General features: G+C 60.2%; 1 protein-coding gene across 1 annotated transcript; it reads right to left on the bottom strand.

The window, feature by feature from the left end:
* Positions 1–18,523: 18,523 nt before the first annotated feature.
* Thbs2 (thrombospondin 2) lies at positions 18,524–55,728 on the bottom strand. The gene is made up of 23 exons (XM_071612847.1): positions 55,652–55,728; positions 55,389–55,557; positions 52,810–52,881; positions 50,937–51,496; positions 49,198–49,282; positions 45,303–45,499; positions 43,805–43,945; positions 43,079–43,175; positions 40,946–41,116; positions 40,524–40,700; positions 39,652–39,825; positions 38,736–38,863; positions 38,507–38,659; positions 37,770–37,988; positions 35,928–36,035; positions 29,516–29,675; positions 27,883–28,001; positions 27,164–27,398; positions 24,057–24,284; positions 23,409–23,680; positions 22,855–22,952; positions 21,743–21,882; positions 18,524–20,449 (listed from the first exon to the last, which is right to left on the bottom strand). Exons 3-23 carry the CDS (start codon positions 52,859–52,861, stop codon positions 20,442–20,444), a joined length of 3,522 nt encoding a protein of 1,173 aa, XP_071468948.1. The 5' UTR covers positions 52,862–52,881; positions 55,389–55,557; positions 55,652–55,728; the 3' UTR covers positions 18,524–20,441.
* Positions 55,729–69,377: the final 13,649 nt, after the last annotated feature.

Raw genomic sequence — 69,377 nt, 5'->3', positions numbered from 1 at the left:
TCTCTCCTCCTGGACAGAGGCCCTCTGCAGCTCCAGGCCCTTTGGCCTGGTGACCTTGGGGAGCAGCAGCTGCCCCCACTGAGTCCCTGCACCGTCCTGCTGAGATGCTCTTGCTGCCCTCACAAAATCCTGAGCCAACTGGAAGTCCTAGGGCCGCCGTGTGCAAAGATGTGCGTCCAGAGGTGACAAGGACATGAAAGCAGGACTAAGTCCACAGCGACCCCCACGCCCAGGCAGCAAGCCCACAGCAGTTCCCTGAGTGTGGGCGTGCGGGAGGCAGAGGGAGGCGCCCCTGTGAGCAGCCGCTGGCTCTTGGCAGGCGGGACCCGGCTTATCAGTATGTTTTAGAAGCAGTCCGTCCGTCAGAAGGAATTCTTAGATGAATCATAAAGGCCTGAGAAAGGAAGTGTGGGAAGTAAGCACTCCAAGTTGTTAGAACATTATCAGGCAAAGCTGTGGACGGTCATGGAGACGGGACTGGGTGCCATAGGCCGTTCCGTGCAGAGTGCATCTGGACCTCACCAGATTCTGTCATGAGCTAGTCCTAAAGGGCCGCATGGTCACTGGGGACTCTTCAGTGAAATGGAGCCAGCAGGGGAACGACTCCCACAGGACGTGGGCCCAGGACGCGCTCCCTGTGCACTGTCAGGCCGGCTGCCCAGGGACAGGGGCCATGTGTGCATGGGTCACAGGGCACTGTCCCCGTGAACCCAGGGTTGCAGGGCCGTGGGGGGACTCCACAGAGACTCCACAGAAGCCGCTTGATGTGGCCTTCTCTTTCTCTTTAGGAAAATGTTCAATCGTTTTAGTTTGGAATTAGAAAGCTGCTTCCTCAGATTTTCTTGGAAAATACAGAATATCCCAGTTTCTTCAGTCTCATGAGAAGGACCAGTAAAGTGTGGGGAAAGGAAGATGAGCCTGAAAGAAGGGGATGGAAAGACGTGGGAGGGGAGCTGGAAAGACAGAGGCAAGAGGCGGGGAGTGGGAGTGGGCGGGGAGCAGGAGTGGGAGAGGGTGTGGGAGTGGGCGGAGTGGGGGGGAGTGGGAGTGAGGGGGAGTGGGACTCGGGGGGAGTGGGGGGGAGTGGGACTGGGGGGGAGTGTGGGGGAGTGGGAGTGGGCGGGGAGCAGGATCTGAAGCAGGATCTGGAGCAGGATCTGGAGCAGGAGTGGGCAGGGGAGCAGGAGCAGGAGCAGGAGCAGGATCTGGAGCAGGATCTGGAGCAGGAGCTGGAGCAGGAGCAGGAGCAGGATTTGGAGCAGGATCTGGAGCAGGAGCTGGAGCAGGAGCTGGAGCAGGAGGGGGAGCAGGATCTGGAGTAGGAGCAGGATCTGGAGCAGGAGCAGGAGCAGGATCTGGAGCAGAAGCTGGAGCAGGAGCTGGAGCAGGAGCAGGAGCAGGATCTGGAGTAGGAGCAGGATCTGGAGCAGGAGGGGGAGCAGGATCTGGAGTAGGATCTGGAGTAGGAGCAGGATCTGGAGCAGGATCTGGAGCAGGAGCAGGATCTGGAGCAGGAGCTGGAGCAGGAGCTGGAGCAGGAGCAGGAGCAGGATCTGGAGTAGGAGCAGGATCTGGAGCAGGAGCTGGAGCAGGAGGGGGAGCAGGATCTGGAGCAGGAGCAGGATCTGGAGCAGGAGCAGGATCTGGAGCAGGATCTGGAGCAGGAGCTGGAGCAGGAGCTGGAGCAGGACCTGGAGCAGGATCTGGAGCAGGAGTGGGAGCAGGAGTGGGCGGGGAGCAGGAGTGGGATCTGCATTCTCCATGCCCTGCAGCCAGCTGAGACGCCTCTGGTCTTGGGCGTGAAGCCACTGTGGCCTTCAGATTCTTCACTCAGAGGATCCCGGGCAAACCAGACAGTAGGTCCTGCTCTCTGGACAGTAGATGGCAGAAGGGTCACACCAGGGCCAGAGAGAATCCAGCCCGTGGGAAGAGCATGGCCAGCCAGAGAGGAACACCTACAACCAGGAAGGCAGCCCCGTCTGGAGGGAGGGCGGGGGGCTGTGGGGCCAGGGCCAAGACCGCGACCTTGCAGACCACGCTGCGCAGGCTAGCCCTCAAGTGCACGTGTGCGCTGGTTTGTGACACTGCGTGTCCGCCCCGTGTGTCCACACCTCAGTCCTGACAGCCCCGGCCGCCCGTCCACTGTGCTGCACAGGCCTCCTGAACATCCCAGCCGGTGCCCCTCAAGGACGAAGAGGACAGCAGCAGGCCCACCCACAGCTGGCCGAGGCCCGCGGCCCTGGCTGAGGAAAACTGCTGGTCCTTTGACATGGAGCAGGAGCCACCAGAAAACCCCACAGCCGAGTCAAGCGCCGTGTGGGTCACGGCCAGCCGGTGTCCCTCCTCAGCTAGGAAATACGCAAGCTGACCACACCTGGGGCCTCTTCCCCTCCCGCCTCCTGACCATGCTCCCTCCGCCCACCTGCCCTCTCCACGCCCTGCCCTCCCCCCTTCCTCCACATCCCACTCCGTCCACGCCTTGATTTTGGATGCACTGTCCTCTGTGACCTCAGGCTGCACCCAGCCCTCGTGGCCCCCTTGCTCCTGGTTGTCCCTCTTCTTTTCTTCACGGGGCATGTCCCTCTGAGCCCCTCCTAGGCATACAGCCTTCTCTTGCTGGAGATTATCTCCCTCGATAGCTTTGCAGCTCTGAGGAAGAGAGGGCTTGACACCCCCCCCCCCCCCCCCCCGGCTGTACCTGCAGATCCTAAAATGCCCCTGGGGTGAGACTGGAACTCGACTGACATCTGCCGGGTGAGTTGGCATCCAGAGGCCCAGGGAGTGCAGTCCTGTATTGAAACCAGTGGATGTGTGGAGAGGGACTCGGTCCTTGTGAAGGGGCACCCCCTTTCTCCACAGAAAAGCCCTCTTCACCATGGCTGATGTTAGGACTGTCAGCAAAAGAGTCCAATGTAGATAAACTTCCTATTTTCGTGTCACCCTGCTTACTTGGCCACTGGCCGAGAAGATACCAGCACTCCAGGTGCTGGACACCCCCTTACTAGTTATCACAAACGTCTCCAGTATAGTACTTTGAAGAAATGTGCAAACAAGGCCTCTGCCTTGAGCTGGGCTTCACAGAGATGTCTACGTTTTTAAGTTACAAATGGGCCCATGGTAACAGCTGGCAGGGGAGGAAAGAGAGGGGAGAAGAAGCTTCCCCCTTCTCAGGTGTTGTCCTTGAAGGGTCAACTTGCCCAGAACAGTGAGAGAAAAAGCTGATTTTACTTGAACTTCTGCAGACTGTGAACTGCTGAGCCCCTCCCCTTACATGCTGGGTATAAAACTCTGAAACTCCCTGAACTCGGGGTTCAGGGGATTGATTGATTACAGCACAGGCTGTGCCCCCTGAGCCTGGCTGCAGCCAAATAACACTGTTTCCTGCCGTCTTTGGGGCCTTGCCTCGTCTGTTCCTACAACACTTTCTCTCGACAACCTGGTAGCAGAGCTAATAATTATACTTAGGCCACGTGTGCAGAGCCATCAGGGGCGTTGGGGTGACCAGTTTGCAGGCAGAAGATATGGCCTCATGTTCTCTGATGTCCATTTGACTGGCTTCCAGTTGCATGCTCTTCCTTGAGTATCAAAATGGGGGCCGAGTGTCTACTGCTGGGAATCCCAGAGCTTCAGGACACATCGCTGCCCTCACGGGGGTCACCTGGCCTCGCCCGTGGACGATTCTGTCAAATGTCCACAGGCATGCCGGTCACCTTTACACCTGAGGTAGATCGAGGCACGGCAGGCAGGACGCCCTGGGCCTTTTCCTCCCCAAGGTGCCTCCAGATGGGTCTGAGGCTGCAGGCAGGGAGCCACACCTGGAGGCCGGCTAAGAGGGAGCAGGACCCTGGGCTCCCGAGGGGCAAGAGGGGAGTAGATGCAGGGGTGGCAGAGGGCAGGGCAAGACGGGAGCCCTGCTTGCAGGAGTCTGAGAGCTAAGCCCAGCAGAAAGGAGGCGTGTGGCTCAGGAGGCCAAGGCCTTACTTCAGCTTAAAGTCTTGGTCTGTGTGGAATTTGGATGGACGTGTGCTGGAAAAATCTATTGCCAAGAGCCATTTGGAGAAGGATTATCTTGACATTGGTCTGCCACCAGATATCAGGCTGGCGGGCCGTCGGCTGGGGCTGGCCCTGAGCACCAGTGTCCCTGAGGCTGTGCTCTGGGCCCCACTGAGAGCACCCAGGGCGTGTACTGCTGTTGCTCAGCCCGGTACGAGGTGGCAGCCTCGCCACCCGCCATCACAGGAAAGGGAGGGCGGGAAGTGGGAAGAGAGCTGGTGTCAAGTTGCAAAATGAGCTAAGAAGAGGCAAATTTCCAGCGATTTTGTCTGGCCAAATTATACTTTTGGGCTTCTGTCTTTATTTTAAGCTCAAATTATTTTATAATCTCCTGAAAATACATCATCTTGCAATTTGTTTTTAATACCATGTCCACAACCTCTCATAATATCTAAAAATGTTTTCTCCCTTTGGATAAATAGAGAAATAAATATTGTTCAGTTAAGGTAAAATACCGAGTTATTTTTATGTATCTCCCTTAAACACAGCTTTTATTCGTGAGAGACCTTACGTGGACGGCACTTTGAAGCCAGCAGAGACTTCCATGTGCACCGTGTCTGACAGTGCTACCAGACTGTGAGGCAGAGGCCTTACACCCCTGTGCACCGAGGGACCGGGGACTCAGACAAGGCAGGCCAGTGGCAGAGCCCGGTATCACCCGAGTCAGTTTTGCATGACTGCAACAAACACCGAGGCAGGCAGACTTCATAAAGAAAAGAGGTTCATTTGGTTCACAGGTTTAGAGGCTGAAAGTCCAAGATTGGGTTGTCCTGCTGGCCTGACCCCTGTGAGGGCCCTGGCTTCCTCATGGCAAGGCCAAGGGCATCATGGTGGGCAAGCATTCAGGGGAAGTGAGTGTGTCTCTAAACAGGACAGGCTGGCTCAGTCACGACTCGCTCCCACAAGAAGGCAGGCGTCCCAGGAGCGCCTCTTATTCCCTCCCTAGGCTGTGACCACGACTTCCTGTGGGTCCTGCTCCTAGAAGCTCCATATCCCAACACCCTGGGGGCCAAACGGACAACATCACCTTCCTGGGGGCAGACTGCATGCAGCCAGGCAGCAAGAGCAGCCGGTGCCTGGCCCAGCTTGCGGCTTTGATCTGGGCCCACCAGGGAGGCTCTGTGTTCCCTGAGACGGAGGAGGGAGAGCAAAACGGAGACCCACTAAGGAGCATCCTCCTCAGCTGAGGTCACGTTCCCAGAGACGCTGGGCTGGTTTAAGTCAATCAGAATAGACATGAAACGTGCACATTTGAGAATCTCTAAAGCTCACCCTTAAGCCCAAAGACTTAACTCGCAGAAGACAGTCTCCAACACGGCCCTAGCTCAGCCCTGTGGGGATGAGGGGCTCAGCAGGGGTCACAGCCCGCAGGTGTCTGCCCCCGTGACGAGTGGGGGATGTGCTTCCTGTCCCTGCCACCTGCTGTTCTGGAGGACTCCGCTCCCCTCAAGAAGGAGCATCGGGTGGCCCCACCCAGAGGCAGGAGGTCCTCAGGAGCTCAAGGGCAGCACTTGGTGGCCACCCGGGATGTTTGTCTCTGGGAAGGGCCACGCCTCGTTCCATTCCCGAATACCATGCCACCAGTGGGGCGCGGCGCCTGGGGGCAGAGGCCACCTCCTCCGCCCACGGGTCCACCTGCGTCCTGCCCTGCTGGACTTGCAGGAAGCGGGAGCGGCACAGCGCTGCTCTTCCATCCATTCCCAGTGGACCCATCTAGAGCTCTCCCCAGTGAGCAGCACCAGCCTGACCTGGAGGTTAGCAAATGGCACGAGACTTTGAGCTCCAAAACCAGATTAAACCCACTGACCCCCTTGGACACTGCCGATCTGTGGACTGTGACCCCAGCTCTCCTGTCAGAGCAAGGGCGGCGCGGCCTTAGGGATAAAAGCAGTGGACTGCCTCTCCTCTTCAGGGACCAGGCCCAACGAGTCTCAGCACCACACAAACCCATCCGACCAGGCGCTGTCCCCGGAGCTGTGACAGGACCTCCGTGACAAGACCTCCATGCTGGGTTCACTCTGCGGGGGCTCCCCCACCCTCAGCTGGCCCGCCTCTGAACCTGGCACGAGGCTCTGCCTGCGCTCCGAGCGCCGCTCTGTGGCATGGCCTGCTCCACTGGACTCACAGCTGGACGCCACGCCCAGCCTCCCCTCCCCTGCTGGACAGTGGGCCTGCACCTGAAGCCCTCCAGGGGCTGCGGGAGTAACTGGTGACTGCCCGCATGTCCCCCACCCAGCATGGGCGAGGCCGGTGGGCTCTGGCTGCCACTCTGCTCTGCTCACGGTTCTGAGGGATCACAGAAGGTGTTTAGTAGCTGCAGCCAGGAGGTTGCTGAGGGAGGAATCTGCAGAGGAAAAGCTCTATTCATGACCCCAGGAGGAGGGAGATCACAGGCAGAGGGTTGCCAAGGACAGGTCACAAGGGACCTTCTGAAGTAAAGCAGCTGGGGACAGGGAGAGCAAGAGAGGAGGGAGACTGGCCACCAAGTCTGACAGTGGCCAAAGGTGTCCCAGGGGACGCGTCTGTGCCATCCAGCAGGACGCACATGCTGTCCCCCAGACCTCCAGCTCACGCGGGCTCTGGGCCGCGCCCCCGGGCTCCTTGGTTGTCTGGGCTTGACGGTCTTCTAGTGGGGTTGAGAGCCGGGTGGGGGGGGACGGGGATACGGGAAAAGGAGAACCCCTCACCCAGATCAGCAGATACAGGATGAGGTGGGGTCACCTGTCAGGAGATCCCTGGGCAGATTCTCCAAAGACTGATCTGGAGAGGCCCTGGACACACACACATGCTGTGAGGGCGACAGACGGACAGGCCATCTCACCAGCACCTCTCACATATCTGTCCTTCTCACGTCCACCCATCCGTCCACTATCATGTCCACCCATTGTCCACTCCACCTGTCATTTACTGGCCACTTATTTCTATTATTTATCTCTCACCTCTGTGTCACCTCCTTCTAAAACTCAGCAAAGGCAGCAGCCCCCAGGATCACTGGACACAGAGGAGACCTCAGTGACAAGACTCTGCAGGAAGGAGGAGAGGACTCTCAGGTGGGTGTTCCTCTCCCCGTGATCCAGCCCAGCAGTCCAGGTGCCAGGTGGGTGCTGAGGGGCCACTTGCACCATGAGGCCAACAAATATTTATTAAGTACTAACTTTGGGCCAGATTCTGTGTCAGGCTTTGGATATAGAGCAGGGAAACAGGGGATTTCTTAAGTGTTGATTGAAATGTTAACTGTCATGGAGCAAAGGAGCGCTCGGACTTGAAGAGTTTGCTTTTCTACATCGACGATTCCTGTCACACCCCATTAATCTGTGGGTGTCACCATCACATTGGTCCCGGCCTCTCAGCGCTTCTTAGGAAAACATCACAGTTCTCAGGACACAGAAGGCGGGTCACAGTATCCAGTCCATGCAGGCCAGTGGAAGGACCGAGCTGCCGGGCTGCCCTTCCAAGACTGCCCTGCACGTCCTGGCCCAGTCCTGCTCACCACCACCCAACTCCTGCAGCCACAGCTCCACACACGGGCCACCTGAGTCCATGTCTTGGTGACTTTCCATCTGGGAGGGACAGGCTCTCGGGGACCATCAGGACAGCCTATGCAACTCCAGCACATTTGTGGAAGCAGAGTGGCCTTTCCTCAGAGGCAGTCTGCTGGCGAGAACCAGGCTGAAGCGCAGAGGCCCCTTCGGCGTTCTCCATCACGGATGGGGCACTCTTAGTCCCTTCTGGAGACAGTCGCCTTCAGAACAGTAACTCACGCTTCATGTTTCCTAGACGGCATCTGGTGGTATCAGGTTCCTTATTTTACCAAAAAGTTTTTATCAAATGTCTTAAGTTACCTTCATAAAAACAAGAAAGCAAATGAAAACCCACAGCAGTGCGCACATACTTCTGTGAGGCTGTCACTCCTGTCCCCCCACCAGCACCTCCTCGTCCCCTGACCTGTGACCAGCACCCTCCATGATCTCCTATACAAGGAGTCGCAGACGAGATGGGGTGGGTCTTTCAGTTCTGTCAACACCTGGATACAGCCAGTTGCACTTGTCCTACAAAAGCAAGTCCACATGAAAACACACACAGCAGCCCCAAGGAGCGCGTCATGGGGTCAGAGCAGGGTCCCTCTCTGTCCTTCTGTGGCTGGAAGACCTCTGAAGGACGCGCTGGGACTATGCTTACTGGTTCTTGCTTTTGGCACCGGGATAGGTGAATCCCCTTCACACCTTGCCCCCAAGGCTATCCTGGGAAACCCAGGGAGCACCATCCCTCCTGGGCTCCTGAGAGCGTCCCTCACGGGGGAAGGCTGCACCTCCATCTCAGGCGCTTGCCGCTGCGGCACGGCCCGGTGCAGACTTGTGCGGATGGCTTCGCAGATCTGCCCATCTCAAGTAGACAAACGCATTTTAAGCCTAAGATTCAGCTTCTTTCTAGGAAAATATTAATGGAGACAGTTTTATGTAAAATAATGGAGAAAAGATGTGACACACGGGGCACCTCCTGTGGAGTACTGGGTGTCCTCTGCACTTGCTTTCTGTCCCATGTTGATGTCTACTTTTCCATCCAGATGAGGTCCAACTGCTGTTTTGTGGCCACATCAGCAGACTCTGTGAGCCTGAGCCCTCGGGGGGAGCCTCGGGGGGAGCCCTTGGGCCTCCTTCAACTGCAGCAGAGGAAAGAGACCCACCTTCCAGCACAGGGGTTTGCGTTTCCAGAACACACTGGTGTTTGTGCGCAGCAGGGTCTGGTGGGGGTGCCTGCAGGGGGCCACAGACAACCACAGGGCTTGGAGCACAGAGGCCAGTACCCAGGAAAAGGGCCCTCCTCGAATTGAAGGCAGAGTTTCAGACACTGGAGGGGAAGGCCGGTGGCACTCCCAGCAGACAGCAGAGGGGCACCAAAGCCCACCCTCTGGCTTCGGGGAACCGCGGCTGTTACTGTGGGCAAGAGGGGTGGGCTCTGAGGGACACTGCCTCCTGGCCCTCCTGTGCCTGATGTCCAGCCACGGGGCAGAGTCAGTGGCCAGTTCTGACCAGGCTTGGATCTGGTACTGAAGGCCCACAGGAGCAGTGTGCTGGGGGCGCAGGATCAAGTGCTGGGTGTGAGATTCCTCACCAACAGCAGAGCTGTCACCTGCCGAAGGACAGGGCCCTTTCGATGCTCTCACCGTCTGCACATGGCCACCCAGAGCTTGCCAAACACAGGCGTGGGGACAGGTTTGCTGCTGATGTATGACACTTCGGGGGGCCTGTGGCCTAGCAGAGCCCTTCCCGGCCCGGCCTCTTGGCTTCTCCCTGACTTACCAGTGCTGCCTTGGGCCGACTGCCAGGCTGCTTTATGTAGGAGACCCTCTGGAGGGAGCAGGATGCAGACCTGAGGGGCCTGCTGGGGCCGGGCCCTCTCTTCACGACCACAGGGACAGGAGACTCAGCAGGCGGGGCTGCCTGTGTGCCCACACTCTGCCTGGGTCCCTCAGGGCCTGGAACTCAGTGCCGCCCGGGCAAGGTGGCCTGGTGGAGAGGGAGCCAGGCTCTTCAGTCCCCCACAGACTCCCTGAGGCCAGGGGTGGCCATTCCTCCACTGCTGGGCTCCTGACCTTCATGACACTGAGCCCCACCCCTCCCGCAGGGTAAGGCTGGCTCGGGAGGCCTGCACCTCCGGCCTCGCCTCAGCCGCCCCGGCCTCCCGAGCCCCGAGTCCAGCACTGCACATTTGGGGAAGTCCTGGTTTCTGCCCAAAGTCTCCTGGGGTCGCTCAGCTGGGATGAGTCCTGACCACAGTCAGGAATGTCTCCCAGGCCTTCCCCAGTGGGCCTTTCCGCCTCATGGCCCCGGGGTGAACCGGGCAAGAGTCTGGACATGCTGTGGGAGCCTGTGTGGCCATCCAGATGAGGCCTTCCTGCCCAGGGTCACCATCCTGAGGTTTTCTGGGAAACCCTGGTGTCTGAGGAAACTCACGAAGGTAAGTGCTGAGTTTCAATTTCCTATCAAGTAAAGGCCAGATACAGTCGTAGGAGCCGTCGGGAGAACCACAGACAATCTGCTGACTGTGTTTCAAAAAGAGATTTTTCAGTCATGTTTGGCGAGAAATACTGTCGCTGTTTGGGGTTGGGAGCTCTCCTTGAATAGGAATACTGGATCAGAGAGGTTGAGGTGCTTCGCTTTAAAAACAGAGAGCACGCAGACCCAGTGGGAGAAGAGTTCCACCGCACAGGGCTGGGAAATCCTGCAAAGCATGCGGCTCGTCAGACCACGGGGAGCCGAAACCAAAACAGGCCACGTGACAGTGGCTACAGCGGAACCCAAAGTCACAGAAAACCATACACCTGCAAACCAGGCCATGGAAGTAGGGGGCTCTGGGTGACCCCACCTGGCCCCAGTCCTGGTCAGTACATGTGAAATGTTGAGACTCCAAGCAGGAAGGATGAAGAGGGCATGCTGGCCTAGGGCAGGCCTCCTGAGTCTGCCCAGCTGCCGGGCCACTGCACCCTGAGGAGAGCCAGGCAGTGGGCCACAGCAGCACAGCCGGTGACAGTCTGTGCCTGAAATCTGTGCTTCTTTTTTTAAAATAGTTTTTTAGCTGTCAGTGGACCTTTATTTTGTTTCTTTATTTATATGTGGCGCTGAGAATCGAACCCAGAGCCTCACACAAGCCAGGCGAGTGCTCGACCACTGAGCCCCAGCCCAGCCTGAACTGGGCTTCTTATTTCAGGAGTGGCGCCTTCACAGAAGTCACCCCACGCACACACTAAGTCCTGGTATTTTATTTTTATTTAAAGAAAGATTACAGAGGCAGCCTGAGTGTCTGAGGGTCAGGACAGGGGGCCCTGATCCCTGTCTACCTGCTTTGCGACCTCACTGCCCACCGCTCAGCCCCTCTCAGGGTCTCCACCTGCAGAGGGACAGTGCACTTTTGTGGACCAGCCCCTCACTGTTGGAATCAGGGGAAAGAGGAGCCCTCAGGGCGGCTCTCCTTTGCCTAATGGGACCATGCTCCCAACGCCTTTCCTTCCATCTGGATTGCATTGGGAGAGCAATTTCCCTTTTCATCGTCTCCTTCCTAACTAGGGTCTGGAGAGGGGGTGACAGGGAGATGGGGGTGCCGGCTCCGCAGGATGACTCCCTCTGCTGAGCTGGCTGCCAGCTTCCCGCTCATGCCAAAGACCCCCCGGGACCTCCGCCCTCCGTGGCTGCCCCTGAGCTGAGACGCGCCCTGCCTTGGCCCTTCTGCAAGCCCAACAGGAGACAAGCAGGACGCCTCCCCACTGGAGGTGCCCGCAGCCGCCCTGCACTCCTTGCTCAGCCCCCTGTGCCCGCAGCCCCTGGGCCCAACCCTCCCTCAGCCCCCCTGGGGAGGAACGTGTTTTTCCCACCCCTCGGCCACGCCTTCTGGGCTGGAGTCCTCTCTGTCCCCCACTGTCCCCTCCTGCCCGTGCTCCTCCACCCTCTGGTCTTCAGCTGAAGATGGCCGACCCCTCTGCTCCCTGGAAACCCTCCTGCGAGTCCTCCTCCACCTCCCTTCTCCACCACGCCTGGCTCGTCACCAGCGCTGCCTTTGTGTCCACAGGTGCCATCGGTGATGGCCTTCTGCAAGGTGGAGGGGCTCGCGCAGCCCCCAGCAGGCAGCAGGCCTACCCACTCAGAGCCACACGTGCCACCCTGGGCCCTCAGCCCTCCCTCAGCCTCGTCCCCCCGGAGGCCTCCCCTCCAAGGTCAGCAACATGTGGACTGGGGGACTGTGTCCCACATGGGACACTGGGGACACATCAATCCATGGCAGGCCCATGCAAAAAGAAGCACTGCGCAAGCAGCCCTCCCCTCGGTGCAGACTGCCCCCTAGGCCTGTCACAGGGAGGCCGGGAGCTGGGGCAGGGGAGGAAAGACTCCATGCACAGCTGGACACGGGGCAGGGATCACCAGGGCCCCACACCCAGGAGCTGCCAAGTCCCACTTGCCTCTGCAGAAGGCCTGGAGCAAGTTTCCCTAGAGTTAATCAGGTCTGTGTGACACAAACCCCTTCTGTCCTTGGCTAGGAAGGCTGTCAGCACCAAGGGGTGGAGCGGAGCCCGACCAAGGGACAGTGTCTGAAATCGCAGCTTTTGACAGGAGACACTGTGCCTTGGTGGCATTACAATTCTTGCAGCCTGAAGTCAGTTTCTGTCCCTTATGCTGGGGGTCAACATTCCTCAACAGACAATGCAGAGCCTCTTTGGGGTCCTTTTCTGAAACAGACTCCCATGTTCCAGGGAATCTCGATGCCATGTGCAATGCAGGTGGGAACTCCAAGGGTGAGGCTCCGGGAGGCCCCTCTGTGACAGGTGTGGCGGGGAGGAGCCCAGCTCTGCGGTGTGCAGTGGTGGATGGACAGCTCCGAGACCAGAGACTGCTGTCCCCCTCCACACCCACACACCAGTGCTGTGAGTGGTCACTCACGGCTCTTGTTGGAACCCAGGACACAGTGTGTGGACTCGCACAGTGTCACCCAGGACAAATCGAGGTTCTTTCCCTTTGCAGGAAAACCTGCTCCGCAACCTGTGCTGCTCCATGCCCTCTCTGACCCGAGCCTCCGGGCCTGGGCCGCCCATCACCCTGACAGTTCCCACCTCTAATGGTGGAGTCCCCCACATTTCCTGCCTCATGTTTTCCTTCGCTTTCTTCAGCTTACAGGTCGATGTAGCCCGGATTTCAGGGCCATTCCAGCACCGAGTGGGGGGAGCTGACAGGTGAATGCCCACCCTCAGCTCCGTCTTTGGAGGAACCGAGCTGCAATGGTCACTGCAGTGGCAGCCTCTCCGGGATGTGCACTAGGCTGCCTCTCCCTTTCAGCTCCTTGGCCCTGCATCCTGGGCACCTCCAGAGTCAACGGGGTCACCCAAGCCAGGGCCTTCCCTGCTGTAGTCATACGGAACCATGGTCATCGGGTCCCCAGAGAGCGACCCAGCTGGGTGTCGGCACTGTGAAGCCCTCCCCAGCCCGGGTCCTCGCCTCCTGCTGCGGCCTCAGCCCACAGATCACTCTCCTTCCCACCCACACAGTGACCCACAGGGAGCCCGGCCGAGCTCTCCAGGAGGCCTTCCTTTGCAAGGTCACACCCAGGGCACTGATTAAGATCTGCGTGTTCTTGAACTCTGCAGCATCCCATTCAGAGATTCCTGCACCGGGAGGTGACCCTTTGCAATGCTGACCTCATCCATCCCCACCCAGGCCTCTGCGTCCCGCCTACGTCCTGCTCAGAGGCTTCCCACAGCTGGCCAGGCAGACTCACAGACCGTCCCTGGGGCTGGCCACAGCAGGAGCTGGACGATGCCTGGTCACGGGGCGGAGGGCCACGTGCCTCCAGCCCCAGGGCATGGAGATGAACCACGTTGTCCCTTCCAACTGCCCTGTCCTCTGCCCAGGTCTATTCTCACCAAACCTAACGGGAGTTCCTACTTTAAAGAGGTGACATTACAAGAGGCTCCTTGACAACCCCACCCATTAGGGGCAGCACCACCCACAGCACCATAGACGCACGTCACCACCCACAGTACCATAGACGCATGTCACCACCCACAGCACCATAGTCGCACGTCACCACCCACAGCACCATAGTCACACGTCACCACCCACAGGACCATAGTCGCACGTCACCACCCACAGCACCATAGACGCATGTCACCACCCACAGCACCATAGTCGCACGTCACCACCCACAGGACCATAGTCGCACGTCACCACCCACAGCACCATAGACGCACGTCACCACCCACAGCACCATAGTCGCACGTCACCACCCACAGGACCATAGTCGCACGTCACCACCCACAGCACCCATAGACGCACGTCACCACCCACAGCACCATAGTCGCACATCACCACCCACAGCACCATAGTCACACGTCACCACCCACAGGACCATAGTTGCACGTCACCACCCACAGCACCATAGACGCACGTCACCACCCACAGCACCATAGTCGCACGTCACCACCCACAGCACCATAGTCGCACGTCACCACCCGCAGCACCATAGTCGCACGTCACCACCCACAGCACCCATAGACGCACGTCACCACCATCAGCACCATAGTCGCACATCACCACCATCAGCACCATAGTCGCACGTCACCACCCACTGCACCCATAGTCGCACGTCACCACCCGCAGCACCACGGTCGCACGTCACCACCCACAGGACCATAGTCGCACGTCACCACCCACTGCACCACGGTCGCACGTCACCACCCGCAGCACCACGGTCGCACGTCACCACCCACAGCACCATAGTCACACGTCACCACCCACAGCACCATAGTCGCACGTCACCACCCACAGCACCATAGTCGCACGTCACCACCCACTGCACCACGGTCGCACGTCACCACCCGCAGCACCATAGTCGCACGTCACCACCCACAGCACCCATAGTCGCACGTCACCACCCACAGCACCCATAGTCGCACGTCACCACCCACTGCACCACGGTCGCACGTCACCACCCACAGCACCATAGTCGCACGTCACCACCATCAGCACCACAGTCGCACGTCACCACCCACAGCACCCATAGAGGCACGTCACCACCCACAGCACCATAGTCGCACGTCACCACCATCAGCACCACAGTCGCACGTCACCACCCACAGCACCCATAGAGGCACGTCACCACCCACAGCACCCATAGAGGCACGTCACCACCCACAGCACCATAGTCGCACGTCACCACCCACAGCACCATAGTCGCACGTCACCACCCACAGCACCATAGTAGCACGTCACCACCCACAGCACCCATAGAGGCACGTCACCACCCACAGCACCATAGTCGCACGTCACCACCCACAGCACCCATAGTCGCACGTCACCACCCACAGCACCATAGTCGCACGTCACCACCCACAGCACCATAGTCGCACATCACCACCATCAGCACCATAGTCACACGTCACCACCCACAGCACCATAGTCGCACGTCACCACCCACAGCACCCATAGTCGCACGTCACCACCCACAGCACCATAGTCGCACGTCACCACCCACAGCACCATAGTCGCACATCACCACCATCAGCACCATAGTCACACGTCACCACCCACAGCACCATAGTCGCACGTCACCACCCACAGCACCATAGTCACACGTCACCACCCACAGCACCATAGACGCACGTCACCACCCACAGCACCATAGTCGCACGTCACCACCCACAGGACCATAGTCGCACGTCACCACCCACAGCACCATAGTCGCACGTCTGTGCAGCTGAGTTTCCCAGGAGACAGGAGCTCCGCGCTCCTCCTCCTGGCGTGTCCCTGAACTCTGAAGACTGACCCAGGTGTCGTGAGCTTGAGCTCACCACCCTCCTCACAAGCTGGCACACTCATGGTGCATGCTCACAAGTGCGTGTGCATCCTGTGCGCACACACAACCTGCGGCCAGCCCTGCATCTCGGCCTGGGCGGGATCGCGGGCCTGGACTCCGGCCTGCAGCCTCGCTACGGCCAGGGGACTCCTGTTCAGCGTGTGTCAGCACAAGACCCTCTGTTCAAGTGGCCTGTCCCTCGGTGGACTTGGTGGCTTTTCCCCGTGGCAGTGACAGGGCTACGTGAGCATCCTTCAAGGCTCTCTGGGGTCAGCACCCCAGAGACAAGCCTCCTTTCACACTACAGGCCGCTTTGGGGACACAGCACAGGGTGGACCTCCAGGCCACCTCTCATGCCCTGTGTGTGTTGACCAATGGCAATATGGTGCTGGCTGGCAGTGGACCCCAAAGCACTGGCCTCACAGTTTGGGCACGGGTGCTCTTCTAGGGGCCTCCCCCCCGGCAGAGATGTCCCCACCTGCCTTGGCAGCATTGTGGAGCACCGTGGACCAGCCCAGAGGGCACCGCCACGCTGTCGGGCTGTCAGATGAAGTCGAGCCACGCTCTGGTGGTGTGAGACCCACTGGCCTTTAGACACACCAGGGTCCCAGGAGAGTGAGGGGCCCTCTCTCCACAGGCCTTGCCCATCCTTCTGATCAGCCACAGAGCCCTAGCTCGCCTCCCGGCACGGAGGAAAGTGAGGAAGACCCAGACCCAGCTGTCCACGGGCCTGCAAAGCAGAGCCCAGGCCCAGGCAGCAGCACTGCAAACCCCAACAGGCGGCCGTCTGTTAACGCCCCTCATTTCCTGTCAAGGAAAGGCATGATTATTCTGGCAGAAAAGAGCAGATTCCCAAAGCCAAACCAGAGAAGAAATGGAATTCCTCAGAAAAAATTCCAGATGACCCTCAGCTGCTGTCCAGCACCCTGTCCAGGGTACAGACTCCTTGACACTGATGGATGAGGCACAGTGCTTGGTGCCACAGGTCCAGAGCGTGGCACGGCCAGCCGTGAGGGCTGTGGCTGTGTCCTCAGCCTCAGCCTCCCGGGCGAGCACTGAGGGAGTCACCCAGACACAGTCTCAAAACGCCACCTGTGCGTGGTGTCCTTCCTGGGGTGAGCACGTCCACACCGAGGCACGCCCGTGTGCAGGCATAGGCTCACATGAGCCTGCTCACACAGGCACACACGCTTGCCTGCCACACACATGTGACAGCTGCGTCCCGTGGTGTCTCCAGAGCATTCTCGAGACGCAGTAGCTCCTTCGGAGGGAAGGTCACAGCGCCTTGGGGAAACAAGGACAGCTTCCCTCCAGAAATCCAGCAGACGCTCAGTGTGCCCTCTGGTCACACTCACGGTGTCCCGGGCAGCCGGGGCTCCCAGGACCCCAGAGAGCGCCCCGTGGACCTCTGCTGGAGCTGTCTGGCTCCCTTCCCTTGGCCCCCAGCCTTTCAGCACCCCCCCCAGCTTGTTCTTCCTTCTGTTTCAAGTGGGAGAAGTCCTGCGTGCTCCTCAGTCAGGGGAGGAAAGGGTGTTTGCAGACGGAAAAATAAACCCACTGAATGAAGAAAGGAGTTTACCTAAACAACTTGAGAGCAAGCAAGTGGCTCTAAGGTGAAATGGGAGTGTTTTATTGTTCTTCTCTCCCCTCCCCCATTGTCCCCTAGGATCAACTTCACAGTGTGGCTTCCCTGCAGCCACAGGGTCCTTTCTGCAGAGTGACCACAGAAGACAGCCCTCCTTGCAGAGTGTGGGCTGCACTCCCAGAGCCGCGGCGGGTGTGAAACGAGGGCCCAGGGCAGAGCGGCAGGGACCCTCTGGGTCCTGCAGGACCAGCACTCACCACGCAGAGTTCTCACCTCTGTCCATGTGGTACACGGTCCAAACCCCACCCCTGTGGTGTCCCCTGGCTAAGGCACCAGTGTCCAGGCACATGGAGAGTGTGTCTTGCTGGAAGCCAACTCCTCGAAACATCACCTTGCATGAGCGTTGGCGTGTGGGGGAGACGGGCGCTGCATGGTGAGCGCGTCGGGCATTGCAAATGCTCCAAGCCTTACGGCAAAGGCAGCCTGGGAGTGACAGGGTCCCACTATGGCTGCCAGAAAGGGCGGGTCTTTGAGGTGACCAGGCAGGCCAGGCTGCCAAGGGCTCTGCGTGGACTCCATGGGAACCCTGGAAATGCTCATTGGCCACAGACTGCAGGCCACTCCACAGACCGCCGAGCCGCGGCAGCAGCAGAGACGGCAGCTGTGTCCCTCCTGGGAAGCTCTGGCTTCCAGGGACACCTCGTCCTGGGAGGACAGACACTGAGCATTCGCCCTGAGCCTGGGCTCCGAGGTCCCGGGGCTGTGGAAGAGAGGCGGTCAGAGCCCGGTGTGTGCACACGTGGGAACGCACTGTGTGGGCGAGATCCCAGCTCCGGGCCTCGCCAAGCACGCACGGACACTTTTTGTTTCTTAGGTAAGATGTGCATTCAGCTTCCTTCCAGGACTCCCCAGTCCAGCCCCATCACTCCCTTCATTGCTCTGTTCCTAGGCTTCCCAGTCTCCTGCACTCACACGGAGGCCCGAGCCTGGCCTCCAAGTTCTGCACCCACATCCACCGCCCACAACTGGGGTGCAGGCCAGCACTCAGCCCTGGTCCTGCTGCCGAGGGCCCCCCCACAGCCCCAGCTCTCACTGCCGGACGCACTCCACTGCCTGCAGTCAAAGTCCTCGTGATGTGTGCTTGCTCTCTGTCCCTCCTTGATGGACGCCACCAGGGCACCCAGAAACCCCAGACCAGCCTGCGTTAGTGAGAGGGCCCCGGAAGCACAGCAGTCTCCTATCCCCCTTAGACCTTGGGCAGAGCTGGGGCTGGTGTCCTGCACAGCACGGGCCCTTAGGGGGTAGGTCCTGTTACCTAGAGCTGCAGGGCCCTCCACTGGGACCATGAGCCTGCCCTTCAACCTGAGTGTCACGGGCCCCTGTCACCCAGTGACATCTGTCACTTTATGGGAGACAAAAACCTCAGTGCTCCTTATTGGGGATTTTCTCCCTTCCCCCCAGCAGAAACCCTGCTAATTCTTTTTAAAAAAGGGAGAGAGATTCATTTATAGAAAACCTTCTTTATAATTTATTTCCTGTTGTTGATCTTTGAAGTATAAAAATGAGGCTCTAACTAAATGCAGGGTTTCAGTGGTGAAATTTTGATCATGTGAACAAATAAATAAATATTTACAATCTTTGCAAAACAAATATTTTCATTAACCTATATGAGAAGCTTGTTTTTTTAAAAAGACATAAATAATTTACAAATCATATAGTACATTCTGGGTGTTCACATCCTCATCCCGCACCCTCTCGCCACCTGCCAGCCCCCAGAAGCCTGCACACACTCTGCTCAGCATCACATTTAATGAAGTGCCCCAGGCCTCGAGGTTCTGGGAACTTAGGTCCACACAAGCGGAAGTGCAGCAGACAGAGCTGTCACCTTGGAGTCAGCAACGACATACCGCATCAACGTGAAGTGTGTTAGTGGAGACAGAGAGGGCTCCCCCATTAGACACAGACAAGCAACCACATGGACAGACGGGAGGCCCTGCCCCGTGCCAGCCAGCCAGAGAGCTCTCCACGCACCCTGGGGAGGAGCGGGCATGGCCAGTTCGTGCAGAGACCCTGCAGCTCAAAGCAAGGACGAAGCAGACATGTCCATTACTGTGTGGCGGATGGCTGCGTGTGTCTGGCAAGACCCCCTGCTGAATTTTCTTCAGCATCCAAATTAAAAAGTTAAATGTACAGCAGGTAGGTAACAGCAAAAAATGTTGAATTGAAAGTCACTGGTAGCAGTATATCCTAAGGTCCCCTTACCAGTTACGCAAGCTACCTGTTAACCCCGTGCCCTTCACATGGTGCCTTAACATGGCGCAGTAATAGTATAAAGCCTCAAATTTAGACAGCAGGTATTTGGCTGTAACTGTCCTTATATTATTATGTCCTTGTTACGTGTTTATTTCTTGAAATCATGCTACATACATGTTATTCGGAATGTTTGAAATAAGTTATTGGCAGCTGGAGTGCATTCTTTATTCACTTAATAAATATTAGCCAGACACAGCTGAACCCTTAATGCAATGGGTTCCCAGAATTAGGTAAAAGCGACTTTCCCAGTTTCCAAAACCTAGAACATGAATCGGGCACCACGTGCACTGGCTGGCTTGCCAGCTTGTCTCTTCCCCAGGAGCAGAGACCAGGCAGAGCCAAGCAGCAGCCCTGTGCAGACAGCAGCCCCATGACGCTGGCCAGGACACTCACCACACTGCCGCAGGACCAGCGGCTAAGCAGAGGCACTTGCTCTGCTGAACTTCCACCCCAGGGAGACTCTACCAGGCCCCAGACAGAGCCAGGGGAGGCCCATTGATCAGAGGCAGTCCCTCTTGGTGTCCCACCAAGTGTGAGGTTGTCCACTGTGGGCTGGCGGGTACCTGTCGGCTTTTGGAGCAGTTTTCCATAGGTGCTCGGCACCTTGCATCACTCGATGCTGGCCACAGCTGTGTGACAAGCATCTGCTGATCTCTGCCTCATGGGACTGCCCGCACACCTACCTGACCCTCCTGATGGACCTCAGGGTTTGGTGTGTCGGTGGACAGCACTAACCCAAGAAATGTCAGCACTGGGCGTGGTGGAGCAGGACTTTTCATGCTTAATTTATGTTAACGACCTGTGCACAGTAACCCTTCAGCTCCACGTGCACATAAACACAGTAAGTACGTTTCCAACGTAAACGTCATTCTTAACAAACAAGAAAAGGCAATGAGTCTGCTCAAGCTCCACTCTGCGGCGTCCCAACGGTCCTGCCGCTCCCCTGCACCGGGTCAGATGTTCGGCTCTGGGTTCCCTCAACGTTTGCCCTCTGGAGGCACGTGGACTTGGGGTCGATGCACAAGGTGAAGAACCAGCCAGTTAGGGTCGGAGAACAGGAAGTGCCGCTAAAGAGAGAGAAGCTGCAGGTGTCAGGATGGGCCGAGGTGTCTGGGGAACAGCATTCGCATGTGGCTGGGAGTGGCCGTCTCGCCTAGCCATCTGAAAGAAAGCAAGAAGCAGAGTTAGGGTGACTGGGCTGGGAGGCGTTCTATTCCATTTTACCTACACCTCATATATTATTAATTTTAAAATGACATCAGTAGGATGGGTGGATGGGTGGGGGGGTGGGGGGGTGGATGGGTGGATGGATGGTAGATGAATGGATGAATGGATGAGTGGATGAGTGGATGGATGGGTGGATGGATGGATGAATGGATGAGTGAATGGGTGGATGGATGGGTGAGTGGATGGATGGGTAGATGGATGGATAGATGGATGGATGGATGGGTGGATGGATAGATGGATGGGTGGGTGGGTAAATGGGTGGATGGGTGGATGGGTGGATGGGTGGATGGATGGTAGATGAATGGATGAATAGATGAGTGGATGAGTGGATGGATGGGTGGATGGATAGATGAATGGATGGATGGAAAGGTGGATGAATGGACGGATGGGTGGATGGGTGAATGGATGGATGGATGGATGGATGGGTGGATGAATGGATGAGTGAATGGGTGGATGGATGGATGGGTGAGTGGATGGATGGGTAGATGGATGGATAGATGGATGGATGGATGGGTGGATGGATAGATGGATGGGTGGGTGGGTAAATGGGTGGATGAGTGTATGGGTGGATGGATGGGTGGATGGATGGATGGAAACATAGGATGTCCTCAATGTCACCCTAATATAAGGAAAAGAAAACTTTACCAGAAGCAAGCAGAGAAAGAAGACTCTTGTCTTCCCTCCCTTTTGCTTTATATGAGATTTTCCATGTGCGAACTTTGAGAAGCATCTCGAGTCTCACTTACCTCATCTGTAAAGGCATGGAATTAGACTAGACAACAGTCGAGTTCCCTTCCAGTTTTATGGTATTTTAATACACTTGTAGGTGTATAACTAGAAAGAAACTCTCTTCCTTCCCTTCCTCTTCCTCCTTCCTTTCTTTCTTCTTCCCTTCGTTTCTCCATTTTTTAGCAAGGTCAATCATCTGAAATGCCTTTGGAGGCCCAGAACGTGTGGCCACCACAGCAAGCTGCAGGCTCTAGCTCGTGGGGTTAAGCCTTATGAATGATCAAAAAGTGTCTGTCCTACAAATGCTTTCAAATTCAACTCAAAACCACAAGCAAACTACAACAACACCCCCACAGCCGCGCTCCCCCATGAACCCGGCACTGGGAATCCACGACCCCCAAGGCACAGCCTTGCATGGGTTAGCTGCTTGGGCACGCGGCTTCTGTGACAGGAGTGTGGGACGCCAGCCCCTGACGGCGGACGCTGGTGTGCGCTCACCTCTGCATTCGTACTTGAGGTCCGAGAAGTAGACCATCTCTTGAGAGAACACAAACAGACCCAGCCGTCCGCCAGCATAGGTTTGGTCATAGATTGGTCCTGAATCCGCCATGACCTGTTTCCCCTCGTGCACTAGGACTCTGCAAATAAGGTTGGGGTGGAAGAAGTTGAGCTCCGTGAAGCTGTCACCGCTGCTCAGTGTGCCACAGCCTCTGGTGTGCAGGGGCCTCTGCCTGAGGGACCAGAGCAGTGTGGAGGGTGAGGGGCCCTTCCCCTTCCCTGGACGCCAGGTCCTGCCCTTGAGCGCAGCTCCATCTCTCACATCTCACTCACACCGTGGGTGCACGGGCCTCTTCACACCATGAGGGGCCGTGAGGGCAGCGCCGGCCCTACTGTCCCTGCCCTGAGCAGCCTGACATGTGGTGCTCTCCAAGAGGACCCAGCGTGATTGAGTGACGGGGCCCTCCGTGGGGCCACACACCCCACCCACAGAAGCCTGGGCTCCTGGCTTCTGCAAAGAACCCGAGGGCCTGTGTGAGCTCAGTGCTGCAGAGCTTGCCCGGCAGTGCTGGGTCCTGGGCTCAGCATAGCAAACAGAGTTCAGCTGAATCTCGCCTACTAACGTCGCAAGACATTGTTTTAAACTGTTCACATCTCATTTTAGTCAAAATCTATTACAAATGCAATATGCAGTTGGGCCATAGAATGCATATCTGTTGCCTTGAGAGTTGTGAACAATTTCACTCAAATACACGTCTCAGTCCAGCCAGGCACGTGTCAGAGGTGACCAACCACCAGGGGTCCAGGCTGGGGGAAGCGCGCGGCCTTTCCGGGCAGGTTCTCCTCAGTGGTGGCCCTGCCTCGGGTGTCCCTAGAGAGGGAAGACGCCCCCCCTCTCCAAGCTACTTTAACAAGTTTCATTGTCTACTTTTCAACAGTTTTCTTTTAAATAAATGAAATATTATAGAGATACGTCATTTATTTAAAGAGACCTTCTAATTTTGAGGACCCAGAGGACAGCATTTCCTGGGTGTCGCTGTCTCTGGACGAGCCTGCCGTGTGCGGGGAGGAGGTCCTGCGTGAGGATCCTCTCAGAAGAGCAGGGGCCTTACCTCATGTAGCCTGTCTTGGGCCGGTGGGTTAGATGCCACCGGTAGGCAGTGTAGTCTTTCCAGCCGATGTTTTTGGGGTCATGCCACAGGGTGCGAACCTGAGGGGAAGACATCACTCTTGAGCCCGCTGGGCGCCCTGAGCCTCCCCCCAGGAGTTACCCTGTGACTCTGTCCCTCCATCCCTGGCACAGTCTGCCACACAGACACCTGTACCTCACACAGCACTGCATGTGAGGCATAATACCGTGCCGAGGGCCACGTGGCTCAGTGGTCAGAACCCAGGTGCTGGCCCAACAGTCATGGACCTCTGCCTCCTCAATTCGAGACTGAGGGCAAAACACCTACAGCTTGGAACTCAGTCCTCCCTGTCTCACAGACAGAGTAGACACAGGTTTAATTGGCAAGAGGAGTTCCAATCCAGTTTCTGGAAGCACCAGGCACTCAGTAGTGGTCACTAAAAGGACTGTCACTTAGTTAAGATTCACAAGAGCAGGCCACCATGGGAAGGTGTGGGGACGCAGGCCGAGTCTGGGGAGCTGGCGCTGGCCGCTCACCTGCCCATCTGTGTTTCCCGTGTGCCACAGAGCGTTGCGCAGGTGCTCGCCTGTGCCCGTGGTGGAGTTGACCACCTTGAGGGACACCCCAGAGTAGCCGTAGGCCCGGCTGGGCTGGTCCTCCCAGTAGGTCTGGGTGACCTGCTTCCACATCACCACGTAGAAGCGGCTGCTTGACTGGTAGCCGAAGACGAAGCCCGCGTAGTCGTCATCCCTGTCCGTGTTGACGTAGAACGTGCCGCTGAAGTCCACGGACCCGAACTCGTCGAAGCCTGCACTCCAGAGGGACACGCGGGGATCCGTGGGAAGCACTGGGCACCCCACCGGCCCCCGCCAGGTCGTGGAGAGCTGCCTGGGAGGCCCGCAGACACTCCTTCTCCTCCAAGCGGGTTTGCAGCGTGAGGTCAATGAGGGGATCTAAGAGACTGTTAGGGCAGTTTTCCCGCAGGAGCCTTCACTGTGTGATGTGACGGGACAAGATGGCGTGGCAGGGCACACTCGGGCACCCCGATCCCTGGCCAGGTGTGGGCAGATGGCCTCACACACGAGCAAGCTGGGGCCGCCTGTAGTGGTCATGCTGATTCCCGCCCGCGTGACCCTGCAGGTCCCTGTGGGTGCCTGGTGGCATCTCCCGGGTCTCAGGCTTACCTACAGCGATGCCGGGGTCTGAGTTAGCCGTCTGGACCAGCTCCTTTCCTTGGTGACGGATGACCCAGTTGGGGTCAATCTGGGTGGTTCCCTTGGGGTCCAAGGGGACCATCTGGAAGTTCCTGAAGTCCGTCTCGCTGATGGCATAGTTTTCAGGACACACATCATCGATGTCAGGGACTTTGTCATTGTCAAAATCATCTTTACAGATATCACCTCGCCCATCACCTGTTCGTAAGGAGCAAGCGGAGACAGGGACACGGTGGGTGGCTCACCGTTTCCTCCCGGGGGAGGGGACGGCTCAGGCCCTCTGAAGTCCGAGGCTGCGGAGGCAGGGACGTGTCTGAGATGTCCAGCTTGGACCTCTGAGCACTTCTGTGGGGCTTTTCCAGGTTCCTGGGGTTCTGCACTGAGGAGGGCAGCACAGAGCTCCCCGCCCGGCCGGAGCCCCTGCTCTCCCCTGCGCTGGGGCCAGGAGGCCTGGGCACCTTCCAGAGGGCCCCGCGGAACCCGGCTCTTCAGTGGCTTCCTCAGCGGCCACTTCATCTACGGCAGAGCTCCCACACAAACGAGACTCTCCTCGGGGTGCTTGGGCTTCCTTTTGGGGGGACTTCTGGTCAAATTCTCAATGAGACCGGAAGGGTGGGGCTGCATACCCCCTGAGTATGCAAAGGGAGATGGACAGGGAGACTTCAAAGCTGCCCAGTCCGTGGCCTCGTGGGCCCAGCGCGGTCACCTAGCCCATCGCACTGCCGCTTGTTTTAGAAGGAGGGAAGGATGTCCAGCTGGAGGCCAGGCCTGGCCTCTGGCTCTCCCCTCAGGCCTCACGCCAGGGTCCAGCTCTGCTCAGAGTCGTATTTCCCTGCGAGCACCAGGCACGCTCCCGTGGAGGACGTTTTAAGACACGAGAACACTCGGGTGCGTGTCACCTCCTCCGCCCAGCCCCTGGGTGAGGGCCCCAGTCAGAAAACCCGCCTCCCACAGGGCAGCTGTGGAAGCCCCGCTTCTGTGCTCCTGAGTCCACCCAAAGCTTGGGGTTTACGCTGAATCCCTGCTGCTGTCCAGGGAGGGTCCCCGGAGTGCCCTTCAGGTCTCAGGGAGTCTCCCGTGCGCTTCCTTCTGAGTGAGGCTCAACGCCCCAGGATCCTGCCTGCCCCCTTGTAGGGACGTGCGTCTTCCCAAGGGCACTTGGGTCATCAGCTCTGCGCTCCCAGCCACTTGCTCCTATCCTCCCAACACCAGTGAGCACAGCGGTGCACCGTTTGCTGTCCGGAGACTCCACTAGGGTGCCTTCCTGCCTGAGATCCTGGACAGCTGCAGACCACTTACTAACCGTGGCTGCTAGCAAACCGGGCCCAACTCCCACTTCACACCGAGTCCTCCTGGTGCCTCACACGCCACACGCACTCCTTTCCGAGAGGCTGTCAAAGGAGTGGGGCTACCAGATGCCCAGATCCCTCATCATCCCAACATGCACTCATACCTGGCTCCGTCCTCTGTGGAGGACACAGCAAGAGGCCAAAGCCCCAAGGTGGGCTGGGAAGGCTGGGCCTCGCCCCAGGGCCTCCTGTGGCAGAATCCTTGCGGTCCCTGGTGGGCGGGCCACAGGGACTGCCACACAGTTCTCTGCCTTGCACACGTGGGCCAGGGGCCTACCATTCGAGTCCCTTTCACCCACAGGCCAGGGACCTACCATCTGGGTCCCCCTGCACACGTGGGCCAGAGGTCTACCATCAGAGTCCTCCTGCACATGTGGGCCAGGGGCCTACCATCCAGGTCCCCCTTGCACACACAGGCCAGAGGAGGCAACCCTGCAAGTCCCCCTGCACCAGTGGGCCAGGGGTCTACCATCCAGGTCTCCCTGCACACGTGGACCAGAGGTCTACCATCCAAGTCCTCCTGCACATGCGGGCCAGGGGCCTACCATCCAGATCCCCCTGCACACGCGGGCCAGGGGCCTACCATCCAGGTCTCCCTGCACACGTGGACCAGAGGTCTACCATCCAAGTCCTCCTGCACATGTGGACCAGGGGCCTACCATCCAGGTCCCTCTGTACCCTTGGGCCAGGGACCTACCATCTGGGTCCCCCTGCACCCCCTGCACCCTTGGGCCTACCATCCGGGTCCCCCTGCACCCCCGGGCCAGGGGCCTACCATCCGGGTCCCCCTGCACCCCCTGTACCCCTGGGCCTAACATCTGGGTCCCCCTGCACCCCCTGTACCCCTGGGCCTACCATCTGGGTCCCCCTGCACCCCCTGCACCCTTGGGCCTATCATCTGGGTCCCCCTGCACCCCCTGCACCCTTGGGCCTACCATCCGGGTCCCCCTGCACCCCCGGGCCAGGGGCCTACCATCCGGGTCCCCTGCACCCCCTGTACCCCTGGGCCTACCATCTGGGTCCCCCTGCACCCCCTGTACCCCTGGGCCTACCATCTGGGTCCCCCTGCACCCCCTGCACCCTTGGGCCGATCATCTGGGTCCCCCTGCACCCCCTGCACCCTTGGGCCTACCATCCGGGTCCCCCTGCACCCCCGGGCCAGGGGCCTACCATCCGGGTCCCCTGCACCCCCTGTACCCCTGGGCATACCATCTGGGTCCCCCTGCACCCCCTGTACCCCTGGGCCTACCATCTGGGTCCCCCTGCACCCCCTGCACCCTTGGGCCTATCATCTGGGTCCCCCTGCACCCCTGGGCCAGGGGCCTACCATCCGGGTCCCCTGCACCCCCGGGCCAGGGGCCTACCATCCGGGTCCCCCTGCACCCCCTGTACCCCTGGGCCTACCATCTGGGTCCCCCTGCACCCCCTGCACCCCCTGGCCAGGGGCCTACCATCCGGGTCCCCCTACACCCCCTGCACCCTTGGACCTACCATCCGGGTCCCCCTGCACCCCCTGCACCCCTGGGCCTACCATCCGGGTCCCCCTGCACCCTTGGACCTACCATCCGGGTCCCCCTGCACCCCCTGCACCCCCGGGCCAGGGGCCTACCATCCGGGTCCCCCTACACCCCCTGCACCCCTGGGCCTACCATCCGAGTCCCCTGCACCCCCTGCACCCCTGGGCCTACCATCTGGGTCCCCCTGCACCCCCTGCACCCCTGGGCCTACCATCCGAGTCCTCCTGCTGCGGGTTGAACACCAGCCGGCAGTTGTCCCTGTCGTCGGGGACTCCGTCGTTGTCGTCGTCCGAGTCGCAGGCGTCCCCCTGGCCGTCGCTGTCGTGGTCAGCCTGGTTGGCGTTGGAGATGTAGGGGCAGTTGTCCTGGTTGTTCTGGTGGCCGTCGTCGTCGATGTCCTCGTTGTTGTCACACTCGTCTCCCACCAGGTCATTGTCCACATCCGTCTGCAGACAGGGCAGGGGATGCACTGGTGAGTGTCTCGGGAGGAAGGGCAGGGGTCTGGGAAGTGAGACCTCGGGCAGGTGCCAGGTGCACAGAGGGAGGGGTCAGGAGCCAGGAACCTGGGCCCTGGGCCTGCAGGGATGTGGTCACCTAAGGGACACCGTGTGTGCTCTCGGGAGAAAGCTCCCCCACACAGCCAAAGCTGTCTCGCAGCATCTGCTGCCACGCACTCGGGGCTGCGTCCAGTCTCCTGCGGAGGCCATCTGGACATGACAGCAAGACTCAGGCTTGTCGCACGGTGTCCGCCACACAGAGCCCAATCTCACTTCAGAGAGGAGAGGCCTGTGCTCTGTGGCCCATGGCCATGGGGACAGCACTGCAGCAGGGACTCTTCCCAGTATGCTGCTGTGGGCTGGCATTGCTGACGGGAGCCAGGGCCCCCCCAGTCACCGCTAAGGCCCCGCCCTGCGCACAGCCACTCCTCACCTGGTCCGGGTTGTGCATCAGCGGGCAGTTGTCACAGTGGTCCCCCACTCCATCCCCGTCCGTGTCTCTCTGGTCGGTGTTGTAGACGTAGGGACAGTTGTCCCGCTCGTTGAAGACGTCTGTTGTCAAAGCAGAAAGCAGCTAGTGCACAGTCGGAGCAGCCCCTCCCTCAGCCACTCACGCGCCTTCACTCAGTGGCCGTGCAAGGACTGGGAGGTGGGGAGGCCAGAGTCCACAGACTCCTGGGAGCCGGGCACAGCCCAGCGTGGACAGGCCTGCCGGAGCGAGCAGGTGAGGACAGGCTCCTCCAGCTGGCTCCAGCGCCTGGCCCTGCTGCTGGACAGGCACAGGGAACACCGAGTCCAGCGTTGCCCCTCCTCCCGGCTCATCACCTGCCCTCCAGGTGCACAGGCCGGGCACCACGCGGCGGGGACAGGCAGGGACGGGCAGGGACGGCGGGCTCTAGATGTGAGACGTGTTTCAGAGGTCTGAGGTGGACAGTGCGTCCTACTAGTACCAGAGTTTAAAGAAAAGCAAAGAGCAGGGACTGATCCTGCAGATGACCAAGAAAGCACCAACACGCAGAGTCCGCGGCGCGGGGTGACCTGGGGGCCCTGGCCTGGCCCCTGCCAGTGGAGCAGGCCTGGGAGGTCGCCTGGGGTCCAGGTCAAGAGACTCCTAAGAGCACATGGGCTTCAGAGCAGGGGGCAGATGCCGGTTCAGCTAGGGAAGTGGGGCTCTGCCTAAGCACACAAAGCCCAAGGGACACCTGAGTGCACACGTGCCCTGGGGCCAGGGGACGCAGAAACTGGCTGGAGAGTGACAGAGTGCACTTTAGGACACAGAGTGAGTCAGAGGGGCTGAGGGTGGTTGCTGAGGGCAGGACGGAGACGGGTGGGAGGGGCGCGAGGTTTGCAGCCCACAGCAGGAGGAGAGGGGCAGATAGGGCAGGGTCGTGGGCTCCTTCTCTGTGGGCAGGAGGGCTCAGAGCAAGGAGCCAGCCACAGCGTGTCTGAGGCCACACCATGCAGCTGCCCTGCTGTGCCCCTGGGGACCTGGACCTGTGGGAGGGGCGGCAGACGGACGAGGGGGAGCATGGGGACAGGCTGTTGGATGAGGCGGGGAACTTCAACAGGGTGTGCACTGGCGAAGCTGGCAGGGGGCTAGGGTGCAGGGCTGCGAGGAGGGGTCAGGGAAAGGGACACGACATCCCGCTTTCCCAACAGGTGGGAAAGCGCAAGGGCGCCATGAGGGTGGGCCCAGAGAAAGAGCTGTGTGCTGCGGGGTCCTTAGCTCATGCGAGTGTGGAGAGGCAGCTGAGGGCAGAGGAAGCACTGCGTGTGCAGTGCCATCGTCCCAGCTTTGGTAGAGGACCGGGTCCAGGCGCCCACGGAGCCCAGTCCAGGGTGCTCAGCTCCTGTGCAAGGATGTGGCATGTGCACATAACCTGTGCACACCCCTGTACTCACACCCATGTGTTAATCGCCTCTAGAGTTCTTATCAGACCTACAAGGTCAATGTCACACCCTTTCAAATCTCGCTGCAGTGAGCGGAACCCTCAGATGCGCAAACCCTGCCCAGACCAACTCTAATGAACACTAACACGTGTCACTGAAATGAGTAGACAACTGACCATCGCCATCGATGTCCACAGAGCAGGCGTCCCCCTCGCCATTGCTGTCGGTGTCGATCTGCGCAGAGTTGTGCACATAAGGGCAGTTATCACAGCGGTCCCCAACTTCATCCTTGTCATAGTCAGACTGCCGGGGATTGAAGAGTAGGGGGCAATTGTCCTGGAACACGAGGGAGAGGTTAAGAAAGAGCACCACAGTGTGGGTCAGGCACACATCAAAGGGCTGGCCTCCAGGTGCACAGGAAGACAGAGCCAACCAAGCAAGGTGAAGTCGAAGGAGCGAGCAGAGGGGGTGAGTGGGTGAGTGGGTGAGTGAGTGGGTGAGTAGGTGAGTGGATGGGTGAGTGGGTGAGTGGGTGAGTAGGTGTGTGAGCGGGTGAGAGAGTGGGTGAGTGAGTGGGTGAGCGGGTGAGAGAGTGGGTGAGTGAGTGGGTGAGTGGGTGAGTGAGTGGGTGAGTGGGTGAGTGGGTGAGTGAGTGGGTGAGTGGGTGAGTGTGTGAGTGGATGAGTGGGTAAGTGGGTGAGTGAGTGAGTGAGTGGGTGAGTGGGTGAGTGGATGAGTGGATGAGTGAGTAGGTGAGTGGATGAGTGGGTGAATGGGTGAGTGGGTGAGTGAGTGGAGGAGTGGATGAGTGGGTGAGTGGGTGAGTGGGTGAGTGAGTGGATGAATGGGTGAGTGGGTGAGTGGATGAGTGGGTGAGTGGGTGAGTGAGTGGGTGAGTGTGTGAGTGGATGAGTGGATGAGTGGTTAGTGGGTGAGTGGATGAGTGGGTGAGTGGGTGAGTGTGTGAGTGGGTGAGTGGGTGAGTGGATGAGTGGGTGAGTGGGTGAGTGGGTGGATGAGTGGGTGAGTGGATGAGTGAGTCGGTGAGTGGGTGAGTGGGTGAGTGGGTGAGTGGGTGAGTGGGTGAGTGAGTGGGTGAGTGGGTGAGTGGATGAGTGGGTGGATGAGTGGATGAGTGGATGAGTGGATGAGTGGGTGGGTGAGTGGATGAGTGGGTGAGTGGGTGAGTGAGTGGGTGAGTGAGTGGGTGAGTGGGTGAGTGGGTGAGTGGGTGAGTGGGTGAGTGAGTGGGTGAGTGGGTGAGTGAGTGGGTGAGTGGATGAGTGGGTGAGTGGGTGAGTGAGTGGATGAGTGGGTGAGTGAGTGGGTGAGTGGATGAGTGGGTGAGTGGGTGAGTGGATGAGTGGGTGAGTGGATGAGTGGGTGAGTGGGTGAGAGAGTGGGTGAGTGGGTGGATGAGTTAGTGGGTGAGGGAGGAGGTGAGTGAGTGGGTGAGTGAGTGGGTGATTGAGTGGGTGAATGGGTGAGTGGATGAGTGGATGAGTGAGTAGGTGAGTGGATGAGTGGGTGAATGGGTGAGTGGGTGAGTGAGTGGAGGAGTGGATGAGTGGGTGAGTGGGTGAGTGGGTGAGTGAGTGGATGAATGGGTGAGTGGGTGAGTGGATGAGTGGGTGAGTGGGTGAGTGAGTGGGTGAGTGTGTGAGTGGATGAGTGGATGAGTGGGTTAGTGGGTGAGTGGATGAGTGGGTGAGTGGGTGAGTGAGTGGGTGAGTGGGTGAGTGGGTGAGTGGATGAGTGGGTGAGTGGGTGGATGAGTGGGTGAGTGGATGAGTGAGTCGGTGAGTGGGTGAGTGTGTGAGTGGATGAGTGGGTGAGTGGGTGAGTGAGTGGGTGAGTGGGTGAGTGGGTGAGTGGATGAGTGGGTGGATGAGTGGATGAGTGGATGAGTGGGTGGGTGAGTGGATGAGTGGGTGAGTGGGTGAGTGAGTGGGTGAGTGGATGAGTGGGTGAGTGGGTGAGTGGGTGAGTGGGTGAGTGGATGAGTGGACGAGTGAGTGGGTGAGTGGATGAGTGTGTGAGTGGGTGAGTGGGTGAGTGAGTGGGTGAGTGGGTGAGTGAGTGGGTGAGTGGATGAGTGGGTGAGTGGGTGAGTGAGTGGATGAGTGGGTGAGTGAGTGGGTGAGTGGATGAGTGGGTGAGTGGGTGAGTGGATGAGTGGGTGAGTGGATGAGTGGGTGAGTGGGTGAGAGAGTGGGTGAGTGGGTGGATGAGTTAGTGGGTGAGTGAGTAGGTGAGTGAGTGGGTGAGTGAGTGGGTGATTGAGTGGGTGAATGGGTGAGTGGATGAGTGGATGGATGAGTGAGTGGATGAGTGGGTGAGTGGATGAGTGAATGAGTAGGTGGATGAGTGAGTGAGTAGGTGGATGAGTGAGTGAATGAGTGGATGAGTGAGTAGGTGAGTGGATGAGTGGGTGAATGGGTGAGTGGGTGAGTGAGTGGAGGAGTGGATGAGTAGATGAGTGGGTGAGTGGGTGAGTGGATGAATGGGTGAGTGGGTGAGTGGGTGAGTGGGTGAGTGGGTGAGTGAGTGGGTGAGTGTGTGAGTGGATGAGTGGATGAGTGGGTGAGTGGGTGAGTGGGTGAGTGGGTGAGTGGGTGAGTGAGTGGGTGAGTGGGTGAGTGAGTGAGTGGATGAGTGGGTGAGTGGGTGAGTGGGTGAGTGGATGAGTGGGTGAGTGGGTGAGTGGATGAGTGGGTGAGTGGGTGAGTGGGTGAGTGGGTGAGTGGGTGAGTGGGTGAGTGAGTGGGTGAGTGGGTGAGTGAGTGGGTGAGTGGATGAGTGGGTGAGTGGGTGAGTGGATGAGTGGATGAGTGGACGAGTGGGTGGGTGAGTGGATGAGTGTGTGAGTGGATGAGTGGGTGAGTGGGTGAGTGGGTGAGTGAGTGGGTGAGTGGGTGAGTGGGTGAGTGGGTGAGTGGGTGAGTGAGTGGGTGAGTGGATGAGTGGGTGAGTGGATGAGTGGACGAGTGAGTGGGTGAGTGGGTGAGTGGGTGAGTGGATGAGTGGATGAGTGAGTGGATGAGTGGACGAGTGAGTGGGTGAGTTGGTGAGTGGGTGAGTGAGTGGGTGAGTGGATGAGTGGGTGAGTGGATGAGTGGGTGAGTGGACGAGTGAGTGGGTGAGTGGGTGAGTGGGTGAGTGAGTGGGTGAGTGGATGAGTGGGTGAGTGGATGAGTGGATGAGTGGACCAATGAGTGGGTGAGTGGGTGAGTGGGTGAGTGGATGAGTGGGTGAGTGGGTGAGTGGATGAGTGGGTGAGTGGGTGAGTGGATGAGTGGGTGAGTGAGTGAGTGGGTGAGTGGATGAGTGGATGAGTGGACGAGTGAGTGGGTGAGTGGGTGAGTGGGTGAGTGTGTGAGTGGGTGAGTGGGTGAGTGGATGAGTGGGTGAGTGGGTGAGTGGGTGGATGAGTGGGTGAGTGGATGAGTGAGTCGGTGAGTGGGTGAGTGGGTGAGTGGGTGAGTGGGTGAGTGAGTGGGTGAGTGGGTGAGTGGATGAGTGGGTGGATGAGTGGATGAGTGGATGAGTGGATGAGTGGGTGGGTGAGTGGATGAGTGGGTGAGTGGGTGAGTGAGTGGGTGAGTGAGTGGGTGAGTGGGTGAGTGGGTGAGTGGGTGAGTGAGTGGGTGAGTGGGTGAGTGAGTGGGTGAGTGGATGAGTGGGTGAGTGGGTGAGTGAGTGGATGAGTGGGTGAGTGAGTGGGTGAGTGGATGAGTGGGTGAGTGGGTGAGTGGATGAGTGGGTGAGTGGATGAGTGGGTGAGTGGGTGAGAGAGTGGGTGAGTGGGTGGATGAGTTAGTGGGTGAGGGAGGAGGTGAGTGAGTGGGTGAGTGAGTGGGTGATTGAGTGGGTGAATGGGTGAGTGGATGAGTGGATGAGTGAGTAGGTGAGTGGATGAGTGGGTGAATGGGTGAGTGGGTGAGTGAGTGGAGGAGTGGATGAGTGGGTGAGTGGGTGAGTGGGTGAGTGAGTGGATGAATGGGTGAGTGGGTGAGTGGATGAGTGGGTGAGTGGGTGAGTGAGTGGGTGAGTGTGTGAGTGGATGAGTGGATGAGTGGGTTAGTGGGTGAGTGGATGAGTGGGTGAGTGGGTGAGTGAGTGGGTGAGTGGGTGAGTGGGTGAGTGGATGAGTGGGTGAGTGGGTGAGTGAGTGGGTGAGTGGGTGAGTGGGTGAGTGGATGAGTGGGTGGATGAGTGGAAGAGTGGATGAGTGGGTGGGTGAGTGGATGAGTGGGTGAGTGGATGAGTGAGTGGGTGAGTGGATGAGTGGGTGAGTGGGTGAGTGGGTGAGTGGGTGAGTGGGTGAGTGGGTGAGTGGATGAGTGGACGAGTGAGTGGGTGAGTGGATGAGTGTGTGAGTGGGTGAGTGGGTGAGTGAGTGGGTGAGTGGGTGAGTGAGTGGGTGAGTGGATGAGTGGGTGAGTGGGTGAGTGAGTGGATGAGTGGGTGAGTGAGTGGGTGAGTGGATGAGTGGGTGAGTGGGTGAGTGGATGAGTGGGTGAGTGGATGAGTGGGTGAGTGGGTGAGAGAGTGGGTGAGTGGGTGGATGAGTTAGTGGGTGAGTGAGTAGGTGAGTGAGTGGGTGAGTGAGTGGGTGATTGAGTGGGTGAATGGGTGAGTGGATGAGTGGATGGATGAGTGAGTGGATGAGTGGGTGAGTGGATGAGTGAATGAGTAGGTGGATGAGTGAGTGAGTAGGTGGATGAGTGAGTGAATGAGTGGATGAGTGAGTAGGTGAGTGGATGAGTGGGTGAATGGGTGAGTGGGTGAGTGAGTGGAGGAGTGGATGAGTAGATGAGTGGGTGAGTGGGTGAGTGGATGAGTGAGTGGATGAATGGGTGAGTGGGTGAGTGGGTGAGTGGGTGAGTGGGTGAGTGAGTGGGTGAGTGTGTGAGTGGATGAGTGGATGAGTGGGTGAGTGGGTGAGTGGGTGAGTGGGTGAGTGAGTGGGTGAGTGAGTGAGTGGATGAGTGGGTGAGTGGGTGAGTGGGTGAGTGGATGAGTGGGTGAGTGGGTGAGTGGATGAGTGGGTGAGTGGGTGAGTGGGTGAGTGGATGAGTGGGTGAGTGGGTGAGTGGGTGAGTGAGTGGGTGAGTGGGTGAGTGAGTGGGTGAGTGGATGAGTGGGTGAGTGGGTGAGTGGATGAGTGGACGAGTGGGTGGGTGAGTGGATGAGTGTGTGAGTGGATGAGTGGGTGAGTGGGTGAGTGGGTGAGTGAGTGGATGAGTGGGTGAGTGGGTGAGTGGGTGAGTGGGTGAGTGGGTGAGTGAGTGGGTGAGTGGATGAGTGGGTGAGTGGATGAGTGGACGAGTGAGTGGGTGAGTGGGTGAGTGGGTGAGTGGATGAGTGGATGAGTGAGTGGATGAGTGGACGAGTGAGTGGGTGAGTTGGTGAGTGGGTGAGTGAGTGGGTGAGTGGATGAGTGGGTGAGTGGATGAGTGGACGAGTGAGTGGGTGAGTGGATGAGTGGGTGAGTGGACGAGTGAGTGGGTGAGTGGGTGAGTGGGTGAGTGAGTGGGTGAGTGGATGAGTGGGTGAGTGGATGAGTGGATGAGTGGACCAATGAGTGGGTGAGTGGGTGAGTGGGTGAGTGGATGAGTGGGTGAGTGGGTGAGTGGATGAGTGGGTGAGTGAGTGAGTGGGTGAGTGGATGAGTGGATGAGTGGACGAGTGAGTGGGTGAGTGGGTGAGTGGGTGAGTGGATGAGTGGGTGAGTGGGTGAGTGGATGAGTGGGTGAGTGGGTGAGTGAGTGAGTGGGTGAGTGGGTGAGTGAGTGGGTGAGTGGGTGAGTGAGTGGGTGAGTGGGTGAGTGGATGAGTGGGTGAGTGGATGAGTGGGTGAGTGGGTGAGTGGGTGAGTGAGTGGGTGAGTGGGTGAGTGGGTGAGTGGATGAGTGGGTGAGTGGGTGAGTGGGTGAGTGAGTGGATGAGTGAGTGGGTGAGTGGGTGAGTGGGTGAGTGGGTGAGTGGGTGAGTGAGTGGGTGAGTGGATGAGTGAGTGGGTGAGTGAGTGAGTGGGTGAGTGGATGAGTGAGTGGGTGAGTGGGTGAGTGGATGAGTGGATGAGTGAGTGGGTGAGTGGATGAGTGGATGAGTGAGTGGGTGAGTGGGTGAGTGGGTGAGTGGGTGAGTGGATGAGTGGATGAGTGAGTGGGTGAGTGGGTGAGTGTGTGAGTGGGTGGATGAGCAAGTCCAGGGTGTTTGGAAGTCAGGCGTGGAAAGTGCTGGGCACGGCCTAGGTAATCAGTCTCCCTGGCACTGTGTTGCCTGTGTTGCAGCCTCTCAGGAGACCAGGGAATCTCTCGCTGGGAGCTGGCCCTCACTGGCCCTTCCAGAAGGAAGGAGGCAGGTAGGAGAGTTGCACAGCTGGGGGAGGCAGGAGCAAGGACACTCACTGCAGACGGTGCTGGCACCCGGTGCTTCTGTGGGTGAGTGGCTTTACCAGAGGCTGGGGAGCAGCTCCCTGGGGGGCATGGGAATGCGGCGTGGGCAGGCCCCATGCTCCTGCCCGCTGTGTCCCCTCCTGCTGCAGCCCCCCGTGTGTGGTGCTCACAGCTCAGCCCTCACCTTCTCGTCGCTCACGCCATCGTTGTCATCATCCTCATCACAGGCGTCACCCACTCCGTCCTTGTCAAAGTCCTCCTGTCCAGAGTTAGGCAGCTGGGGGCAGTTGTCCTGTGATAGGAAAGGGGTGATGACCGTGAGCTGTCTGCAGAGCCCTGGCGCCACAGCAGCCAGGGTCAGGTGTCCCTCCACAGCTGGGAGCGGAAGGGCCTCCCGCTGGGCCTGAGTGCAGCTTTCCCGAGGAATCCTGTCACCAGCGCCAGGAGAGAGACAAGGGAAGTCACCTGACAAGGCAGGAGAAGGCAGGGAGGGGGCGCTGCCCCTGGGGTGTCCCCTCCACAACCTCAGCCCAGAGGCAGGGCGCCCAGGCCTGCGTCCAGCCCTACAGCCAGCATCCAAGGAACCAGGCTCCCTGAGAGTGTGGCCCAGGGTCGGGGACCTGAGCAGGAGGCGAGGACACCTGTGAGCAGGGACGTTCTGTCCCAGTTCCTCCAGGCTGTGGTTCAAAGCCCAGCTGAGGTGCAGGCCCTGGGGAGCCAGAGCAGGTGGGCACAGCCCTCTTGTCATGGTGATGCCTGTGTCGCAGAGGGCCGGGGCCGCTCCTCCAAGGGGACCCTGCATGCACAGCACTTGGGGCCCAGGGCAGAGCCAGAGCCTGGCAATGGGGGATAAGGTGAACGAGGATGTGGACCCCAGGGAAGACCACCCCCCACGGAGTAGTTATGGGAGCAGAAGGTGGTCTCTGAAGTCTAACTGCTAGTCCTTTGTCCTCAGGAGGATCATGCAGAGGACAGGCGGACAGGCAGGCGGGAAGGAAGACAGACAGGAGAGGTGGTGTGCCTTCTTGAAGGGCCTTCTCCAGCAGGGCGGCTGGTGAGGACGGGGCAGGGCTGGGCAGGGGTACAGGGTGGGAGTCGCCTTCGTTGCTGGAAACATTTGCAGTTTTGCTCCAGGGAGCCTCTGCCATCCTGGTGGCACCACGTTTGTGGGGTGGTGGGGTGGGGCACTGGGGAAGCACCATGTTTGCTGCCCAAGCGTCCACCCGCTCCCTGGGCTCTGGGGTAAGTGTCCCTCACAGGGAAGGCAGAAGACAGATCAACTTACGGGTAGGGATTGTCCTGGGCTACCAGATGGCCCTGAGCACAGTCCCCCACATCCCTGAGGGAGAGGCTGGGGTTGGCCGGGAAGCACAGGGGAGAGTACTGTGAGGACAGGCCAAGTCCAGAGTGACCGGGCCACAGCCCAGCAGCACTGGAGCCCCAAGCTGAAGTGGCAGGGAGGGTACTCCCTGGGCCTCTGGAGAGCTGCCTGCTCCCCACTGGGCTCAAGAACTGCGAGAGGACACCCCTGCTGTTTCACAGTGCCACAGGGCCCCGGGACTGTGTCCACCCTGGGTGGACCCCAAAGGCCTGGCTTCTCCCCAGGCCCCGCCTCCTCCTTACCCTGCAGCACAGCTGGGGACATTCCTGCCCTGCACACCCACCCAGGGCCAGGTGTGGGCCTCGCCGTCTCCTCACCTCTGCTCCCCAGGTCAGGTGTGGGGTGTCTGTGCACCTGTGCTGGGGAGCACACGGCCCCAGGCCCAGCAGCCAGCCTGGAAGGCAGCCCCTGGCAATGATCCCTGGGTTGAAGGGACCCACCAAGAGGGCTCAGCCGGCCACAGCGCTCCTTCCACCAGGCTGATGGCAAGGCCAGCGGGACCCATGTCCCCAGCCCACAGGAGGCGCAGGCTGGAGCTGGCACTAGGCAGCCTGGGCGCTTCCTCTCATTGGCCCACCCCCACCTCCGCACAGAACCGCACACGGGAGGCGCCGGAGCAGGGAGCCCACTGCGCGCAGGCCTCACCTTGACACAGTGGTAGGTGGCGTTGGTGGCACAGACCAGGTTGCTGTTGGGCCAGCCGTCCAGGTCCGAGTCCTCCCCGCAGATGAGCCCGTCGCCCGCATAGCCCGTCTGGCACTCGCACTTGAACATGGGGTCACTGAAGTGGCCCAGGTAGATGCAGTCTGCGTGCTTGTGGCAGTTGTGCGTCTTGTCCTTGCACGGGTTCTCCGGCTCGCACACCTGTGGGACAGAGGGTCTTGGGGCTACCCACAAGCCCTCAGGGGAAGGCCATCATGGGCCGGGCAGCCCAGGGACAGGGGCCAGAGTGCGTCCAGAGTGCTGGTCTTCCTGCCGGGCAGCGGGGCCCTTGGCAGCAGCAGCAGCACTTCTAGGCCCACCCCCGGCTCCCAGGTGCTGTCATGGCCACAGCTTGTGTGGGAACAGTCCCCAGCAGTGGCCCTGGAGTCTCTCTTGCGTGGCAAGGCCTGGAGCTGCGGGTCAGTCCGGGGCCTGCCTGCATCCCAGATCCTGGGTCCCCCGGCGTCCTGTCTCCTGGACTGTGCCTGCGATTCCCTCTAAGTGCTCTGCTACCACAACTCCTCAGTGACATAGGGACACGGCACCCTGTGCCCACGGACCCTTCACGTCAGGTCTGAGCTCCCCTGTGCCGAGAGGGGCCCTACGACCCAGCTTCTACAACAGCAGACGCCTCCTGGGCCTGGGCAGAGAACGGCGGGTGGGAAGGGCACCTGGCTCACCTGCTTCTCTGTCCTGGCTGCCTCCAGGCCGACCCCGAAGGGCTGGTTCCCCTTGTAGCGCGGGGGACAGGGCAGGCAGTGGAAGCCCGGCTCGCTGTTGACGCAGCGGGAGACTTTGTTGGTGGAGAAGCAGATGTCCGCAACCACAGCGCACTGCGGGGACAAACTCATGTGAGCCGCTGCTCCCCCTCTGCACCACGGGCACCTGCTGCCCACAGAGGGCACCCACCTCGTCCAGGTCCTCGCAGTGGGTGCCATTGCCCAGGAAGCCCACTGGACAGGAGCCGCAGGACCAGGAGCCGTCAGGGAAGCTGTTGCACTGGGCTCCAGGAAAGCAGGGGTTGGACAAGCACCCGTCTGTGTGGGGGCAGAGAGGACTGAGACCACGCCAGGAGGGCCAGGAGCTCCCAGGGGACCGCAGACCCTCATCCACCAGCACTGTCTTCAGCTGCCCTTGACCCTGCAGTGGCACTCGGCCCACCCGCACGGAAGCTCCCTGACACTCCTGCCCCTCCACCCACCCAGGGGACAGCTCCCTGACACTCCTGCCCCTCCACCCACCAGGGGGCCAGCTCCCTGACACTCCTGCCCCTCCACCCACCAGGGGGACAGCTCCCTGACACTCCTGCCCCTCCACCCACCCAGGGCAGCTCCCTGACACTCCTGCCCCTCCACCCACCCAGGGCAGCTCCCTGACACTCCTGCCCCTCCACCCACCAGGGGCCAGCTCCCTGACACTCCTGCCCCTCCACCCACCCAGGGCAGCTCCCTGACACTCCTGCCCCTCCACCCACCCAGGGCAGCTCCCTGACACTCCTGCCCCTCCACCCACCCGGGGGACAGCTCCCTGACACTCCTGCCCCTCCACCCACCCGGGGGACAGCTCCCTGACACTCCTGCCCCTCCACCCACCCGGGGGGCAGCTCCCTGACACTCCTGCCCCTCCACCCACCTGGGGGGCAGCTCCCTGACACTCCTGCCCCTCCACCCACCCAGGGCAGCTCCCTGACACTCCTGCCCCTCCACCCACCCAGGGCAGCTCCCTGACACTCCTGCCCCTCCACCCACCAGGGGCCAGCTCCCTGACACTCCTGCCCCTCCACCCACCCGGGGCAGCTCCCTGACACTCCTGCCCCTCCACCCACCCAGGGGGCAGCTCCTCTTGTTGCACATCTGATGCTCCTTCACGTCCCCCATGCAGTCCTTCCCTCCGTACTGGGGCTCAGGGCTGTTGCAGACCCGCGAGCGCTCGCGGATCCCTCCTGCACAAGTGACCGTGCAGGCCGACCACGGGGACCAGGGGCTCCAGTGGCCATCGACTGTAGAGAGAGCCAGAGAGGGGCTTAGTGAGAGGAGGGTCAGACAGTGTCGTCCCGGCTGACATGCGCGGGGCCGAGAGAGCGGCAGCAGCAATGTCCACGTGGCCAAGGACTGTAGTAGGGGAAGAGGAGCAAGGGGGTGCTTGGTCCCTGGTGGCGGGGGGTCTGGCGGTTGTGTTTTACCTCTCAGGACCTCTCAACACCTCGACAGGCCGCAGCCTGGGCTCTCTACAAGGGGGGCCTCCGGGGTGGAGACGGCCTGGTCTCTGAGCAGTGGACATGGACTTTGTGCAGCACGCCCTGCTCCCAGAAGTCCCTGTGCCCTGAGCCATCGTGTTCCCTGAGCTGTGTCTCGCACAGACTGGCGGAGGGTCCTCCCCTGGCGCTCTGTCTGCACACCTGCTGCCTCCCAGGCCAGGCCCACAGCTTTGGCTCACGTTGTTCTGCTAAGTGCAGATTTAAGGTGACTCGACTGTGTCTGCAGGACACAGGTGCGGCCTGGCTAAGTCAGAGGTGGGACAAGCTGAGCACAGGTGACCGACCTCAACCCCCAGGACTAAGGGTCCTCGGGAGCTGGCTGGCTTTGGCCTCGGTGACCAGCCGGGTGGGATGGCCCCAGCCAGTAGGAGGCCAGTTTCAGTCCTCACTCTGTGCTGCCTGTGCCACCCCGAGCCCCAGGACCCTGTGTCACCACTCACTTGGGCAGGGGTCACGCTGGCAGGCTTTGGTCTCCCGGCCGCTGCCTTTGCAGTTCTTGCCGCCCATCTGGGGGACTGGGGAGTTGCACAGGCGGATGCGTGTGATGTTGCCGACCCCACAGGTGACAGAGCATGAAGACCAGGGTGACCAGTGGCTCCAGCCGCCGTTCTGTCGGACTAGCACACGGAAGCACAAAGAGACCAGTGTCTGGCTGTGTCCAGAGGCTGGGCCACCCCAGGGTTGCCTTCTGCTGCACATGCCCAAGGACAGAGAGGCGAGGGTGGACAGCTGTCACCTTTGCCCCAGAGTCCTCACACCAGGCTGATGACTCCAGCTGCCAGAGACAGCCCCGGGTGCGGGCAAGGGTGAGCCCCGTCCCTGGCCGGCCCCAGAGGGGGCAGGCAAGGGTGCTGATACTCACTGCGGGTGTCACACTTGCCCAGGCTGCAAGCCCGCGTCTGGATGGAAGGGCCTAGGCAGGTGTTGCTGGTGACATCGCATGACCGGCCTCTCTGCTGGGTCCCAGAGCCACACGTGACAGAACACTCGGTCCACTCTGCCCATGGAGACCAGCCCTCCTCGCTGTCCATTGCTGGCCAAGAAAGCATGACACAGAGGTCAGGCCCTGCCTCCGGGAGAGGCCCGGGTCAGAACTGGCAGCTCAGCACTGCCTGGTTCCTGCTCAGGAGACTTGGGCACCTCCCAGGCACAGGCTTCCTGACGGGGTGGCCCCCGTGGTGGTGCCAGGCCCCAGAGAAAACCGGGCAGCCATCGCCCGTGAAGATCCCAGTGGCCTTCCCGGGGAAGAAGGGCGTGGACGTGGGATGGACATGGGGTCTGTTGCTGTCCGCGGGAGGAGAGCGTGCGCTGGGCGTTCAGGGAAGGTGGCTCGGGGCTGAGAGCAGCTCGCAGGGGCTCTGGCAGCCGCGGCCTCGCCAGAGCCTCTCCACCTGGCTGATGGAGCCAGGCGGCCAGCCTCACTGCTGGTTGGAATCACAGCCCGCAGCGCGCACTTCCAGACTAGAGACATCAAGGAAAAGACAACTTCCTGCCGAGGCTTCCTTCCCCTCAACCAGAGGGAGAGGGCGACGTCACCAGGGAGCTTTCCGGCAGCGCTGTGGCCGGGCGCCGCGGACGCCGGGGGCAGAATGGCCCAGGAGGCCAGCCCGCCTCCTGTCCACTTGTTCCCTGTGCCCTAAACGCCTCCCTCCAACGGCCTGAGGTGGCTGTCCCAGGGCCTGCCCTGGGCGCCCGGCAGTCCAGCCGTCACCTGCAGGCCCATGGTCATTTCGAGCCAAGCTGACCTGCTGTGCCAGGGACGGTTTCTGCTCCCGACACCGAGTCTGAGACTGGAATTCCATTTTGCTGGGAATCAGAGCAGCAGAGTCTGGCTCCTCCCAGCCCAGTTCTCTGCTCAGATCCAGAGGTCAGGGGTCCCCAGGACGGCCCCAGGACCACCAGAGGGGAAGGTCCTCCCAGCCGTGCTCGGCCAGGCCCAGCAGAGCCCTCTCAGTCCGAGTGTCCCTGGAAGCAGGACAAGGGGAGGAGAAGGACGGCCTGAAGGGAGACGGCACTGGACACAGCTCCCCAGGCCACAGGGCGGCACACCCAGGCCCCCGGCCTCGGCCTCAGAGCCAGCCTGAGGGGGGGTGCAGTGCTGGGTGACCAGGACTCCTGGGAGCAAGTGTGCTGGGCAGCAGGCTCCCAAGGGACAGGAGGAGGGTGAGGCCTGGCACCCAGAGAAGGAGAGCACACCCCAGGCTAGACCCCAGCAACGGAGGACAGTGTCCTCAGAGGGAGGCGGCATGTCCAGCCCAGAGGGAAGACCGGGCTCTGCACAGGTGCAGGATGAAAGCCGCGAGCTCCGGCCGAGCTGAGGCTTGGGCCAGGGGCAGTGTCCCCAGGCACCCAGGTGGCCTGGCTGGGAGCCACTGCAGGGTGAGCTCTGGGGTCAGGGCTGGGGAGTGGGCTGCAGGGTAGCCAGCGTGGAACAAGCAGATACAGGGGACGCTCTGGTGCCAGCCCAGTCCTCTGCACAGTGGGCTGGACCCAGGGAGGCCAGCATCTCCCTCCCCATCACTGGGAACATTCTATGGCTGAGAGAGTGTCACTGGTGACAGCCTCGGGGTTCTGTGTGTCTGTCTCCCTGCTGTTCCAGAGGTGGCTCTGCGGTGACCAGTCATGACCCTTCACGGTCTCCACCTAGTGTGGACACTGGCCAGAGCCTGGTGTTCACACAGGGCCTCGCTCTGGCCCAGAGCCAGGTCTGTGGACATGACAGGATCCTGGGGCTCAGCCTCCTGCTCTGAGGAGTGACAGGGAGGGCTTGGGCCAGAGGCAGTGTCCACACTAGGAACCCTGGCCCCTGCATTCTGAGGACCCTAGAGTTGCTTCCTGGTCACGGGCTAGGAAAACGCGGAGACCCAGATGTCCCTCAGCGTCCCATCTGCCTGTCCTCACCAGGCTGAGTCTCACCCTCCTCTGTCCCCACCAACCAAGGAGCAAACTCAGCAGCCACGACCCTGCCCTGCGGGTGCTCGCGGGCAGTACTCACAGTGGGAGCAGGAAGGACAGCACTCGTCCTCGGCAAAAGCTGGGCTGGCGCAGGTGGCAGGTGGGCAGGAGATCTGGTGGCAGACGACTTTGAACTTCTGTAGGTAAAGGAGGCACCTCAGGCCACTCACTAAGGGCCAGCAGGGCAGTGGACGTCTTGTGTCCGGGGTCCTACATGATAACCCAAGACGTGGCCTGGCCTGAGGTAGCTCGTGGGCCCAGCGGGCCCTGTCTCCTGCCACTCAGCAAAGAGATTGCAGCAAAGCCTGGCCACGGGCATGCTAGGGGAGGAGGACGGGCGGGCAGGGTGGCCTGGTGCTGGGGGATGTCTGGGTCCCCATGCACAGAAACTGGTCGTCACTGAGAAGAGCCAGGTCCTCTAGTGTCCTGACGCTGACTTGCACCCCATAGGCTTCTGCTAAGCACCAAGGCCCACTGGACCTGCACGGCATCAGACCCGGGCTCAGGGGCCTCTGGGGAGCTCCGTTCCAGGTGTTCCTGGCCTCTGGCGACACTGGCCAGTCACACACTCTCCGGCTCTGGCTTCTTCATGTGTGAAGCCTAGAGGTTGGGCCCGGTCACACTTCGGTGCCTCCCACTGTCCCCTCCAGCCCTACCCCCGCCTGCCTGTGTCTGGCCACGCTCTGCTGCAGCCCTGTGTCTGTGGCCTGCAGGTCGCCGAGCTCCGCCGTGCTCAGAGGCGGCCTGCGGGGCCCCAGGAACTCACCTTGCAGGTGCAAGACGTGCAGCTGTCCACCACCCAGGTTTCGTTTTCTGCAAAGAACCGGCCATCCTGCCAGCAGGCCGTCATGTTCCTCGTCTTAGGAGGGCCACCAAGAAGCTCGAGCAGGAACTGGTTATCATTTGACTGCAAAGGGGCCCAGCATCAGGAGTGGACAAGAACGCAGCACCATCTCGAGCCGTCTGAGCAGCTCCAGGCGCAGGCAGCAGGGACCCACAGCGCGGAGCCCGAGTGTGCAGACGGGAAGCCGCGGAGCCCGAGCCACAGACCACCCCAGCACCCTGGGCTTCCCACTCCTTCTCTCAGTGAGACCCAGCTCACGAGCCCCAACACCTGGGTGGGCCACGCCGCTGGTGCTGGGCAGTGGGCAGGTGTCCGGGGCAGGGCAGGAGGAGCCGCAGCTGGCTGCAGCCCGGAATCACTCATTCCTGCCCCCCTCCAGGCAGGACAGCCACAGTGCAGAGGCGGGGAAAGAGGCCGTGGGGACTGCCGCCCGCCAGCCAGCTGAGCCAAAGCCCTGGGGGCTCTCTGCCTGTTGCTGCCCCCAGGCAATCCCTAGTGTGGCCAGCCGGCCCTCTGATGGCACAGCCATCAGCAACACTTCCTGACACACCCGGGAATTGATCACGGTGCTGCCTTCGCAGAACCCCTGACAAAAAGGCAGACTCGCTGCAGGACAGGGTCTGTGGTTCAGGTTGCCCGGGAGTGCGATCTGGAAGCAACCTCAGTGCCCTCGACCCCCAGCATGGGCAGACACCTTCAGGGAGGCTGCCAGAGGACCACCTGCAAGAGCTGCTCCCACTTCTGCTCCGTCACATGCCCCATGGAGGGTGCCAGGAGGCTGCTCCGCCCTTGGGGTGCCCCTGAGCCAGCCCTGGGGCCTTCTGGGGCCCTTCCACTACCCAGCAAGGGACTGTAGTCCTGGGTCCCTCACGTCCAGACAGGGTCAGAGCACCCCACATAGGGGCTCCTTCCATGTGGGGACAGAGGGGCCAGGGAGTGCCTCGGGCGGGAGCCGGGGCCCACAGCCGTCTCCTCCCTCACTCCTCCCACCCCCCGACGCAGTCCTCTGGGGAGCAGCTGCTGTTCTTTGGTGGACACTAGCTCAGCCGTGTGGACGTCACGGGCAGCATGGCCAGCTCCTGAGCTTTGAGGCACCCATGGCTCTTGCTCTCTGCTTTACGGAGCTAAAGATGCCCCAGAGCAGCCCATGGCCCCCGTCTGTCCGTCTGGCTGCTGCTCACCCTGCCTCCCCCTCTGCACAGGCTTGTTTCTGTTTGTGGGGAGGAGAACTTGTCCAGATAAGGGCGTGTTTTGGAGAACGTGCATCCCGCGCCTGCGTCTTCATCATGAGGACCCCCGTCTCCCTCCCCTGAAGCCCCGCCCCAGCGTCCCGGAGGCAGCATGCATGCCCCAGAGGCAGCTGGCTGCAGGGAGGTGTGGCCCTCTGTGGGGCCCCGCCCCCGCGTGCCTGGGCACCCACCACTCTCCTCAGGTTCTCGCTGAGCTGGTTCACCAGGACGTGCAGCCCCGAGAGCTCGCTGATCACGTTGCCCAGCTCCTCGCAGGAGTGCTCGCACACCTCCGGCCTCCTCGCCACTCCCTGGCCCACAAACTCCGTGGTGACGTGAGGGCCCAGGTGCAGCGTCTCCGTGTGCTCGCTGATGGCGTTGATCTCAGCTGGGAACACACACCAGGGCAGTGAGCGCCTGGCCTCTGGTGCTGGGTGCAGGTGCCCCACAGCAAGGCGGGAGCGGCCCTGCGCTGAGTTGTACCCAAAACAGAGGAGGTGGGCAGGGACCCGACCTAACAGAAAGCGAGCCTCCCTTACAGCAGGGTGCTCAGCATTTACAGTCCACTAGCAGAGGGTCAGGGCCACACCTGTGATCCCAGCCACAAGGGAGGCTGAGGCAGGAGGCTCCCAATGCCAGGTCACCTCAGCAGCCAAGCAAGACCCCGTCTCAAGATGGAAACTAAAATGTGCTGCCAGCGTGGCTCAGTGAGGAGTGCTCCCGGGCTCAGTCCCTGTGCCACCAAAGACAAGTCCACTGGCAGAGCAGGAGTCCAGCTTAGGAGCAGAAGAATGCCAAAAGTGCAGCCAGACCAGAGACCGAGGCCTGTAAGTGGGTGCCCTGCCCTGGGCCCTGAGCCTCCAGCAGACGGAGTCGGGGAGCAGCCGCGAGCTCTGGTCGTGCCTTCTCTTTGCCCCACCCGTCCCCTGTTCAGCCACAGACGCAGGCACACTGAGGGTCCCTCTCCACCTTCCTGGGTCCCTTCTCCACCTAACACCCTGTCCCAGGGTCCTGGCACACTGGGCTCCTCTGCCTCTTTCTGCCCTCAGGTCTCTCACGGCCCCGGAAACCAACCACGCAGGCCCTCCCGAGCCCTGGCCCATGGGCGCACGTGGGCAGGATCCTCAGCTTACAAAGTGACCTGGGGTGTCCCAGAGGGGCCCAGCTCCCTGTCGGGTGACTGTAGGCACTAAAGGGCCGTCTCCTTTCAGACCTTCCATTTCTGAGCTGCGCGAGTATGTGAGGTGCTTCTGCCGTACCCACGTGAGTCTCCTTGCTCAGCTGTGAACCAGTGCTGCAGTTCACGCCAGGCTGCGAGGGCCTCGGGCACTCGTCCACAGCCTCCTCCAGCCGTGCACATGTAAGTGCCTGCACAACTAACCAACGGACCAGGGGGACGGTGACAGACAGGTGGTGGGTGGACAGATGGCATTCGACAGGCAGTGGGCACTGCATGGTCCATGGATGATAGGTGACAGATGATAGATCACAGGGGATTGACAGATGGTAGATGGTAGAGGACAGAGGACAGATGATGGGTGATACATGACCCACGGACCATAGGTGATGGATGGTATAGATGAGTAGATGACAGGTGATCAATCACAGATGATTGACAGGTGACAGATGACAGATGTTAGATAAGAGATGACAGGTGATAGATGATACTCAGATGATGAATACATGACAGATGATGGATAGATGACAGATGATGGATGGATAGATGACAGGTGATAGATGATGAGTAGATGACAGATGACAGATGACAGGTGATGAATACATGACAGATAATAGATGACAGGTGGCAGGTGATGGATAGATGACAGGTGACAGGTGACAGATGACAGTGACAGATGATGGATAGAGGACAGGTGACATGATGGATAGATGACAGGTGACAGATGACGGAGGACAGGTGGCAGGTGATGCAAGACACCCAGGGAGGTGGCCACACCGTGTTGGGGACCCTGTGGGCACAGGAGCGCAGGCTCACTGGAGGCCCAGCTGTGTGTCTCCCTCCTCACAGCTGGGCCGAGGCCGCCTGGTCACCACTGCTCGTCCTGGCTGAGCAGGTCCCCCGGCGCCTCAGGGTCTGCGTGGTGGGATCTCGAGGCCAGGCCTGCACAGAGGCCCTCGTCCCCACCCAGCTCCACCCATGAGCCGGCTGCCACTGTGGGGCCAGGCTTGTACGTCTGAAGGGGCGGGGAGAGAGCCCTGGCCTTGGGCAGGGAGTCCAGTGGACCACGGACCTGGCCACCTCATGACGGACCTGGCGGGCTGTGTGAGAGCCATCTTTTAGGAAGGGCTGGGAAGGTCCAGCAGTGTCATGTGTGGCTCTGGTGGTGCCAGGGATCATGGGCCTGGACTGCCAGCTGCGCTCTGAGCGGCCCTCGGGATCGGCTCACGCGGGCTGGGGTCCTGATCTGTGGGGGCTGCTCATGGCCGTGGGCCGCCTCGGGAGCGCCAGCTCTGGCTGGGCCACACTGAACTGTGGTGCAGGAGCCATGACGCAGAGCACCGAGCGCACTCCGTCCTTGCGAAGACAATGCCGTGTGTGCTCGTCTCTCTTCGCGTCCTCTCCCTGCCCTGGCCGTCAAGTGGCCAACAGAGTGACCACTGTGGCCTCAGCCAGCATCCTGTACCCACAGGAGGCCCGGGAGCAGCCTGGAAGCCGCTTGCTCAGCTCTCGGGACCTGCCAAGGGCTCAGGCGCCTCGGAACCGCAGGCCCACCCCGGCCCGCTCTGAAGCCGAGTGCTGGGTCACAGAGCCCGGTTTCCACCCCGGCAGCCCACGAAAGCCAGCCCGCTGCGGAGGCTCGCGCGACTCTTGGTGTGGAAACTGAGGCCTGCCTCGGGCCTCCTCTTCTCTGTCAGACAGTGGGCAGCCACTGGGTGGAGGACCGCCAGGCGGGAGGGAGCCCCGGGCTCCACCCAGCACAGAGATTCTGAGGATCCTGAGATGCTGCTCAGCAGACCCTGCCCCAGGACCTCCACCAGTAAAATGCTCAAGAGGACGCTGGCACAGCAGGGTGGAAATGCCACTGGAGATGTGAGTTAGCAGATGAGAACGTCCGTCCACGGCAGAGTAGCCCGACCTCCACAGCCTGACTGGACAGCCGTGAGGACCGCACAGGGAGACTACAATCTGTTCCATGGTCTGTGAATCCCCTGGGCAGCGGTGGTCACTGACTGGTTTGAAAAGCTGCCTCCCTTCAACACTGGATCAAAGTGTGGGCCATCTGACTTCTAGCTTGTAAAGGGGATTTGTTGGTTTATATCCAAAGGACTTTAAATCAGCATATTATAGTAATGCAGCCACGTCGACATTTATAGCAGCTCAACTCACACTAACTAAACTATAGAAGCAACCTAGGTGTCCTTCAACAGATGACGGATAAACAAAATGTGATACACACACACACACACACCACAATGGAATATCACTCAACCTTAAAGAAGAATGAAATTACGGCATTTGTTGGTAAATGGATGGAGCTGGAGAACATCATGCTAAGCAAAATAAGCCAATCCCAAAAAACCAAAGCCAAATGTTTTCTCTGATATGTGGATGCTAATTCACAATAAAGGGGTGGCAAGGGGAAAACAGAGGTACTTTCAATTAGGTAGAGAGGAGGGAAGGGAGGGGAGAGAGAGGGGACAGGAAGGATAGCAGAATAAATCGGACATTATTCCCCGTGCATGTGTGATGGCAGGACCTGTGGGATTCTGCCTCATGTCCACAGAAGAATGAGAAACTGTACCCCTTATATACGCTGTATCAAAGTACATCCTACGGTCATGTACAGCTAGTTAAAACAGCTTTAAAAATAAATGAACTATTCAAAACAATCCTTGATACCGATCACGTTCAGAGTCAGCTTGTCTCAGGGACCACAGGCCCCCGGCGCTGTTGCTGAAGTGCCCCCTGGTGTGCATGAGGAGGCGCCAGGCGTGTGGTGTGTACCCACCTCCCTGGGCTCCCGGGCCGCCCACCGCAGGAGGCGCCAGGCGTGTGGTGTGTACCCACCTCCCTGGGCTCCCAGGCCGCCCACCCCAGGAGGCGCCAGGCGTGTGGTGTGTACCCACCTCCCTGGGCTCCCGGGCAGCCCTTCCGGCTCAGGAGGTCCTCCACGGAGTTCTCGAACACCAGGTGCATGTTCTGCAGCAGACCCTGTGGAAGTACACCGTGGGGCGGGTGAGCCAAGCCTGAGACCTCGCTGGAGGACAGCTCGCCTGCCGTGAGGCCGGCCAGCAGGGCGTCTGCTGCCCTGGCAGGTCCTGGGCACAGCACAAGACGCGGGAGTGGAGCCCGCAAACTAGAGCCAGGAGAGGAAAGGCCTGCGGGGAGCAGGAGGGTCTGGGGAGAGCGACCCTCGGCAGGCTAACTCATGGCAGAGCCCTCACAAGGGCCCGGGGCTTGGCAGTGTCCCCTGCCCAGGCAGGGACCCAGCTCAGGCCTGTGGGAGCCCTCACGCCAGGATGGGAGCCCCCCTGAGGTGCGCCTGGTCAGCCACCAGCCACGGCCAGGGTGTCCTGCGGGCAGGAGGGGTTCATGAGTAGCAAGCCGTGCATCTGCTGCTCAAATGGCCAAGTTCTCACCCACATGTATGTCCAAGAATACGCGCTCGCCCGGGAGAGAGCAGCGTGCAGGTGTTCCTCCACTTACAGGTCAGTCGGGACCCGACAGACCCAGCGCCGGATGAAGACTTCACCAGTGGAAAGCACTCACACCCACCCACGGCCAGCACCACACACAGCGCAGCGCCCAGTGTCCCCTCCCGATCAGGGACCCTGGGAGCGGCAGCTCAGGGCTGCCCAGCCTCGTGAGAGGCTCCACCCCCACACTGCTCGAGGAGACCAGAACTGCCCGTCGGAAGTGCCCCTCCACTGCCTGGGCACGCGTCGCGGGCGTCCCTAAGTGGGACGCTCTGTGCTGACATCCTGCTGCGGGTTCCGAGGCTCGTGATTTAGCAGGCCCTGTCTGAGCCCACAGCTGCGGTGGGCAGGACCTGTCCTCTCAGGGAGCAGCAGCCCCCTTGGGAGGACGGCTGGTGGAGCGTCCTCACACCCTCTCATGGCCTAGGTGCATGCTGGGCTTTGGCTTCAGGCTCGAGCAACAAAGGTGGGGTTGCCAGGAGCAAGAGTGGCCAGGTCCCAGGTCTCAGACCAGCCTGTCTCCACCGCTGACCACTGGCGAGAAGCCCCTGTGGCCACAGGCTGTGCTCTGTGGCTCAGGAAGGTGTGTGCTGTGTCTGGAGTGCACCATGTGAGTTTGCTCACAGTGCTCATGTCCACGTTAGGTGGTGCATGTGCATGTTGAGCACGTGTTTGGGGCATGTGTGTGCACACATGTGTAGCTCACACATGGCAATTGTGTGTGCAAGTGTGAGTGTGGTGCACATTTGTGATAGTACATGTATGTGTGTGAATCTGTGTTTCTCTCTGTGTGTACGTGTGTGTATGTGCGTGGGCATGTGTGTATGAGCATGTGAATCTCTGTGTTTCTGTGTGCATTCCTGTGTGTGTTCATGTGTGTCTATGTCATGTGTCTACATGTGTGCATGCATGTACGTGTGTGTACATGTGTATATGTGCATTGTGCTTGCACATGTGTGCTATTCACGTGTGTGACTTCGCACATGCACACATATGTGTACCGTGTACATGTGTGTTCACTTGTGTGTGCGTGTGTACATGTGTGTGCATGTGTGTGCACACACGTATGGGAGCCAGCGTGTTCTGGTGAGACTGCCCTGCTTGACTGGGCAGGTGTGTGAGGAAGGGCCCATTTCTGGGTCCCAGGGGACGCAGCCCTGCATACGCACCCTGAAGTGGCTCTCGCGGGCGGCGCCTTTGGCCACGTACATCCGGCTCCTCTCGGCGCTCAGCTGCTCATAGAAGGGCTCGTCGAGGCTGAAGCTGTCGATGAGGTCGCAGCCCACGTACAGGCTGTAGGTCTCGCCGGCCACCTGCACGGTGATGTTCTTCCACTGCGAGTCGGCCAGGCCCACGTCCTCCAGGGAGACGGGGTGCGGGGTGCCCTTGGTCCAGTAGGTGAGGTCCAGGGTGTCCGCCGGGCCGTTGGACACGATCTCGAATTGCCGCTGCGAGGCGCCGGGGCCCTCCAGGGCCAGCAGCGTGCCGCGCGACTTGCGGTCCTGCTTCAGCTGCGCCGTGAGGAAGAAGCCCTCCTTGCGCCGCATGGTCCTGAGGATCCTGCTCAGGTCCTCGCTGTTCACCGGGGGGATGTAGTCGAAGCGGACGAACCGGTACGCGGGCACCCCGGGGTCAGGCCCGCGGAACTGCTTGGCACCGATCGTCTTCCGGTTTATGTTGCTGACGCTGAAGAGATCGAAGGAGGTGTCCTCCTCGTCTTGGTCGCCAGCTGCCGAGGGGAGGCACAGCAGGGGTTACTAACACAAGGTGGGCACCCCGGGCGGGATGGCAGAGCAGGGCGGCCAGGCAAGCTCACTGCGGGGCTGCTGCTCCCCTTTTGCACGAGAGCTCGGGGCTCCTCCGAGGAAGGCCACCACCCAGGCTGCGGTCCCCAGTGCTCCCGACAGCTGTGGGTAGCTATGTCCTTGGCTGGAACATCGTGGTGCCGCGGGTGGGCCTTGGCCACCAGGGCCATCCCATTCGGCCGCACACCCACAGCGGGGCTTCCTCAACCGAGGAGGTGGACTCTGGCAGGAGACCCCACCTTTTCCAGGCAGGACTTGGAGCCTCCCCCTCCTGTTGACCTCCCCAGGTGGGAGGCACAGGGAAGCCTCCTCCGAGCCCCCAGTGCCCAGGGGGGGACCGCAGTGCAAAGCCAGGCTTGCAGGGACGGAGCAAAGGGGACACAGGCATGCGGTGTCCCCGGTGGGACCCTCCTCCTTGGACTCGCTGGCCATTCCCAGGCTTGTAAAATTGCATCCTCCCACACTGTGCTGAGGACCCAGACCTGTCGGGCCTCTGGCTGTGGTGAGTGGTTCCAAGTCACCGTCCAAGTGCGACAAAGGAGACTCAGCACACTTCCCCAAACGACAGCAGTTTGAATAGCTCAGAATAATGCACCAAATAAAATGCTTTAAAAGCTTTAAATAGTATGACGCTCTATCTTGGCACATTGAAGCACTATAACATGTGCTGGTGCCCAGAGATGACCACGTGGATATGACCACGGTCAGTATGGCTCTTGGTAGGAATTAAGTTGATCAAAACCTTTGACTATTGCAATTAAAAGAGCAATTTATTTTTGTAACTTATGCAAAGGATATGATCACAAATGCTAGTGAAAGTTTATTCACAACAAATAAAATAACATCTAAAGGGGAATAGATCTCAAAGCATTAGGGCTTCTCTGATGGAATACTATGCAGTCATTAACAATCACGTTGTGAAAAAACAAACACGTGGTGAAATAGTTAAGATAACATCGTAGGCAGAAAGGAAATGGGAAGAAGACACAAAACACCAGCCCTCTGCACTGCTGAGCAGACAGCGTGCGGAAAACGAGCAGAGCTGAGTACAGCCAAACCCGCAGCCCCACTGGGTGGCATTTTATCTAATACCCAAGTTTTCCAAAAATGAACCCTTCCGTGTTGTATGGACTCAAAGGCAAGTAAAGGTTTCATTTGCAAAGCCAAACGCAGCCACTTCTGGATCTGTGCCGTGGCGGGGCCATGCCTCGCGAGCGACGCGGCTGGGTCCACTCACCGTGTGCGCTGGGCCACGCCCACAGGGCCAGCAGGGCCAGCCCCCAAAGCATCCTGCGTCCTGCTGCAGCTCCTAGGAGAAAAGCAGCCCTGGTTAGAGAGGGGCACAGCGGCCGCACGTCGCCGGAGGGGGTGCTCCTGTACCCTTAGCCACAGCTGCACGTAGACTCAGAGGCAGAGGGGTCCCCGCAGCCCACCGAGGCACAGAACGCTGTTCCGGTAGACTCTTCCCCCTGGGCGGACGTTAGTGGGCGGGCATGCTGGACCAGCACCCGGGTGGCGTTCTGAATATTCCGGTTGTCTAACTCCCCAGGGGGCAAAATGGCCATAACTGCCCTGCCCTGCAGAGGGGCAGTGGACAGTGTCTGGTCGCTCGTGCTGAGTGGTTCTGCTGAGGAGACGTGTCACCAAGACTCAGATTCTGAAGGTGGAAGTCCAGAAACGCCCAGCCCGGTGCACATGTCTGCGGAGGCCTTGTCCCACCTCAGCTAACTGGCCCCTGAGGGGGAGTGCGGGCTGGGCGCAGCCTTCCCAGGGAGCACGGGAGGGTCACTGACGGGAGGGTCCTGGGAGCGGGTCTCAGCTACTCTCCTACTCTCCTGCAGGCTGTTTTCCCATTCTTGAGGGTTCTAAGTTGGCAGGGTGCAGCGGGGCTGGATCACAAGTCAGGAGACCTGGACGGAAGCCCAGCTCCACAGTTAACTCCTCGCGGGCCTCCGTGAGCCCTTCCGTCTGGGCTCCTCATCCCAGAGGTGGGTGATGCGGTCACTGGAGCCAAGTCCTTCCTACAGTCCCCAGCCTGCTCCAGGTGGACGCTGACCCCTCCCTTATTTACAACACCAGACTCCCTTCGGGAAGTCACAGGAAACCAGCAGCCTCCTCTCCAGAACGTCTGGTGAGCCGGACTCAGCCACCTTCCTGGGAGGAGAGAGGTGGCCCAGAGGAAGGGGCTGCGTGAAGGGACCCCTTCCCACTGCGCTGTGCACGGGCAGTCACTGTCCGTTTCTGCCATCTCATCACAGGGGACCGTGGGCCAGAGCTCTGCCCCTCAGCTCAGCTCCTCCTGGCACTGGCTGCGCCCCGTGTCTTCATCTGCGGGTTGAAGCAGTCATCGCCAGCATCTGACTGGCTGGGCTGCTCTGAGAAGTCCCTCCAGCAGATGAGCATCTGTCCAGCACCTCGTAGCCAGCCCAGAAAGCCCAGTGAAGGACTCGCTCACTGTGCACCTGGACTCTTTCCCACCGTCGCCTCCGAGGTGGTGGTAGGAACAAGGAGATGTCCCGATCTGGGCCTTTCACAGAGTTCTTAGGGGACTAAGTTACAGGGGTAAACCCTTGCTGTGTACTCAGAACAGTACCCAGTTCACTGAGCACTCCAGAGATGCCAAGGGATCAGCAGTGCTAGGTGCCACGTCAGAAGGCTCTTCCCTGTCGCCCACCCTCTACAGGCAGGAGCCACCGACCCCTGTCCCTCTCTGTGAAGCCTGTTCTCTAGGAGGGTAGGCTGCAGGAAGGAGGGTTCCATCCCAGTGACAGCACAGCACACACGCCTCACGGCAGGCTCAGAAAGTGAGCTGGACGCTCAAAGCCAGCCTCAGCAAGAGCGAGGCGCCGGCCACTCAGTGAGGCCCTGCCTCTAAAAAAATACAGAACAGGGCTGGGGACGTGGCTCCGGGGTCGAATGCCCCAGAGTTCAAGCTCCGGCACCAAAGAGAAAAAAGAAAGTGAACTCAACTTTGTTTTGACAAAATCGACTCGTGTCCTAAGACGGCAGGCAGGGCTCAGCGCCAGCAGCTGCCGCTCCCTGCAGGACAGACCCTCTTCCCGTGGGTGCCTGCCGAACGGGCAAGTCGGTCGGTGCAGGTGGGCGGGCAGGGCACGCGTGCCGCGGGCCCCGGAGGCGCGTCACAGCTCCGTGGTGTCCTCCACCCCTCAGGTGCCCGTGCCAAGCGCTCATGCCGCTGTCTTCAGCCACAGAGTGCGGGTGAATGTTGGAGACCTTTGAGTGTCTGTGAGCACCCTCTTTGTACAAAGTGACAAGGAGCTTTGCAGGAGACGCTCCTGGGATCCCTCGGGAGTGGTTGCACATGAAACGCAGGGTCAGCTCAGCCCCGTCTGTGGGCGGCTGTCACTCCTGGCAGCAGCTGCACCCGGCCAGCTCTGTCCATGAGCAGCCCGTGCCCGAGCCCCCAAAGCCACAGCACCCCTCCCTGCGGCCTCTTCAGGACCACGGGGCGTCCCCTGGAGCACCAGCCCCGCTCAGCCGGCAGCGCTAGCCCAGGGTGTCCAAGACCGAGGACCCTGCTGGCGCTGCCGGCCCTGCCTGCCATTCCTCTCTCGCGCTCCCTCCTCCACGGCCAGAGTCGGAGCAGAAACTTCCTCCTCGGAAGAGGAAAGACGTGCAGCTCCTGGGGCAGGACCCACGTGCAAACCGCAGAGCCACGGGCCCGGAGCAGGGCCAGGCGGCCACCACCCCAGACTCCAGCCTCTGCTGCCCCGTCCTCTCCCCTCTGGGATCAACAGCCTTTCTGCCTGTCACAGTCCAATGCGGTGACTTAAAAGTCAAAATAAGGTGCGTTACCTGGTGTGCTGTCACACTGGGGTGCTGACTGACCTCAGGGTTTCCGAGCAGGACCAGAAGGACGCGCCTTCCCCAGTGGAGACCCCGGGCTGCAGAGCACCGTGGTGGACGCTTCCCACTGCTCTGGGCAGCAAGCGCCTCCTTTATATGCTGCTTTTCCCGAGTAGCCCTGTCAATCAGACACGCGAGGAAGCACGTTTAATTCATTCCTTCGAAGGAGTGACACAGTTCCTCCTTCTGATCTCGCCATTTGCTCCCAGTACCTGCTGTCTGAGTCCAAGTCCAGCCCCTCTGTGCGGCTGCCGCCCTCCTCTTGTGTCCACCAGGGCCTCCAGACAGGGGACGGACGGGGAGGAGCCAGACGGAGAGGAGAGGGCAGGGACTCACTTTTCCTGTCTTCTCTCAGGAAATAAAATGCTATAAATAAAACTAGCAAGATTGGCTGGAACTCCCCATTTTGCTTAAGAGAAAAAAATGCAAGTTCTATGCTTTAAATATGTTTCAGATTACCCGATGGGATACCGTTCTTTCCACACCAAGCAAGAGTCAGCAACACATAAAAGAAACTGGTGGGTGTAGATAGCTGGCCGCTGCGTTGCTGGAGTTATCATAGTGAAAGAATTATTTTTGCCATGTGCAAAAAAAGTTTACTTTAAAATAGAGTCGACAAATGTGATTTCAAGCCGTTGGAGCACTGAGGAGTCGTACTGCCCCACAGGAGAACCGACTGTAATCCAAACCTGCGTCACCTACTCCATTTGATCTCACGCAGCAGTGTCTGGCCCTCGGGGCAGAACTCCGAGTGGCCAAAGAACCCCAAGCAGAGGCAAAATCTCAGTGGGAGGGAGGGTCACTCAGGGCTGCCCTGGATAGGGAAGTGAGCCCAGAGGCAGCTGCGAGGCTCCTGCTCACAGCTCACATCACCCAGGCCAAGTGGACAGACTGTGGACACAGGGGGAGACGGGCATCACCCAGGGTGGGCAGCGAGCAGAGGAGGAGGGACATTGCCAGGTGTGGACAGGACATAAGAGGAGGTGGGCATCACCCAGGGTGGATGGTGGACAGAGGAAGGGAACATCACCCAGAGCCCAGCACCTGGCTCCTTTTGTGCAGTCTACACCTTGGTGCCTGGACATGGGCTCTGTGAGAACAAACTGGGGACAAGTCAAGTCTTACTTAAAGCACACTCAAGCAAAGGTGCCTGGAGAGAGCGCCAACAGCCTCCTGTTCTTGACATGCTGGAGCACCCTGCTGTCACTGACCCTGAGGAGCCTTGGACCACGGGAGGATGTCCTGCCCCCACGCCTGCAGCCTGTCTCCTTGTGGCAATTCTCTCCTGAGAACCAACCCCAACTCCTGGCACAGAGAGGAGAGACCAGGCTGAACTGCAGGTGGGAGTCCTCTAGGGTGGGACGTTCGGTGTTAGGTCTCTGGTGAGGGCAAAGTCCACTTTTTGAATTAAAGTGTCTGAATTCAAATTTGCATAAATAAGCTGATGTCATCCCAGATTCCTAAGAGAAACTGGGCCTGCTTCCCCAGTGCAGCTGCGGCTCCTGCTGGGGCTGAGGGTGCTTCCCACCCCTGCTCTCCAGCACCCCCAGAGGAGCCTGGAGACAGGGGGTCCTGCGGCGGCCCGGCCACGCGGAACTGGAGGAGGAAGCCGCAGGCTGCCCTCCGGCTCCCTGGCACACCCGGGGCAGGGCATGGCGGGGCTGCTCCCTTGGGGTGTGAGAGGAGCTCCCCGGCAGGCACACTGAGGGCTGGGCCAGTCCTGCCACTGCCCTGGGGGTGTCCAGGAAGGAAGCCAGGAGCTGGCCCCACTGTGGCATGGGGTGGGGGAGCCACTCCCTTGGGCCCTCCGGGGAGGACACAGGGCCACCAGGGTGAGACCTCAGGGCGGGTGCAGGGAGGCGGAGCCCTGGGACGCTCCAAGCCGGTGCAGGTCGGGCAGAATGCAGCTCCGGTGCCTCCCCATGCACCCTGGGGCGGAGAAGCAGGCCGGGGGCCTGGCTCAGAGGCCGAGCATCACTGTGGGTCCTCAGCAAAGCCAGAGGCCGCACAGCAGAGGTCCACCCCCACCTTCCAGGGCCGTGGCGAAGCACAGGCTTCTGCCTCCGGAGCTGGGCACTGCAAGGTGGCTTCAGCCGCTGTTTGTGGTTGTCCGTTGTCTCAGCCCCGGGAACCCGAGACAGACGCGTTGCCTGAAGTGCAACACTGCGGTTAGCAGGGCAGCCGGGCCACCCTGCCGCGCAGGAGGGAAGTCCCACAGCAGAGGACACAGCCTACCTAGGGGGCCCAAGGCAGCCCCTGGGCGGAGCGGGGGTGATGGAGACTTGGCCACAGAGGGCAGCTGCAGGCTGGCTGGAGGCCCGGCCTGAAGAGTGGCTCCTGCCAGGACCCAGGCTGACGCCAACGAGGAGGGAGAGAGACCGCCTCTGGCCGTGGAGCAGGGATCTTGGCAGGCCTGCAGGACGGGCCTGGTCCAATAACCCAGATCACCAGCCGTCCAGAGCCCGAGCTCAGCAGGCTCTCTGCAGGCACTGGCCTGCACCAGCCCAGCAACTCCAGCCTGAGTGTCCTGAGTGCAAGACTGAGGCACCATCTGAATACAGCACACCCCGCCTGGGAGGCTGGTGAGCCGCGAGGAGGAGGCTCCCAGGGGCGAGGAGTGGGGCAAAGCTCAAGGCAGGGCAGCAGGGCAGGTCCTGGGCCGCTGACCTGTGAGTGGGAGAGCATGACCAGAGGAAGAGGAGCAGCCGTCCCCAGTGAGGCCAGTGGCTGTCGGTCCTCAGCGGGGAGGGCGCGGGCCCTAAGTGAAGAGGGCCTGGGTCTCAGAGCAGAGGAGCCGCCCAGGAATCAGGCACGTCCCGGTCCCCCGCCCAGCTCAGCTCTGGGGACTGCAGTGAACGTCCACGTGGGGCAGTCTGTCCAGGTCATGGAGACGCTCGGGAGTCCCATGGTCTAGCGAGGGAGGCGGCAGGCCAGCCTCGCCAGGAGCACGTCCTTCCCCCGAGCTGCAGACCCACCGGCCTCCACCAAAGCGTGAGCAGGAGCCAGGACAGAGCTGCTCTGGCTGAGGAGCAGAGCCTGCAGCGTCCAGATGCAGGACAGAGGCCCACTTTCCAGGAGTGTGACCTGGCAGCAGGCCGAGGCAGGCGGCTGGCTCGCTCACACCTCCAGGGGCCGCTCCAAGTCTAGGCAGGTGTGAGAAGGAGCACAGGGTGACAGGGGGCCCACTGGTGCAGGGCACAGACAGCAGGGAGGCTGGGGCGGGGGCTGGCTGTCCCAGCAGAAGGTGGAGGAGTGGCCTCCTGGGCCAGGGCTGGAGGGTGACTTGCACAGTAGAGGTGCTTCTGTTTGGTGCTGTCCCCTGCTGGCCGGGGCACGGGGTGACGCCTGACGGTGCCTCTTGACAGACGTGTTGTAACAGGGAAAGCCAGGATGCACACCGGCCCGACCTGAGTGCCCTGAGTGCAAGACTTAGGCACCATCTGAATACAGACATCCCCAAGGCCAGTGGAGGGTACACAGGAGTGTGGACCCGGAGGAGAGAGGAGCCTCACACATTGACCAGACCCACGCTCTGGTCAGGACCTGTGGTCAGCCTGGGCCCACTTCAACACCTGCCACGTGGTTTCCCAGCTGCTGGCCTGAGCCTTTGAAGTCTGCAGACTGGACATGAGGGCTCTTGTCAAGGGGAGGACAAACAGAGGACCAGGAGCGCACGAGGCAGGATAAAGGGAAAGTCCCCCCCCATAGGTTCAGACGCAGGCCCTCCTGGAGCAGGGGTCAGGAAGGGATTGCGGTACCCATGGGATGCTCAGAGAGGCCAAGGTGGCGACCTTAATTCTGGACACAGGATTGGGAGAAAGTGACCATTAGGACAAGAAGAGAAGGGACAGGAGAAAGAAGGAGAGGGCACAGTGGATGTGCTACCCTGGGCCTGAGACACCAGGAAGCACAGTCAGGCCTCGGACACAGCAGGAGCCTGTGAGTGACGGGTAGAGGGAGCGGGTGCCCAGGGAGGGCTGCTCCACGCTGCCCTGTCACTCACCCAGGGAGTGCTCCTCCACAGCTGTCCTGTCACCCAGGGAGTGCTCCTCCAGAGCTGTCCTGTCACTCACCCAGGGAGTGCTCCTCCACAGCTGCCCTGTCACTCACCCAGGGAGTGCTCCTCCACAGCTGTCCTGTCACTCACACAGGGAGTGCTCCTCCACAGCTGTCCTGTCACTCACACAGGGAGTGCTCCTCCACAGCTGTCCTGTCACCCAGGGAGTGCTCCTCCACAGCTGTCCTGTCACTCACCCAGGGAGTGCTCCTCCACAGCTGTCTTGTCACCCAGGGAGTGCTCCTCCACAGCTGTCCTATCACCCAGGGAGTGCTCCTCCACACCTGTGCTGTCACTCACCCAGGGAGTGCTCCTCCACAGCTGTCCTGTCACTCACCCAGGGAGTGCTCCTCCACAGCTGTCCTGTCACTCACACAGGGAGGGCTCCTCCACAGCTGCCCTGTCACTCACCCAGGGAGTGCTCCTCCACAGCTGTCCTATCACTCACCCAGGGAGTGCTCCTCCACAGCTGTCCTGTCACACAGGGAGTGCTCCTCCACAGCTGTGCTGTCACTCACCCAGGGAGTGCTCCTCCACAGCTGTCCTGTCACACAGGGAGTGCTCCTCCACAGCTGCCCTGTCACTCACCCAGGGAGAGCTCCTCCACAGCTGTCCTGTCACTCACACAGGGAGGGCTCCTCCACAGCTGCCCTGTCACTCACCCAGGGAGTGCTCCTCCACAGCTGTCCTATCACTCACCCAGGGAGTGCTCCTCCACAGCTGTCCTGTCACACAGGGAGTGCTCCTCCACAGCTGTGCTGTCACTCACCCAGGGAGTGCTCCTCCACAGCTGTCCTGTCACTCACCCAGGGAGTGCTCCTCCACAGCTGTCCTGTGACTCACAAAGGGAGTGCTCCTCCACAGCTGTCCTGTCACTCACCCAGGGAGTGCTCCTCCACAGCTGTCATGTCACTCACCCAGGGAGTGCTCCTCCACAGCTGTCCTATCACCCAGGGAGTGCTCCTCCACAGCTGTCCTGTGACTCACCCAGGGAGCGCTCCTCCACAGCTGCCCTGTCACTCACACAGGGAGTGCTCCTCCACAGCTGTCCTGTCACTCACCCAGGGAGTGCTCCTCCACAGCTGTCCTGTCACTCACCCAGGGAGTGCTCCTCCACAGCTGTCCTGTCACTCACCCAGGGAGTGCTCCTCCACAGCTGTCATGTCACTCACCCAGGGAGTGCTCCTCCACAGCTGTCCTATCACCCAGGGAGTGCTCCTCCACAGCTGTCCTGTCACTCACCCAGGGAGTGCTCCTCCACAGCTGTCCTGTCACTCACCCAGGGAGTGCTCCTCCACAGCTGTCCTGTCACTCACCCAGGGAGTGCTCCTCCACAGCTGTCCTGTCACTCACCCAGGGAGTGCTCCTCCACAGCTGTCATGTCACTCACCCAGGGAGTGCTCCTCCACAGCTGTCCTGTCACTCACCCAGGGAGTGCTCCTCCACAGCTGTCCTGTCACTCACCCAGGGAGGGCTCCTCCCCGCTGTTCATTGCAGTCAGTCACACATTGAGTGCTCCTCCCCAGGTGCCCAGTGCGGTCACTCACACAGTGAGTGCTCCTCCACAGCTCTCCAGTTCAGTCAGTGACACAGTGAGTGCTCCTCCCCAGGTGTCCAGTGCGGTCACTCACACAGGGAGTGCTCCTCCACAGCTGTCCAGTGTCTCAGTCCCTCAAATCACCTGAAGACCTTCCCAGGGCCTCTTCACTGGGGATGATGCTGAGGCTGGGTCTGACTTGGACGAGGCCCAGTCATTGTGGGCCCCAGGAAGACAGGGACACCCCGGGCCATCATGAGGGGTAAGCACCTGGAGGAACATCAGCCAGGAGGTTGTGAAGTGGGTCCCAATAAATATTTTAAGAACAGAATGAACGACCTGATCCCAAGGAACCCACAGGGCCGCTCCGGATCCCGCCGCGTGACCACTGAGTCCGTGAGGTCTGGCCGGGGTCACGGAAGGGGGTGACCTGCACTGCCCCGCAGCACCCTGTGCCAAGCGGGTGAGGGGGCTCTCCCTGGGACCCCCTGGGCCTGGTGTCCTGAAGGGTGGTCAGTGGGCACCAAGGACCACGCTCGCCCTCCCAGCTCTGAGGCCCTGGCACTTGAGAGCTGGGAAGCTGAGCTCAGAAGCTGCCGATGAAAATCTGGGCCCCGCCATCTGGTTCCCCTTAGAGGGCGCTGGGCCCAGTGAGCGAGCCCGGGCTTCTGTCCCTCCTCGGGGCGGGCGTTACGGGAATGGCTCTGCCCTGACCAGCCGCCGAGGAGAGCAGCAGTGTTCCTGGGCAAGGAGCCCAGGGCTGGTAGGAAAAGAAAGAAATCTCTGGAAATGGCTCCTGGGCAGACAGGCCGGGAGGGTTAGACGCCTCCATGCTGGGAGCCGCACTCCCCACAGCGCACTCCTGCTCAGACGGGGTGAGGGGCCCTTGCTGGGGACGACGTGATGTGGGTGAGCACTGCCCCGCCCAGCCCCAAGCCAGTGTGACACTGTGACAGCCCCCTGTGGGTGGAGGTGAGCAGGAGACTTCTCGGGTGTGCTGGAACCACTGGGAGGCACACTGTCCACCCACGCTGAGGCCCACCCCAAGAGAAGGGTCCAGCACGAGCCATTCGGAAGCTTTGTCCCTTGCTCTTCTCATCCCAGCAAGCTCGAGACGGTGCCCCGCTCCCGAGTGTCCCCAGACCTGTGGTGCTGGGGAGCAGGCTCAGGCAGAGCAGAGCCTGGGGAGGACCCCAGACCCGTCAGCACGTCCTGCCCAGAGCAGAGGCACGGTCCCGCCGAGCTGCCTGGGTCAGGGGAATCCAAGCCCCGAGCCCAGCCCTGGCCAGGTGCTGCTCCCTGCCACAGTCACAGTGCGCACGGGGGACCCTGAGCACCCAAGCCCAGCCCTGGCCAGGTGCTGCTCCCTGCCACAGTCACAGTGCCCACGGGGGACCCTGAGCACCCAAGCCCAGCCCTGGCCAGGTGCTGCTCCCTGCCACAGTCACAGTGCCCACGGGGGACCCTGAGCACCCAAGCCCAGCCCTGGCCAGGTGCTGCTCCCTGCCACAGTCACAGTGCCCACGGGGGACCCTGAGCACCCAAGCCCAGCCCTGGCCAGGTGCTGCAACCCCCGTGTTTGGCTCCAGACGCAGCTCTCCCACTGGGCTTGAACGCCCTCCAGGTGTAAAACTTGGGTCCATATCAGCCCGCTCAGCCCAAGAGCAAAAGAATGAACCGCCAACCTCCCCTGACCCGCAGGGGTCCTGGATCACCTGGCTCCCGTTTCCCCCAGTGCCTGGTCCACCTGCAAGGCCAGGGCCACTCCTGCCCACTGCCCTCCCGCAGCTGGTAACTGCATGGGGAATCACCAGCCAGAAAGCCCCCAGGGCCCCCCTGTCCTCAGCACACGACAGACCGCCACGTCCTCCCACGAACGGGCCGTGACACCTCCTGCCTCACTTGGGCCTCTTTTCCTAGGGCACCTCTCTGTCCCCAGCCACTACCTAGGGGACTCGTCATTGTGAAGGTGGGGCAGCCAGCATGGACACTGGCCAGCTCCACACCAGAGGCCACTGAAGGGGAGGCTGCAGCTAAGCAGTGGAGGCTGAGACGCTGGCCTGGTGACCGAGGCTGAGGGCTGAGGTGAGAGCAATGGCGGGCCACGGGGCTTCAGAGCAAGTGCAGGGCGTGTGCAGGTGTCAGGGTGGCAGCGGGGACTTGAGGCTAGTCAGGCCAGGACCACAATGTGCTGGGAGCCAGGAGAAATCAGAGCCGGTCCCACCGGGGAAGAGAGCAAGCCCCAGAGCCCCCGGGGCCACGTCCCCCGTTGCCACTGTAGTTCAGAGATAGACTCAGGAAGGACAAGCTCAGGGGGCAGAACCAAACTGCACGTGGACGGGATCTCCAGGACCCAGGTGGCCGGACAGGCGCCTTCGCTTGGCCTGACTCCTCATGGGTCAGGGTGGGCTCAAGCACATCTGGAAGGTCCTGGGGCCAGGAAGACACGGGGGAAGGAGAGGTGGAGGGGCAAGGACAGAGCCAGAGGACGTGGGCCTTCCCAGTGCCTGGCACTGCCTCAGGAAGACGGGGCCATGCCCGCCCTGGCCCTGGGCGACGGCACAGGTGAGCTCAGCCCTCCCTGCACAGAGTCATGGTCACGCCTGGGAAGGTGGCCTCGGCCACCAGGGCTCTGAGCAAAGGCCGTTGCTGAGCACAGGGAGGGGGCACTCCCCGTGACCGGCAGAGCCTCTGTGCGGGCAGCACCCCTCCCGCAGGGTCTCTCTCCACATGTGGCTTAACTGGGGGAGATTCCTGGGGCTTCGGCTTTTCCAAACTGGACAGTCATACGCGAGAACCAAGCTCTCAGCCTCCTCGACACCACGGACAGGAGGCCCGCTGTCCACCACCAGAACTGTCTCCCCGTTCCCCTTTCTAAAGGGCACACCAGGGGTCCCGGACTTCAGGACTCGCTGAGGAGGCCAGGCCTTCCTGCTGTGGGTACACGTGACTTGGGGGCGGAGGGTGAGTGTGACTTCCTTGGTGGGCAGTACCCTGTGCTCGTGCGCGGGGCCTCAGGACTTCCTCCCCCTGTCCCCTGCGGGGAGTGTCCTGTGCTGAGTCACTCTCTGTGGGGCGTCCTGGAAGAATGTGCACATGGTCCTGGGGTTTGCACAAGCGTGGTCACATGACTGACATTTACACAAGGATTTTGTAATTAGGCAGGAATCTGCGTTGGAGACCCAGCAAAGGAAGCTCCGGCCCCTTGTCCTGTGCGTGTGCACTAGTGTGCCTGCTCACTGGGGACCGCAGTGCAACCAACAAGGGCAGAGAATCCCAGTCATCAAAAAGCACGCCAGTGAGCAGGACCCACAGATGTGATTCCCAAAGTACAGCCACAGAACCTTTGCAAGTGTGCTTCTCGCCACGGCCTCACAAGCCGGCCATAAGTCCAGGCTTTGCCAGATGTCCTGACCTGTACAGCCTCCAAGGAGGTCCCAGGCCTTCACACTCCACTAAGTCCTGGGCAGCGTGCATGTGTCACTCAGGGTCACACGACCGTTGGACGTGTGAACCAAGAAGAATGATAGATCACCAAAGGTTGGATGATGGCAGTGAGGACTCTGACGAGTCCCCAGACCTGCAGCCAGCTGGGTGTCCAGGACACCTAAGGCTCCTTCTTGTTGGAAGGCCAGCCCTTGGCCCGCAAGAGCTGATGTCTCAGGGCCAGTCGGAAATTCAGAGATGACCTCCTCTTAGAGGGAGGCAGGAGAGAGAGGCTGCCACTTCCTCAGGAGGCCGACCACACAGCAAGGGCCCCGGCCTTGCCCCACCCTGATCACTGTCCAGTCTCAGCTCCAAACCCTCAGCCCACCCAGAACAATGTCTGACCAAGTCCTGGGCACTCTGTGGACCAGTCGGTTGGCCCCCAGAACCTAGCTCAGCACTTGCACTCCAGAGGGGAGGCCCAGGGATGGCTGGGGGGAGGATCTCAGTGGGCACAGGACAAGTGCAGTCAACATGCTCACCCCAGGGTCAGCATGTCCCTCAAAAGACCATCTGGAGGCTTCCATGAACAAGAGGGACCCAAACGAGGTAGAATTGTGAAGGGGACGCTACGGTAGGTAGCCGCTCTGTCAAAAGCTTTGATCCTGGGTGTGTTTCTTACCATATCATTTTCCTATGATTGTTAAAGGTATTGGGAAATTTAGGCTTTTTCTCTGATTTCTCAAATATTATAAATTATTTTATTTCTTTCTCTCAGAAGAGCGGTCAAAAAGTCACTGGGGTTCTTGATTCAAATCAGCATTGAGGCCACAGAGCAGCAGGTGACAATGTGTGGAGTTCTCCCAGGGAGAAGGTCTGTGGATTTCCGCCAGGTCGTCAGTCTCGTGTGGCCCCGTCTGATTCCGCTGCTGCCTTAGCACCAGAGCCTTGGGTCCATAAGGTCCACCAGATCAAAAGCTCCACGAGAACCAAGGTTTTGCCCCTTTCCCCGATGACTACACCTAGGACCTAGGCAGGGCCTGGTGGAGAGTGGACACCGGCAGCTCGTCCACACAGCAGCCTCGCTCTAGCCCCTGAGCTGCGGCCAGGCCCCTGGCAGAAGCCCAGGGACGTGCGGGGATCGACAAAGAGGCCTGGAAGCTCGGGACCCTGCTCCTGTTCTGCAAGTCCTCCTGGGTCCCCTGACTGACCTGGGTCACGCTGAGGGTGCAGAGACCCAGATGGACCAGGTGGGCTACGGGACACTGATCCAGCACAGCCAGACACCTCCTTGCTGTGTCAAGAGCCACGTTCCTCCTGGCAGGGCCTGTGTGACAGTAAGAGTAACACCTAGGACCGCTGGGGTTTGGACTCACGGACAGGCGGTCGGACTCCAGTAGACTATCGCAGGTGAGGAGTCGCCGGCACGCTGCCCTCGGCTCAGGTGAGGACTGGGAAGAAGTGTGCTGCCAGGATCTGGAGTCCCAAGGGCGGCAGCTGGAGTTAGAAAAGAAGCTGGGGAGACCGCGGGGCCCAGAGAGCCAGGCCTGTCCGCCATGCACCTGCAGAGAGCCAGGCCTGTCCGCCATGCACCTGCAGAGAGCCAGGCCTGTCCGCCATGCACCTGCAGAGAGCCAGGCCTGTCCGCCATGCACCTGCAGAGAGCCAGGCCTGTCCGCCATGCACCTGCGGAGAGCCAGGCCTGTCCGCCATGCACCTGCGGAGAGCCAGGCCTGTCCGCCATGCACCTGCAGAGAGCCAGGCCTGTCCGCCATGCACCTGCAGGCGGGCAGCGCACCATCTCCAAACCTGCCCCTCCTTTTCCACCCAGAAGCAGCCTGCCGCTCTCACAGTTACAAGCCAACTCTGAAATCACGGGCGAGCGCCTGAAAGTCCAGCAATGCCGTGTCCGTCCGCACCCACGCACACCTGGCCTGGCCTGCACTGACCTCCCCGGTGCCTCTCAAAGCTCCTTCACTCAATCTAATGTTCACGGAGTCCTCTTCCTGGTTCCTGGGTGTCCCCCCTGGATCTGCAGAGGCCACCCCGCATATCCAGCTGGCCAGACTATGCACATCTGAGTCCAGAGTGGACTAAAACACTGTGCTGGACAGGTCTCTTGCCTTGTTCTTGTTGGCCGCATCCCTCTCTGCCTTCCACCCAGAGGGCTTCTCGGCCGTCCCTGTCAGGGTCTCTTCCTGTGTCAGCAGTCTGCTCGGGCTTCACCGGCTCTCGGGAGAGTCTGCTGTCAGACTCCAGGTGGAGAGGCAGCAGGCCGGGCAGTGTCCACTGCACCCGGTCATCTCATCGTCCCACTTCATTCACTTCGGGGCCCTGACTGTCCCTGCTGGGTCAAGTGCCAGGCCTCTGAGTGGAGCCCAGAACTCCTGCACACACAGGCACAGGTGGACCCTGGGAAGGGAGGCCGTGAGCGTCCACGGGACCAAGCCCCAAAGGAGGGGCTGAGGGGGCGTGTCCAGCCCAGTCCCAGTCGGGGTGCTGTATGTGGAGACTGCTCACAGCAGACACGGGCTCTCACACAGCACTGGACACACACCTCCCACTGGCCTGCCTGGGAACGCTGCCTCACAGGGTACTGGGTGGACCCGCAAGCTCGGCCCCCACCCCGCAGGGCCAACGTCTGGCCCTGGGCTTTTAGGTGGGTGGGAGCAGCACGGTCCTGGCCATACGGGAGGCTCGCTTCAGGGCCTCAGGCAAGAAGAGCACCCAGGATGGAAAGAAAGGCCAAAGCCCAGGGCCCTCTCTGCAGATGGTGTGATCGTCCACTCAGAAAACCAGTGTGACCACAGACACTACGAGAAATACCGAGTCAGCGAGGTTCGGGACACAAGATCACCATAAAAACAGTTTTATTTATATACACTAGAAGTGAACCATCTAAATTAACATTTTACGAGCACTAATTATAATAGCAACAGAAATAAGAAACGCTTAGCAATCACTTAGTAAGTTGGAAACGCGACTCCTGAGGCATCTGCCGTCTCAGCGCCAGAGGTGCCACTCAATGGAGAGGCCCCCTACGCCCGCGGGTCTGAAGAGTCACTGTTGGTTAAGATGCCGATTGCCTCCAAATTGCCCTGTATGTTCAAAAGCTGGACAGGCGTGTGGGCAGAAATTGACTAGCTGGCCGTAAAATTCATCTGGAAATGGAAATGACCTCTTGTAGACAGAATGACTGCAAGAGCAGGCCAGAGTCAGGCGACTGACGGTCTGATCTCAAGTGCTCCGACGATGCTGATCAACAACGAGGTACCACTGAAAAGCTGGGACGACCAGCAGAACAGAGTCCAGAAACAGACCCACACATGTGTGGACAAGCGTCCCGACACCCTGCAGTCCATCAGTGGGGACAGGACACTCTTCCCAGTGGAAGGACAAGGACAATCGGACAGGCATGACCCAAAACCAAACAGTCTGATCCAGACCTTGCACCATAGACCTGACTATGACGTGAGTATGACGCCCAGAACTCTAAAAACCACAGAGCAGGTCCCGGGAAACATCTTCATGCCCTTTTAGAGAAGTCACAGTTTCTACTGTAAAGGCACTTCCGTGACAGAAAGCCCTGAACCCTTGGACTCCATGAGAACATCATGGCGACTGAATGAAAAGACCAGCCTCAGAAAGAAACGCATCTGATATGTGAATTGTGCCCACAGCATGTAGTAGGACCTCTCCCTTCTCTCTGGGCCGGGGAAGTGAGAAGGAGGAAGATGGGAGTCTGTGCCCACACAGCTTCAAAGCACATGTGTGGCTGCAAGCGTGCTGGAGGCCACCAGCTCTGACGGCGGCTGGAGGAGGGCTTGGCTGCAGGCGCCTGCAGCAGGGCGCGGGCCCTGAACGCTGCAGCCGTGGGGAGGGGGCCCACGCACAGCCACGGGGAGGAGGAGCTGCAGTTCTCCCTCTCCTCACCCCCCAGAAGGGCCTGCCTTAGGGCCAGCCTTGCACACCTGCATCTCTTCACTGACCGCATAGGGCCATCGCAGGAGTGCCCTTGCTTCACTGTAGCATAGGACACATGGGGCATAGGCAGGTGCGGAGAACACAGGCAGCCCAGCCCCTGGGAGGTAGGCTGCTCACCCCTAAAAGTAGACATTGTCCATGCAATGACCAGGACCAACCTCAGAATAACTGTGTGGGAGATGCCGTAGCAAGAGCGCGAGCTGCAGAGTCTAGTCACGAAAACTCTAGAAAATGCCAACGGTCTACTGTGTCAGAGACGTGGCCAGAGCGGGTGGGGGAGAAGGCAGCAATCACAAAGCAGGGCAATGTGCAGGCTGGGAGGGGGCCAGTGTCCCAGGACCACAGGTGAAAGCCGCAGAGGGCTACTAGGCCTTGTATCACAAGGTGCTGATGCTATCTTCAATTTTTTTGAAAGAGGAAAATTACTTGCTTCATAAATATGTGAATGTATGCTTCTCCAGCGAAAATCCTACCTCGGACGACTCTGAGCACGTGTCCACCTAACCCCTGTGTTACTTCTTGGTCATCATCAATGCTTTCCATGGCAGTACGGGTTCTGCCATCATCCTACGTGATCAATAGGGGATCTGCAAACACGCTGCGTCTTCCGGGTGCTCGCTGTGGCCTCAGCACGCTGGCGAGGAGACGCAGCTCCGGCACAACTGTGGCTTCCTCAGGAAAACACGGGGTTGAATCTGACAGGTTTGGTCAAGAAAACTGCATTGCCTCCTAAAATTCACATTCAGGTTCACTCAAAAAATAAAAATGACTTCAAGGGCTGGGGACGTGGCTGGGTGGTAGAGCAATTGCTTGGCACGGATGGAGCCTAAGGTTAGATTCCCACAGGGCAAAAATCAATCAAACCAACCAATCAATCAATCAGTCCTGTTTCTGCATACAGGACTCAGGATGCATTTGATGGAGGGTTTGTGTT

Source organism: Marmota flaviventris, chromosome 6 (genome assembly GCF_047511675.1).
Source record: "Marmota flaviventris isolate mMarFla1 chromosome 6, mMarFla1.hap1, whole genome shotgun sequence".
NCBI lineage: Eukaryota > Metazoa > Chordata > Mammalia > Rodentia > Sciuridae > Marmota > Marmota flaviventris.
This window is presented reverse-complemented; position numbering and strand designations above follow the sequence as displayed.

Coding starts and splice junctions, on each gene's coding strand:
- Thbs2 (XM_071612847.1), bottom strand. CDS start 52,861: ATGCTTTGGGGGCTGGCCCTGCTGGCCCTGTGGGCGTGGCCCAGCGCA. Junction 27,399..27,882: donor TGATGCACAACCCGGACCAG/GTGAGGAGTGGC, acceptor CCCTGTCTGCAG/ACGGATGTGGACAATGACCT. Junction 24,285..27,163: donor GCAGCAGGAGGACTCGGATG/GTAGGCCCAGGG, acceptor CCTTACGAACAG/GTGATGGGCGAGGTGATATC.